The 72,089-nt window shown below is 38.9% G+C and overlaps 4 protein-coding genes and 2 long non-coding RNA genes across 12 annotated transcripts in view; 2 read left to right on the forward strand and 4 right to left on the reverse strand.

Moving 5' to 3' along the window:
* Positions 1-1,327: 1,327 nt before the first annotated feature.
* On the reverse strand, positions 1,328-6,889 carry LOC111260305 (uncharacterized). 3 transcript variants are annotated; one of them, XR_002680268.2, is made up of 3 exons: positions 5,421-6,889; positions 4,330-4,541; positions 1,328-3,159 (listed from the first exon to the last, which is right to left on the reverse strand). XR_002680268.2 is itself a non-coding variant. In XM_086968266.1 (2 exons), the coding sequence occupies exons 1-2, from the start codon at positions 4,451-4,453 to the stop codon at positions 3,074-3,076; spliced, it is 210 nt and encodes a 69-aa protein (XP_086824392.1). In that variant the 5' UTR covers positions 4,454-6,889; the 3' UTR covers positions 1,328-3,073. The 3 variants fall into 3 exon arrangements, 1 of the variants encoding a protein (XP_086824392.1); XR_015310992.1 differs by having other exon boundaries at positions 4,330-4,982; XM_086968266.1 differs by having other exon boundaries at positions 4,330-6,889.
* Positions 6,890-32,479: 25,590 nt separating this feature from the next.
* On the reverse strand, positions 32,480-34,853 carry LOC147753517 (uncharacterized). The gene is made up of 2 exons (XR_015310993.1): positions 34,765-34,853; positions 32,480-33,672 (listed from the first exon to the last, which is right to left on the reverse strand). It is a non-coding gene; the product is annotated as an uncharacterized LOC147753517 (long non-coding RNA).
* LOC111260306 (oxytocin-neurophysin 1 proprotein) lies at positions 33,667-36,551 on the forward strand. Of its 2 annotated transcripts, none has more exons than XM_022832941.2 (3): positions 33,667-33,904; positions 34,758-34,980; positions 35,901-36,551. In XM_022832941.2, exons 1-3 carry the CDS (start codon positions 33,770-33,772, stop codon positions 35,972-35,974), a joined length of 432 nt encoding a protein of 143 aa, XP_022688676.1. In that variant the 5' UTR covers positions 33,667-33,769; the 3' UTR covers positions 35,975-36,551. The 2 variants fall into 2 exon arrangements, with proteins under 2 accessions (XP_022688676.1, XP_022688677.1); XM_022832942.2 differs by having other exon boundaries at positions 34,767-34,980.
* A 558-nt stretch (positions 36,552-37,109) lies between these two features.
* On the reverse strand, positions 37,110-39,697 carry LOC111260307 (uncharacterized). Its single transcript, XR_002680269.2, has 3 exons — positions 39,464-39,697; positions 38,691-38,850; positions 37,110-38,223 (listed from the first exon to the last, which is right to left on the reverse strand). It is a non-coding gene; the product is annotated as an uncharacterized LOC111260307 (long non-coding RNA).
* Positions 39,698-59,237: 19,540 nt separating this feature from the next.
* Positions 59,238-68,475, reverse strand: E(z) (histone-lysine N-methyltransferase E(z)). Of its 3 annotated transcripts, XM_022832945.2 has the most exons (12): positions 68,340-68,465; positions 68,045-68,169; positions 67,111-67,332; positions 66,464-66,929; positions 65,848-66,123; positions 64,593-65,009; positions 61,806-62,005; positions 61,268-61,518; positions 60,905-61,019; positions 60,457-60,603; positions 60,061-60,308; positions 59,238-59,685 (listed from the first exon to the last, which is right to left on the reverse strand). In XM_022832945.2, the coding sequence occupies exons 3-12, from the start codon at positions 67,324-67,326 to the stop codon at positions 59,625-59,627; spliced, it is 2,397 nt and encodes a 798-aa protein (XP_022688680.1). In that variant the 5' UTR covers positions 67,327-67,332; positions 68,045-68,169; positions 68,340-68,465; the 3' UTR covers positions 59,238-59,624. The 3 variants fall into 3 exon arrangements, with proteins under 3 accessions (XP_022688680.1, XP_022688679.1, XP_022688678.1); XM_022832944.2 differs by lacking the exon at positions 68,045-68,169 and having other exon boundaries at positions 65,863-66,123; positions 68,340-68,475; XM_022832943.2 differs by lacking the exon at positions 68,045-68,169 and having other exon boundaries at positions 68,340-68,475.
* Positions 68,476-68,727: 252 nt separating this feature from the next.
* Positions 68,728-72,089, forward strand: part of ncm (pre-mRNA-splicing factor nucampholin) — a 7,430-nt gene continuing 4,068 nt past the window's right edge. The window contains exons 1-4 of one of the 2 annotated variants that reach the window (XM_022832946.2): positions 68,728-68,863; positions 70,084-70,284; positions 71,066-71,307; positions 71,500-72,089. The exon at positions 71,500-72,089 is cut by the window's right edge and continues 1,667 nt beyond it. In XM_022832946.2, the coding sequence (XP_022688681.1) occupies positions 68,853-68,863; positions 70,084-70,284; positions 71,066-71,307; positions 71,500-72,089 (1,044 nt within the window). In that variant the 5' untranslated portion in view covers positions 68,728-68,852. Of the gene's footprint in view, positions 68,868-70,083; positions 70,285-71,065; positions 71,308-71,499 lie in introns of both variants that reach the window. The other variant, XM_086968267.1, reaches the window with a different exon arrangement.

Raw genomic sequence — 72,089 nt, forward strand, 5'->3', positions numbered from 1 at the left:
CTCACAATGTTAGCGAAAATTGTACGATCTCGTAAATAACGTAAAGAGCAGTAAATCTGTTTTCATGATTTTCGACAATCGCTCAAGATTTTAGGAAGCTCCAGATGGCACAGTATGTGTAAAATACCTAGCCTATACGTATTATTGTCCAAACATTGAGATTTCAGTTTTAATGATCAAAAAGTAAAGGTATGCATTTAGAGGGCTTCATTACTGCGTTATTGTTTCATATAATGCGCCTGCTTGTTAAACCTGCACATCTCGCCCTTTACGTTCGGTACGAAACGAAGTGTGTCTATGCCCAGGCTCAAACCTAGACTACAACATGCGTACACTTAAGAGTAGTAGGCAAATAGGTCACCCATTAAGCTTGCTAAACCTAGAGATACATAGACACATTTTATTTCATTCTAAAATTCAGCCGTTTGAAATGCCTAGCAGCTTAAGTACCGCAGATAGAAAAGCATGAGAAACGTTTTAAGTTAGAACCTAAAAATAAAATGTCGAATGATTAAATCGCATTTGTGCTGGGACTAGTGCGTCGTCACTATAATTAGCATAAACTGAAGACAACACTACTCGTTTTAAAAACCAGAGCAGACGTAGGGTACTTCTTATATTTAAGCACAGTGAATTTGGCTCTTGAATGTGAAAGAAATTCAATGATATCCAGAGACGAAGTAGCATTTTTTTTTTTCATTACATGGTGTTCTTGTAAAGCCATCACAGCAATTCAGAAATAATCATAAAGACCCATTTTTTCATAGCAAAAAACGTTTTCTGTACGAGCTGCTTCATGAGCCCTCTGCCCTACGGGCTTGCCAAGATGCATAATGTCCACCCACTGAATGTATACTCCAAACATAATATAGGGTAAGCCCTATTGCATACTACGGTAGCACCAAAGCATGACTCACGGCCTTCTTAGATAGTTGGCTTGGCTTTTTCGGCGGTGTTGTTGCTGATAGGCGAACAAATTCTTGAAATCGCCTTTCTTAGGTATAGAATTAAAGACTTCCCCTTATTAAAATTTTAATCAAGGTGGATGTTGCTTGTCTTATGTGGGTTCTTCCAAGAGACCCATAGAATGGCGTAGCGCCTATACAAATAGCTACTAACGTTATCAATAATTATTTTTTCGAGCTTAATTTCTTAATATTTTGCTGTTCATTAATTTCTGGTAATAGTCTTTGCCAACATTGTGATTTAAGCCACCGTGACTGTGTGCTTGTTAGTTAACCACCCAGATCACCTAACCCCTAGTTTGCTTAGTTTGCCTAAGCGGTGAAAAAGATTCCTCTTTGCATGTAGATTCACTTTGATAGTTATTGTTAGATTAATATATGTTTGAAATCATTTTCTATTAACTCAATTGGCGATTCGATGTTTATTTTGGATGCAATCAGGAGGGCTTGTTTGAGGAAGAGCGTGACATAAACCACACTGTACCAGTGACCATTTTATATATCAATCCATAATATTTAGGAATTAAGCTCAATGAACTCTTTCTTTTTTGCTCAAACTTGAAATCATATTCTAGACGAGGCAAGATCCTCTATAGATAGAATAATACTATAACCACAAGCGACGATATTATTTTCTAATGTCAACTCAGCAAGTTAAAATCATTTTTTGGATCTGGATACATTTTCATATCCCCATTATGAGATGTTATAGAGAAAATATATTCGGTCATTATCCCGCATCTATACTTTATTTCCGTTTTGAATTGAACAATAAGAAAGCACAAATTAACTTGTATTATACAGAAAGTGCTACAAATCGTAGAATAGGTCTAATGAACCGCGTCCGAAAATGATTAAGTCCTGTGCAAATGGATGTCCACTGCTTATTTACGAGATTTCTTGACTATATATATACATATATAGGTGGGCTTCTGTTTCTGCCCTCGGTACGTCACATTCTATGGTTGGCAGAATTATTCAAATACCTTTATAATTCAACTTCGCTTCAACTTCAAACGAATTCATTGTAAACCCTGCGATTAACTGACACATGAATTCGCAAGACAAATACTTTATACACAAAAAAAATCTCAACAAACACTTGGTACATTTTAACCTACGATATCTAAGCCTGTTCATTTGAAAAACATCCATTGTATTTTACCTAAGTATTTTGTTGAAAGCTTCCTAGTCCAAAAAGTTACAATGATATAATATAATTGAAATACGCGCCGGTCTGCTGTTCTAGGGCTTAGAAGCATATCAAAGTCCCCATCAGCGTCTTGATCAATGTAGAGCTTTCCATTCATTCTGATATGTTTATACCATACATGTATACGACCTTCTGCCGCCATCATTTAGCATTCCTCTCGTTTCATAAAAATAATTGTATTATAATCAGTCCGTCGTGATGCTGTTGTTCCCCGACGACAGAATTGTGTGTGTATATCTTTCTACGAAGATTTAGATCTGTTGTGATCGACATTACTACGAAATATTACTGTGTGGTGTAATAAAAGTAATAATTACTTGACGGCTTAACAAAAGATTGCACGTATTCAATGGACCTTGCCTTTATCTACTCTGCCCATGGCCTTTGTTTGGACATCTGGCAGTTAAGTTGTCGCTGGAAATTTCGACCTCGCCGCTTCACCTTAGCACTCATAATTACTGTGTTACCTTAACGACAGCACAAGCAGGAATCGCATTGTTATACATTTTTTGACAATGGCGTGTAGCTAGAAAGTACCTATCAATCTAGAATAGCAAGAATTAATCACATAACAAACAAGTGCGTATTTAAACGATTAGACCGTTTGTTTTTACGCATCTGTTCACAAAAGAGTAACTATATCAAGCAAAACGTCTATGTTGTATGATAGCTTAATATTCGGTAGTATCATTTCATAAAGAAGAACTCGTGCCTCATTGTGTTTCTTAAATCAAAGCATGGCGTATATATGTGAAAGTATACCAGTCAAGTATGTGGCTCTAGTTAGTTGTCTTCTAGATTTGATTTCGACGACATCGACAATTTGCCTCCGGCAATAAATTGTCAATAAAATTTAAACGCGCTAGTAATATTGAGTCACGTTGTGCACACGCGTCTATCGGTCTTCTTCACTCAAAGACGATGACCAGATGTGCTTTCCACGAGCTCCACCGAGGGGCTGGTTCTTCTTGCCCCGTGTACCTACGAAAACGATAAATAAAGACAAACGTCAAGCAAAAGCTAGTAATGCCATTTAAATATGATTCTTAATTAACCAATAGTACCAATCGTAGTCAGATTTTCGCGCTTCATCTATGCAGCCAGCTGCGCCAAGGTGTTTGTGTAAGTTTACGATTCGTAAAGTAAACGAACATCCAGCCAGAGTAAAATCGATGTACTTATTATGTATTGCTGCCATAAGGACATTGTGCCTTTATTATAAAAGCACGATAAAAATGGATTGGTATTGAAGCACGTGTTTGGGCTGGAGGCTATATGGAAACATGATTAAAATTATGTTATCCACCATTCAGATCTAATTGGTTTCATCTAAGGGTTAGTTGTTACGTTGTAGACTCATTCAGTCACGGCAAAAAAATCCACAAACTAGAACAGGATCAAAAGCTGTTGTGCACCTCGTGCAATTTGTATTTAATCACATTATTTACAGACACGTTTGTCATATGTGATATACTTGCTGAAATACTGTAGTTGTATCCTGTATACTACAAATGAATGAGTCTACTCAATGTAAAATACTTGCACAGGACAAGGATCAATTCTAGTAGAACAACTCAAGAGAGGACATTATTTGATAGGTTCGAATTGATGCGAAGGGCCATACGGTGAAGCTTTTCACTGAGCAGCACTTTCAAACGAGCTTACCGAAAAAAGTGTGTATCCTGATGTCAAAAAAAGTCTGTATCGTTGAAAACGAATAAAATATTCAGTGATCCGGTTAGAAGCTGGAGCTTAGACGTTCGCAATTTAAATCTTCTTTAAAGCTCAAGTCTATTTATGTCTAATATAGTGGGTCAAAAAAACGCACGTTACTTTGGCCCAGCTTTAAAACGAGCATACCATTAAACCAGAAATTACTGTATCGCAATACTTTAAAGTCTTCATTCGGCTTTGTATAACAACGATAGTGAGATGTTCCATAAATTTTAAATTTGCATACGGCTAAAATTAAATTCAATCACTTCGCCTAATCAATGCTCGACTTAATTCCTATGGCTCAGCTGCTACCCTGTAACAGTTTCGCAAATACGAATGCATACATAATAGTCGTTATTGACGCGTGTCTACTATTTAACATACACTAATGATGGAGTAGAAAAAGAGACGGCGGGTCGACGGTGCTGAGCTTACCAACAAATCCAGGTGTGATTCCTCCAAAAAACCTCTTCAAGCCTTCGTACATCGTCCGGTCCAAGAAGTATCTAGCTGCCTCAGGCGGGCTGATGATCATTGACAGAATACTATACGGCTCCATGTAAAGTTACACAGATTATTTCGTGATGTCTATAGCTGTTGTCGTGTAACGTTTTGAAACTGGCTCGGTTGATCTGGCAGTACGGAAGCTTAAAAAAATAACACCACATTCTAATGTATTTGCGAAATAAAAGCGGTCCACAGCGGTCATTTCAATATTAGGGTACGTCTATCGATTTTGCGAATCGAAGGGTTATATATGGAATAGAAATATAGTCAACTACTATCGTTAGACACAAGTCTTCAATACTACTTAGATGAAATTCTCGTTTATTCAACATTCCTATAGGAACTATCTATAAAGAAAGAGACGAAGTCAACTTAGGCTCAATAGCGCATAGAAGGTGATGTCTGAAGAGCTTACAAGACTGGCCTGATCGCTCCGGTTGTAGGAAAATACGGTTAATAGGATAATAATGAATACCGAGCTGTCTGACTCGACACACGATATCCAATTAACTTCAGCAGATTTCCGCAGAACTTCAGACGACATACCAGCTCTTTTGGCCATTTCGGAACCTTTAAGTAGACTTTACATTTACATAAAGGAAACATTTTTTGCGTTCATTCCGGTGTTTATCGCATGAGATAATGCAGATACATGCATTTAATTGCAACTCTCGTATTGCGTAGTAATAAAGTTGGTATATATATTAAAGAAACTACTAGACTCTATTGTAACCCAACTGATTGATTAGAAGTCAAGCCTTACAAAAATGTACAGAACAATAAAGTAACTCGGTGTGTTCCTGTAGTTCAGATTTATCTAATTCCTAAGAAATCGAAAAAAAAAAACATTGATATACCCGCGAACACAAGCGTCTATCTCGAAGACAATTTCCAAATACGACGTCAAATCTTTATTGAAGTGATATTTAGATGCTTCAGAACCATGAACTAGCACACAACTAAAGCACTTCACTGAAGCATTTTTTAGTAGAAAATTTGAAACTCTTAGAGCCACTTACATTGCCAAATCGCCGATCGACGGGCTCGCCAGGGTAAAACGCTTCCCCCGCGAGAGCGCATCCTTCTAACAGGCAGACTGTTGTGACCACTGTTAGAACAAGCACCCAATTTGGGTTTGATTCTGTCCGAGCGGCGTAGATGAACGGGAACATCTTGCTAACGACAAACTCACGATAGCTCAGTCGACAGACGTGCACTGGCACGAGCAAATTCAACTGGGGAGATGCACCCCCGCGCATTCGAACTTTGGGCTTACTTCGGACAGGGTACAGACTTGATCAACTAATGGGAGGGAACTACGCGAGTTGTCTAACGAATGATCGTTATGCAGCGAGTCAAGCCAGAACTCGGGACGTATTTAATGAGATGGCGTAGCATGTTAGCGACGTAAGACGAGCCGCCAACGATACGCTTTTACCGTAAGCATGTGTCTAAGAGAGACTTGGGCCCGTTTCTGTTTCCCTGCGAAAAAGGAGAAACGGCCGCAGCTTGCACTCGCACGCCAAGTTACTGCTAGCATTTGAAATATCCTAATTGTGTTTAACAGCGTCCAGCGTCTGGTACTGTTACCTCCATTACCCTAAGCATTTGTCTGAGATACACGATAGCATAGGTACTATGTACATGTATACACTTGATAAGATTGTTCATTCAATGTAAAGTATAGCTCGAGTCGATATTCTCATTGAAAGAAACTACGGTACTGATTTCCTCGTCGTGTTCGTTATAAGCCTACTAGTTCGCGCAGAGGAGTCGGTGGAGAATGGGTCTCGCACAGTTCATAGCCAACGCTATTACATCTGAAAATTTTACCTGACCGAAAATATTTAGATTCATGAAAACAATGTCATCAGGACCACGTGACCCTGGTCGCATCTAACTCAAGGATGGATACAAGCCGACTGTGTTCAATAGATTATCTAATAGACTATTGTTTTAATATATGTCGATGACATATAATTTTAATTTTACTACGTGTCTGATGTATGTGAATGTAATGTGATGGCAGCTCTTTCTTGACGTCACTTCGTTCATAATACGTACGTAAGCGGTTACTTAATGTTGAACCTTCTCTTCAAGCATTCTGTCTCATCTATTACTGTTGTTACTTGAATACTTTAATTACAAGCATTGGCTAAAAAATAGAAGATAATTATTCCGTAGCCAATAAAACTTAATAAATGCCATGTATGTTCTCGAATATAAACGTGTCTTTTTGTACAAGCTGATCCCTAATCCACCTTTGCTTTCGTTACGTAGTTTCCGTTCCATGATTTTCTTCGTAATACTTATTATCGAATAACTATTCTCTATGGGTTTTGGGATGAAGCGCTTACTTCGAAGAATCAGACCTATAACAGGATCAGGTTGTTCTTAAACTGAACGAGCGGCATATAGCTCGCATATATAAATCAGCCATTTCTGTGTCTGTTAAAGTTGAGAACTTGAGTGGTAAATTGTAAGGTTCGATGCAGTTCAGTGTTCCCATCACAGGTTCCTTTCCACGTGTAACCCTTCTGAGTAGCCTGGTCTTGCCATTTAGATATGTAATTTCTCTCTTAACTTTTTTAATACTGTTGTTATTTCAACATGGATTGAGCATATATTAAAAATAGTTCTGCAACAAGTAACTTGAAGCATGACCGGTATTGCAAGAAAGATATAATGTAATTAATAACATCGATTCTAAGAACAGTTCAATCGAACCTCTAGATGGTGGTGCTAACCAGCTAATATTGCCAAAGGGATTACCAGAAATAAGAGCTCTAGAATTGACTAAGGCACTTGAACAAAGATGAGTTATATCAGTGTAGTGGCTACATCACAATCACAGCTGTCTGCTACCAAGTACATAAGTGAGCACTCAATATAAGCAACCGACAGTTCAACTTCCTAATTTGTTAGGCCAATCTAAAAACAACAAGTTTTTAGATAAAAACAACAAGTTCCTGTTAGTGGCGGCAAACACCCTTTGGACAGCCAAGACAAAATATGTTCGTCCTGCCTTTTCTCAACAAAACAATAAACCGACATCATCGCATTTACTTCCCATTTTCTATTCCGAATCTGTTTAATTGAAAAACGTATTTGAATAAAATTACTGTAATTTTCCCGTCATTCCTATTTTTTTTTTTCTATATGCTGCAAGCAACATTGTGTATAATGGGAATTCATATAAAAAGCACATTTCATATACTACAACAAGTAACTGTTGTTCTCCCGGTCCTCTACTCTAAGTTATTTTGAGTCTAACGTATCAAACCAACGTGGCGGTTAACGCTTTCCCAATGTTTTCAAGGTATGGATAACATCGTACGCTATCTTTGAATGCTGCACGATGAACGCCGCATAGGTCACCATCGGCGTGAAAAAATACAAGAACTTAGTTGAATACGTTGTTTAGTTGGAAAGTTATTGACGTTGTTGGATAGTTCGGTATAGTTAGTACAGAATGCCCTAATCTACATACTAGTTCCAACAGTCTAACTTGACCAACAATTTTGTTTTGTCTTCCTAGTTAAATTTGCTATTAGAACTGTTAGGTGTTAATGTGGGTCCTTGAGAGTCTGCGACGCGTTATTATATGTTTTATAATTCTGCTTAAGGCCATACGTCTGTTCTATCTTACGCCAGTGGCCGACTTTTTCCATTACCCTCTTAAGTGTACTCCTCAGGCTCTGATCGTGTTCTAGCAAAGAGGAAGTGCTATCAATATTTCGATTTGTTTACGTCCTGAGAGACACATACGAGTCGTATATTCTATATGTGGACATTTTTACATGCGTATTGATGTCATTAAGCAGCAAGCACGCCGAGATAACTAATAAGAGGTAATCTTGCAAGTACTTGAAAAAGAAAGTTTTCACGAAGTTGTCTAATTGTACGAGTCACCAGCCGTTGCTTCTGAGTAATCCGCCAATTTTATGATCACATACCACTGACTGATAAAAAAATATGAATTACTACGTATTCTCTGTCACCCCTATAACTGTTTCATCTGACACCAAGCCTATTTTATTGCTTGTCAGTTCAAATGTAATATACATATGTATATGGAGAGAGAGAGAGAGAGAGAGAGAGCAAGGATCATCTTCTATACAAATATTTATAAGAGCTGGAAATTTAAGAAATTTATGGATCATAAGTGGTCACAAGGAAATCAATTCTGGCAAATTTTAAATATATTTGCTTAATGTTAAATGGGTTTCCCTAGTATCCACTAACCACTGTTGTTCTCAAAACAACTGCGGTTTTCTAAAAAAAATCCTATGTCTGTTCCTAGTTACCTACCAATTAATTAAACAATACAATGTTTTTATTTTTGCGCCTCTTTACTTCACACAAATTAACAAAAATTCAATTTACTAGCTTCTTTTTGTGTAAGGTCCGTGGCTTCTTGATCACGGTGCCTCCACTATGAGTCATAAAGCCAATCTACGATTACGACCTGGGTGGGGAGTAGAATAATAATCAAGCAAGCCGAAACACAACATTTGCGCAAGATACCATTCGAAATTTAAGCGAATGTTTCGACGTTGCGGGAACGACGTCAAAACAGCACACCATACAGAACAAAATTGCCGACTACTATATGGTCTGGCTTTGAAACCTGTTTGGGTCTCGTGCTTGTCACTTGCGAGATGGGCATAGTCTTACTGCGATAAGTTTCGAGTAATTGAGCCGGACGAGGAGCTCCTGCCTTAACAGAGCCATGGATGCCCTGGATGGAACGTCTGTCCCGAAAGACGTTTGTCCTATTTACGGGCGGTGGCGATTTCACTGTTCGCCAAATGTCTTCGTCGCCTTTTCTATCATTCGTCGATTCTAACGCGTGAAAAAATCCCGGCCAAATGCAATTGAGCATTTGCGATGGTCGATCTTAAATTCTAGCAAACGGCCATATTGATGAGGCTTACAAAGGTCTTGACCAATCGTGTGACGACGCGTTAAGCAGTTCAGGGCGTCTATCAAACCTATGCAAAGGCATGCCAAGTTGTTAGCTAGCAAACAACAATGAACAAATTAATTCCATGGATAACTCTTCTGGTCATTTGTGGCATAATTATTTACTAGATTTTTCTTAGATAGATATAGCTCTCACTAATCAGACTAGTTTATGTTGCGGTTTTGAATTTGTATTTAATACAATTACACTGTATTTAATATTATAATGATGCTACTATCTAACGCATGCTTTCGGATCAACTGCAGCGACGTTATGCAGCGCACGACAGAACAGAGCCGCGTGACTCTGTTCAAAGCTCCATTTCCCATGTCGGTTTCCTTTGCGGCCAGCTTGGATCGGTTGTTTAGACATTCGTGGATGTTTGCATAGATATAATTGTACGCTTACTCCAGCCATCTCCTCATTGATTTCCAACGGATAAATCAACCAGTAGCTATGATAATACACATAATTGTACATAGTAATTATACGTAGTTTTACGTGCGTTATTGTCGTGCTGATATTGCTTCCGGCGGATAGCTCCCAGCACAAGACAAAGTGCGTCTACGCCCAATGCCTAGCCTTGACTTCCTTTCATTTCCCTAAACCTAGCTAGGAAACATCTTATCAGCGTACCATTACGTTAAGCAGTTAGGTGATTGATCTATATCTGGCAAACTATCCACTGCCTGACTTATAATCACCGGAATTATTTTTCAGAAGGCCCAATTTTCATATTTTTTGCCAATGAACATTCGCATGCTAGCGCCCTGAGACGTTAGAAACACTACACGACCGTACAACACGTGCAAATAATTCAATGCAGCATCATTCTCACTCTTTCGACAGGTCGTGCTTTAGGCCATGTCCAGTTAGTTGAGTTAGGCCTCTCAAAGCTTCTCAGAATCTCTCAAAGCAGCCTCGTTACTTGTTATTGATGTCTGCTAAATTTGCGCTATGCTCTCCACACATCTCCGTAAATGCTCGATATTCCGCAAGGTGTATGGAAATGGTCGTTCTTTCAGAGCTTTTAAAAGCTGAAAAAAGTTAGCTAGAATTCAAATTAGATTGGGAATATAATCTTAACCAAATGATAGCACTTTAGCTCAGCATTAATATTTTCACGAAAATAATAACGATCAGGCTTTTTTTTTTCTATAAGAAACAAACAAACTAATATCGAGATTCTTAATATGGTAGCAGTAAAGTTATGTTTTCACGGATGTCGTCTAAAAGTACGATCATTTTTAAGACGTGTGTCCCTGTGTATTATTTTTTTTTAACATTTACATCGAAAATGATTATGCTTGTGAAAAAAATTGTGGTGGCATCATCTGTCGGCTGTCTGAAGATGTAGATCTACTGAAGGTGTAGTTAAAAATTACTAGCGTTTTTGGGTTTTGGGCACCAATCTTTCCCTCTACGGACAGCCGCCTGGAACCCAATCCATAGATTTCTTAATTACAGACACATGCCCTTTTTCTCTTATGCATTTTTTTACTGTAATTATAATCATTACTTGATCATATTTATGTCGAACTTTTTCAATTGTTGACCTTTCCGATATTTTCGCCAAAAGTAATTGAAATATGTTATCCATTTAAAGTAATATCTTGGCCTTCTATTTATGGCTCATTTTCACAGCCTGAACGTTATCCGTACGTCGAATCATTCAATTCTACTACATCATCAGTTTTCATTATTCAGTCTTTCGTTTGTTTATTTTTGTTGATTTCTATATGGTTACGGTCATACATTGGCTGATAATACGCAAAATCCCTCAAATTCTTAAGGACGTATTACTTTTTAGTAAGGAGGCTTTAGAAGGCCACTTTTTACTTGAAATTAAAAGGCTCGGATTGGCTCAGAGCTAGTCTTCTATACACTGCAGGGTGAGTGTGAAGATGTCAAAAAGAATAGCGTTCAAGGGACATCTACATCTATTAGACGGATCGTATGACCCCTATTCATACTCAATCAAAGTTTGCTCTTCCACTCTAATCAACATCCGCTATTGCTTGCCTTTGTATCCGATTGGTCTTCTCACGATCTTTCCTCATTACCTCGATATATCCTGTTTTGTTTCACTTTGTATACTTCCATTAACTTGCACGAAAATCGGGTTGCTGATTAACTAACCGCAATACCCTTTTGCGACTATATCATCAGAGAGGAAACTCAATATGCCATTTCCTAGTTGACGATGTAAGCTTCAAAGTATTGCACAACTAGGTAGCCCGAAATCAAATGGATGAAGAATGTTTGACTGAATCTTAGCGATTAGTCTGACTGACTAATCTTCCCTTTTGATGCCTTATTTCTTGTATATTCTTCTATGTTACTTATTTATATATCTATATTGTTATAATCGACTTGTCTAGCTTAGAACGTAACATAAAGTCATGTTTGTGATTAGCAGTGTCCTTCTTAAACCTGCGATCAATAAGAATGGAACGTTTGTGTTTACAACGTTACAGGTACTAATTACCTTGATTAAATACAATTTATTGAATATTAACGGCAAATGTCCAGGTTTACCTGAATAGTGTTCTTAACAAAATTATGAATCTGTTCGAGTTGGATTTAGTCAGCATAAACACGGATGCATTGGTTTTGCAGACCGATAGGAGCGGACGTAACTTACACGCTTTCAACTTACCTTCCTGTGGCTCTCTCAAGAAAGTGTTTACCTGTTTAGACTCCGTACAGCAAAGGACGTCTACAGAACTCAATGACTTGCCAGCCGTTAGCGTTGCACGCGCCATCTTTCATAACAATATTAAACTGATAAGCCAGGCTAAGATGGTTTGAAAATTCGGTAACATTTTGGCTAAATCAAAGCTTTATGTCGAACAGGAAAGGACTAGGTAGGCGACCTTAATTTGCTGCTTAATATTGCTCAGAAATAGGCCTTCAAAGCGCTAGTGCCAATATCTGGCTAAACTGCCTTTTCAGGAACCACTTGATTAAGTGTTTGCAGGAGCCTAAGGAGTGGGGCTTTATATTTTTTGTCACAATGTTTGGCTGCAGGCCATTTCTGAACCGAACGTTCAGGGCGGTTATGCCCCTCTTAAGTCGGCGTACACGGACCTATGAAATAAGGAAAATCGTTGAAGATCTGAGTATGGCATTGATGCATTAACAGTACAAATAGAATAGCGGGTTGCAGTAAAATATCTTATCTAAAATTGAAAGGAAAAATAGGTCAACCATTTTTTTACGGACCTCGTTGCTCTATTTCGTTGCAGTCAAAAGTCTAGAATTTATCTAATGGTTTAAAAAGGTCAAATATGTTTTTTAGCCATTTATTTTTTCAGGACGCCACTTGTCTACTTCATAAAAGCATTTTGATCGTACTAAATACAAAGTAAGTTGTTACATTGGATTGCAGTACGCTGTGAGATAATCTGTGTTATAGTTAATCACCAAGGATCTTGGATTCAATACACTGTCAAATGAAACGTTGGATTTTATTATATTATATATCCCATCTGGGAACCATTTGTTAAGGGTTATATATCTTCGAAACGATTCTTCAAACTTTTGAATAGCTATCATGCCGCTTGCGAGATATGAATCGTTATTTCTATGGACACACTCTACTGTGATTTCTTTTAGTCCCTACCTGTTTAGGCACTAGCTAGAGCGGCAAATGATGAGATGAAGGAATCACCAATGTAAAGAAGGTAAGACAGCATCATTAAAAAGCTTTTGTTCCGGACGTTCTTTTTATGTGGACACTGCAAGTGATGCATGGACTGCACATTTTATCAGCAGCGGCTGGTGATTTTCACCTCTTTCTTTTTGTTTATAAGGCTATTTCTGTCTCGGCTCAGACAGGACTCGGTCAAACGGCGGGCTGAAGGCCGCAAACAAGTTGATCTTGGCCTGATTAGTGTATATTCACAGTAGCCTCGACACTAGTCGTTATTCGCAGCCTTCTTCGAACCAACACATGGTTAAACTTGATTGATAAATAACGCGATCGCCGCTGCCGCTGACCGCCTGCTAGACTGCCAGCCTGACTTGAGCCTGTATTGGGCCTGTTCTGCTTACTCTGCATGGGATACGAGAGGTAAATGATTGAGTAAAAGGAAAGCTATGGGAAAATTAAACCAAGGAACCGTTTCCAGTGGGCTCTCTACGTACCGCCATTGTGTACAAAGTGTCAGAATCTGAGAAATAACTTGCCGTAGTAAGAGTCGAAAAATTCAATTTCATCCAAGATGTAATCATTGGACAACGGTCCCAATCTACATATTTGGTCAGGGTGAAAGTGCAAGAGTTTTCTTTAATATTACGGTACAGTACTAGGTGGTAAAAATAATCGATGGCATAAATAGGTTTTCTGTGCCATGGACATAACTTTAAAAGAAAAAGTTTGTAGGTTATATGGTTTGAAGAAGTGTACGGTAGGTCCTTCTGTCTTGGAAAATGCAAAAAAAAAAAATGTTACCACATTATGTTTAATATTTGACTGTCAAAAGTAGAGATGAGATATGTTGTTTCGTCTAACAGATTCTCGTTCGCTGTTATTGTTTACGCTGCCGAATTACGTTTCATGGACATTATATACCCGCTAGTGTGATGTTTTACTAATTATGCCATTGGTATGAGCCTTATTCTTAAACGAGCTCTTATGAGGTAGGAACATGACCAGCTGATATTTATACAGATCTAATATCTCTACTCTTGTTAGCTCTGAGCCAGCCGTAATATGGCCATACCTTAGTACGGTCTGCCTTGTCTTTGGTATTTAGGGATGATGCACCAACGCGCGAAAATGTGAATTTTTCCCTTTATATTTTATCATTTGATTCCAAAGAATATCGTAATGCGGAGCTGGACTTCGTCCGATTTTACCGATGATTGATAAACGACCATGGTTATAACATTTTGGAACCAAAAGTATGACAACAGGCGGGCGAGGCGGGCTTACTAAATGGTTCATCCAGATTTCCCATCTTTTACCGCATTGGCCGATTTTACCGCCGTAGGCCAGAATGTCCTGTCTAGTATACGAGGTTTTTACCAATTAACTTTATCAATACGGTCCAACTCTAAATGAGTTTAAATGCTAGGCGCCACATCGAAGTTGCACTTATAGTGATCATAATGAAAGCACATTCGTTCGCTTTCTAAGCCGTTCATGGTGGTCGTCAATACTGCAGTAAGCGCCTGTTGTAGGTTCCGTGTATGGTCATATCCGCCGTATCAAGAGAGCGGACATATTGATGCTTTGAGTGCGAAGTGCAAATTAATGAATTCAAATACTGTAGAATAGTGCAATGATCTGTGCCTATCACTCGTCTAGTAGCCGTTGTCATAATTGCGGTATTTTTTAGGTTATTAGCCAACCTTGATGATTTCTATCAGTACACTCAGAATAAACAATACATATATATATATATATATATATATATATATATAAAAACATGGGCTTTGTAAGAACCGTTAGGGTTTAAGTGTTTTAGCCGTTTTAGTGTAGAACCGTAAGGGTTTAAGTTGTCACATAACGTTTGCTTCTTTAACCTTGTTTGTTACGACGACCAACTAGAACAAAAGAAAGTACAAACTCATTACGATCGTGTGCTTATACCGATGGATAGGGAAATAAGGGTTGTATATGAGGATTATACGGCTAGATATGTATTTTAGCATATACTATGAATAGATTAAACTATCATATTTGTGCATTTTTTTGGAACTATTATTGTCTTAACATCGAATAATATGATGAAGGAACTAGTGGTGGAGCTTCTAACCCTTATCATTCGATGAGCAGACAACCAACAGGCAACCTACTTTGAACCTTCAAAAACTTGTCCGCAAAGTAGGCACAAAATCGGCCGGACTTCTGCGGGGAAGCATTCCAGGCTTTTTTTTTCAAGTCCTTAAGAAATACCAGTGGCATTGCCGTCAAACCGTGGGGTACAAAGAAATTAATTTCAGGCGTAGGACTTACTGTTTTAATTTTCAAGTGAAGACTTGCGCGTAAATTATAGTTCGTCTTGCCAGCTCGTGTTCCTTGGCTTACCAATGGTAAAACTTCTGGCCGTTTACTTGCCCAATTGCTAAACATGTCGTCCAGACGCGTCCTGTACGAAGTTAGATGTGTCCCTCGCCAGTGAGCCTCCTCTCCAACTGTCCATCTATATGTTTTGAGAGACGCGAGTATTGTTACTTTTCTTCGCGCAAAAAACCGATCGCTGCGCTCTGGTGACAATAAAACGGTTACCAGTAGTTCCGTATATTATTGTAAAAATACGAAGGATGAAATAGTTTTCCGCACTTGTCGGAAGTCTTATTATGTTCTTATCGAACTGATTTCATCAAACCGCTAACTGTAAAAATTAAGCACTTGTGGGTTTTCACCATCCTTAAGCGTGGTGCCATGGTCTTAATTTCATTAACCCATGTTTTGAAAGATAGCATCTGAGTCAACTGGTCCCCGTAAGTGGCTGAGCCTGTAAGTGCTACAAATACGATATTTCAGCAATAATGTGCCTAAACGCCGTTCCATTCTCGACTGATGAATCAATCTATCCTAAAATAAAGATTTCGGTGAATTAAGTTGTAACCTAGCAATCACTTACCGGTCAGTAGCCTATCCACATCTTCAAGCACACCTTTTGGTGGCCGTGTGTCCAGTAGTGCTTTCATCAAGATTCGACAAACTCAATGGGGACCTGAAAGTGCCTACTAGGTTTTTGCTTGTAAGACAGAAGAAGACATGCCCAAAGGGTTATCTTTCTGGATTTGAAGAAATGTAGCTTTTTTTTCGACTAGATGTTGCAGGAGTTCTAAGCTTGAACTCCGTGTGTGTGGTGAACGACTTGGACAACGGCTCCGATAACCTTTTCAATGCACGATGCACGTTCATTAAATCCTTATCGGCCATTACTAGCTTGCCTTTGCTGGCTTCGATGACCGTATGTATTTGCTGCTTGTTCCGAAGGCCCCGACGAGCTAAAGCTGGGCTGTAATGGGGCAAACGTCTATGTCGTTTATGCTAATGATAACCATTAGAATGAATTCACTACAGGTATTATGATTGCTAGACTCTTACTAAGGCTTGTCTAAGCGCAAAAAGCAACCACAGTGATCACCGTATTGCCAAAAGGCCAACTGTCATCAAGTAACCGATTTTCCGCTGATTCAAGTAGCTTTACGTAAAAACTGGACGTCCATTTCAGATCAGATGCCTTAAAGCTAGTTCAACAAATATAGAGACATTTAAATATTAGCCATTGTGAATCATAACTAATTACCATAAATCATAAAAAATTCAACTGTAAAAAGCTTCAGTCCATAAACTACATACATTATTTAATTAGTCCTAATGAAGAGGAATTTTTCTGCATATTTGTCTTAAAATATACTTAAATAAAAGAAAAGGATATCTTTTTTTATCAAGTATGTAACAGAAGCTATTACTGTTGTTATCGAAGACCTGTACGATCTTTAATATGGTAATTTTGTTACCCAAAATAGTTGTCTTTTATATTTAACAATAACGAAAGACTTGCTTGTAAGTATTATTTGTTTTTGTTCTTTACTATATCTACAAGCTTCACAGTTCTCTCGATATAATCCGTTCCAGCGATTACGATACAGAAATACATACATTTTACTGAAGGAATAATTAAAGCAAGGGAATAGTGCGGCCGCTTGGTAAATCTACGGAAAAACAGTAAATTTATTCTGCAGTTATCTACTACCGTTCAATATCTGTTTAAGAAAATGGGCAAAACTATTATTGCAAAAAAAGTACCAGATATGTACGGATGTTAAGCTATCTGTAAATGTTATCAAAGAACATGAAAAATTTACAAGCCGGCACCGAATTACATACAACAACAAAGACTAGCCTACTTTTGAAACATATATTTGTAACCTAACCTAACCTGCCTATAGATGAATGCCTCCATAAGCTCAAAATAAAATTTAGCCCATTTAGCCTTATGAGGGTTAAATAGCTCTTTAGACGTTGGATACGTGCAATAGTCGATCGAACTTTTTGTACTGTAGTCGTTATGTGTCAGCGGCAAAGAAGTTCCCTGTCGACAAATACAGACAGCGCTCGATAGAGTGTTCCGTTAATTTTTCTTTGCTTGCGTTCAAATGGAAATACATGGAAAATGTTTGGTCCGAAGTCCAGTTAGAAGGCATATTTTCACTGCCAGCAATAGAACGAACACATTCCAAGGGAAACATCATTATCTGCAGAGAGTGCAAAAACAGACTCTATATTGCAACTGAAAAAATCCCCGCTAAGGAGTCTATCCTAAATAAAAGGACAGCTCGTAAATCCTTCGTTTCATAGAGAGCGTTTTGAATGAGGCGCGAAAGTGGCATTCCTGTTGCGTTTTGCATCAACAAACGAAGGGCTATATGAACGGTGTTAAATTATGAAGCATGGATTCACCGAACCGTCTTGTATTTTTCAATCTATCTTTAAGTTATTGAAGATCGTTTCTTAGTGCCGATTGAAATATATCTAGTTGCTAAATAAAGAAAATTTTCACTCTGTTTGCATAAGCTAAAGTCTATAATAAATAAGGGACAACAATCGATGACAGCTGACATCTTATCGGGACGATCGAGCGTCACTCGCAGGGAAAAATGCTAACTAGAACTACATCACTGATATTTCGCCAATTGTAAAACATATGTGTCATGGATGGATCGCTTTCACCAAGCGCTACTTTCTGTTTATACTTTGTTCTTACTTTGTAGTATCAAAAATCCTTTTCTCCCATACTCCTTATCTATTGGATTACTTCGGATCTGAAGCGTGGAATACTTCTACTGGGTCATGAAGTACAACATGCCCTGTTTCTTTCTACGTGTTGCTGCCTACCCGGTCTGCTGTAGACCTACAAGGCCCTTTATGGACGAACAGACGTGTTGTTTTTCCCAGCGGTCGCAGCAGCCATCACAATCGTGTAAATGTTGTTTCATCAGTACTCTTTGCACAGAGCTATAATTGCTACCACTTTCGTATCGAGTTGTTTAAGGAATCAAATGTTTCTTCCATACGAAAAACCCCTTCAGCCCTCAGCGTTGACCGAACTCATGCTGGTATTAGGCTGACAGAGTGTACAGAGCGAAATACCTACTAAATCATCCTACCCGCGGAGTTGAAAACCTAAAAAATGAAGGGCGACAGACCTCGACGCCATTCTTTGGTCCTTTCAGTATGCGTCCTCATGGAATTCTACCGTAAGCTAAATTATAGATCTAACAAACACGTTCAAAATCAGTATTCTTTGAAAGACAGTTACTTTAACAAAGACAAATCTTTTTAATTTACACGTACGGTAAAGAAGCTGTGTGAATAAAGTTATTTATAATTGACAAATCTTTTAACGATTTCAATATACATAAACCTGAAGACATCAGGAAACACTTCTACTTTAAAAAGAAAAATTTTCATTTATCGTTCTATAATTAGACGCTTTAGGTTTTAAATGGCTTAGAAAACTGCTTGAATGGAAAGGTAGATAGCGCATTACGTCAGTGCCAATACCTGCGGCCCTGTGGAAAAACATTTCGCCTTAAATTAAATTAAAAATATCACTGGGAAAAACAATTTTACAACAACACAACGCTATGAGCTACGTAATGAGTAATTTTGTATACTAAATGGCAACCTTTCCAAACCCCTATACGGAGCAAATTAGATCGAAAGACATTTCTACAACCTTTCTTTACAGAACCTTCCTATTATGCATATTGTGTAAAACGAAGGAGAATATACGACCGACTGACGTCATATGATATTATCGAAATTCACAAGAATCTTAAAGCGTTAAAGGACCGATACGTATGAAATTGCTTTGCTATCATAACCGCCCTGAGTTGTCACGCCGTAGCTTTGCCAGCCTATGTTCGTAACCGAACAGATAACAACTAGGTCAATCAATAGCCAACTGTATATGGTGAAAATGATTTTTTTTTTTATTATTACGCATACAGAGTTTACTAACTCTGAGAGAGAGGCAAACGTACGTACTAGCTAATCAGTTTGGAGCAGCGTCTAAAAAAATCACAAACGAATGTCCTGTAACAATGTACTAGACGATTGTTAACATCGTACATTAACTTATCGTCTGTATTTGTCAGATACTTATTACGTCTACCGGGTCTTAAGTACATGAGTGAATCGAACAATCTAAGCGTCCTGCCACACTTCGTTGTACAATCACAGTATTTAAGGACACAGTTTAAAATCAGCGCAAAAAATCACAATCATAGGTGGCGCTTGAATGAAACACGAAAATTCGCCTATAGGCAAATAGTGTACACGCCAATTATGTATTCCGCCCTTGTCATGTATCCAGTTATTTCGGTATACCAACCATACGTGTACATTTATCTTGCAAGTGATTTATATTCCACAGTTTATTGGTCTAACAAGATAAGTGGTGGTTTAGACGAACACACGTTTCCGGGTAATACTTCCATATCATGAGCCCTGTAAACACGTTGTGTATTTGACCCACTTCTGGCCCAATATATAGCGATAGGGATGAATGTGATAGGGAGGACAAACTACCGGCTCGACGAAAAGAATTAATTTGACATCTTTCTTCTGTGTAAAACACACTTCAACGGTACCGACAGCTTGTTCTTGTAGGCGGCATGTTATCAGATGAAAAACACACTTATTTTTGCGCTAATCACTACCAGATTATGAAAGAATAATACACATTTGGCTGATATGTATAAATAGATCACTACAGAGAAGTTATTGGGTGAAACTTATTGCTGTGTATATCTTTTGCCACGCATACGTCTGTTATAACAATCCGAGGGTCGCACGTGCTTGCTTCAGATAGCTGCTAGGGCTACTCTTGAAAAGGCTTGGGGGCCATTAACATAGTTAGGCCTCGTATAAACAGCCCTGATTCCTGGAGTTTTGCAGCACAACCATCCATAAGAGGATATGCGACACCCGAGGTAATCCGCACGGGTCTATGGCCACACTTTTTCTAACAGGTCACGCTAGTTAGCAGACATTGATCTGTTATGTTAAGGATTCGTGGCTAAGCAAAACTGTTAGGAAATGAGAAGCTCCATTATCTATTAGGCATTATTAGCCGTTTGCATCGACATTGTTATTACCAATGGTCTTCTTCAGTCAAGCCGTTAGGGCCGACGATAAACTTTTCGATACATTCTAGCAGGAGAAACTAAGCTGGCTGAACATCAATGAGTTCAGGTCGTCGATTTCGTCCAGTTTTGTGTCCTATCTCAGTCTTCTGGATCTTGCAGTTAGTCACCGCTTGCACTCTATCTCCGCTAAGGAAAACACTTATTTCAACCAAGCGGGCATGCATCTCTGCAATCGTGTTCGCGACTTACAGGTGGGCCAATTGCCAAACCGTCTTTGTAGATGGACAAGGTATAATACGATAAGTAAGTTCGAGATTAATGTCAGCTACTTTAAATCATATCGTCTTTCTATTTCGTTGTAGAGGGAACCAATAATCATCAATTTCGAATTTCTGGCTGACAATGTTAACTTATTCAGCAAGTTACTTGAGAAAAGCATGCTAATTGTGTGCGGCAGTGCCATCAGGACGTGCGCTAAGCTCTAATACAACCTGTCTAAAATGTTGTATTAGAATTAAAGAAGGTTTCAAAATACTATAGGCTGCTAACGTTACTGTTTATAGATAGGAACGCCACTGCAATTTTGGGTCCCGTTGAATATGGATGCATTTTTGAAGCAATTTTTCAAACCGTAAGTAGGTACAGATACTTTTTTTGAAATACATGACAAATGCGTGCCATCTACCCACCCCTTTGCTGGTAGGTAAATACTCGGTTAAAGTCAGGTGCTAGCCATTTCATATGACACTATCCGTCCAGAAAGCTTTTGATCAATATTCGTAGTAACTAGCAACGACAACTAAAATTAGGTTGTAAATTTTTTGCAACTTGAAAAGTGGCCTGCACAAACTCAATAACACACAAGGCGTAAGCGCGACCTAACGGGAACACAAACGTTTTTGACAGACCGCACTATATAATTTACATCATTAAATTCCGAACGAGTCATATGCGATTCGAAAAAATCTGCCAACTGCATAATGATAGAAACGGTATGGTCACCCCACAATTTGTCCAGTGAAACGTGTATCGTATAAAAGATTTTGCCGATAGAAGTTGCTGCAGGATGTCGTGCTAAAAATATTCGAGCTACGGTAGACTATACCATATGTATGCCACAAACAGTCTTCCTATTTATGCAAATGTCAAGTCATTCCACTGCTTGGCTGAGATCCCTCCGTTATGAGTTCATAACTAGTCGCCCATATGTTTCTCAAACTCGCTTCTAATAGCTTACTTAATATACTTCGTACTATATAAGGTGTTTTCGTCGGACAGCTCACGAATCTGATACCAACGGGTGGAAGTTTGGTCTTGTCGCCCACATAGGCCTAGTGCAACCGCTTCGCAATTTCTATGGCTCTCTATTTAGCTCGATTTGTATCCCATTGAAATCCATGAGGCAGCGTATCATATACCATTCCGAAAACTGCAGGTCAATACGAAGTTTATCCGTTAGCACAACAAACAACATCCGGATCGTTTTTCTATGCTTCTACATACGCAAAAATTAGGTTTTCGAAAACAAGTAGCATATGAAGGCAACTTGAACTACAGGCTTACGCTAATCCGGTTCAAAACTACTGGCCTTATAGTTAATTGGTGATACTTAAAGCGTTGAAGAACTATCTTTAAGAGCGTTTTGCAAGCTAATAATCCTTGAAACAGAGTATGTAGCCAAGTGTTTCCATGCAGAATCCACGTGGAACAATAGTTTTCAAGGAGATTTTGTAGACCAGTCAACGTGGAAGTCGTGCTACAGTTGAATCGTTTAACTCTATAGTCAGTAATGTTAAACACATATGCGATCTCGGCGAACAAACGGATCACTTCTTACTTCTTTTGTCGTGTAACAGTTGCGGTATATCTATTGAATCTGTACTGTGTAGCCGATAGGCATTACGTAGACAACGCCATTTTCTGTAGCGTAGAGTTAGCAACCCGTTCTATCTCATCTCATTTTATTCCTGCTTTCACAACTGGCGTTCGACGTACGTCTTAGCTCAACGTTAAGGCCACCACGAACGCTCTGCCAGCCGGAACTAGGCAAATGCTATCGTCTCGTACGCTTTCTACGTAGGATTCCTCAGCTTTTAAATTTGATTTTGGAACGGCTTTTATCAGTTTTTCGATGTTTTATTTATTTATTTATTTATCGACGTTTAAGAAATTAAAACATGTCTCGCTTTAATATTTTGCAGAGGTGCCGGTAGCTGATATAGATAGAAGTAATCAAGCGGTCCTCAGAAATCGTCAGCGTACTAACACCATAAAAAGCAAATAATTATAATGGTACACAAGGTTTGTTTCGAGCGACCCATTGCTTTGAAAATCAACTTTGCTCATACTTAAGAAAACAAATATTCTGCCCTTTTTCTTTTTTTTTTTTTTTTGTAAAGGATGCTAGTCTCAGACAGCGCTTTGAATTTTTCTGGATTCTTCAGTAGGCTTTGAGTGTCCCCTTATGTGTTGGTACCTAGCTCAGGCGCTCTGTCTCTATACTTCGTGTTTATTCCGGCTATAAATGGCGAAAAGTTTTCAACGCGGAATTCCTTTAACGCTTCTATTTGGCTTTAAAATTCGATTTTTAACTATAAAACACAAGGCTAAATACATTTCGATTAAGACTGATCGTTTCTGTCTGATTTGATAAGACATTGATTTTAGCTCGTATGCTAGCTTTCATGTATGATTACATGCCGTAACCAATGCCGTTTAACGGAAATTATAAAAAATCGCAAGGCGCTCCTATATAACAAAGTGCACATTTAGCCTATACATACAAATACCAAATTTTTACTTTGTCTACATATGTATCTATGAAGGTGGTGTGAGTGCGAGTGGGTGCGAGCATAAGTATCGCTTTGATCGATTGACTTTTGGCTGCATACACGCTCAAAAGAGATGGTTCTTTGTGCAGAGTTTCCTCTACCGGCTATGTGCGAATCATTGCTGAGCATCAGAGCTGGCCAAGCGCGATGTTTATGGCAATGGTGATTATTTTTTAGTAATTTAATTCTACATTTTTAGTAATTAGCCAGATTACAGTGTCCTACTTTGTGTCACTATTCCGCTTTTGATAAATGGTGTTTTTTGCATTGCTTAAGGTAAAATTTATGTTTTCTTGGAAAAATTCCGAAAAGTTTTTTTAGTGGTGCTTTTTTTTTACAAGGGAATGTATGAAAATGCCTAGAGGCCCTATTAAATTGAAGGCAGACCGGTCCAAACAGTTTTCCTCGTTTGGACTCGTGTGGCTATGAGAAGTGCGCCCAGGTTACCTGTTAAAGTCCCTTAGCTTGATCGGACAGTCTTCTTACCGTATTGAACTTGCGTATGGGACTCGACTGATTCAGCAATTGGGCAACAGCGTTGGGGCTGCATTTACTAAAAGGAAACAAAAAGCTTTACATACGTCTGTGTTTCATTAACCCTTTGTCCGAGACAGAGATCAGCGCGACATATTCACAGATTTTAACATGTACAAAGATATCTGCCCTTCTCGTATTCAGTCATATTCATTAAATATACCGATGCGTTAGGCGTCTTAGAACTACCTATATCGATAAATTAAAGGATACTGCTTACAGAAAACGCTATGCTACAAGGTAGGTAGGTAGGTAATGTTTCTTGTTGATTTAGGTTGAAAGAACGTTATCCGATGGCTCTGTTAAATAACTATCCGAAATCAGTTATCCGAAAAATATGGTTAAATCTGAACCCGAAGTGAAGCTGTTTAAACAAGAAATGTTAAGACATGGACTCTCAGTGTGTATCATCCTCATCCATAATAGTGAAACCAACTTTACTTGTTTCCGAAGCAGTAGTCCTTGGAATAGACTAAATGTCTTATGTTTTTGTTTATCGTGCATTGGTCGTGCATCCCATTCACGAAGTATGTTATCTTTGATTTACATGGGGCAAGATTATAGTTTACCCCTTGTAGTAACTACCTAAGAGCTTAAGGACATTTATGGCATTTTTTGCTTACCACGTTAGAATGCCTGCAAAAAAGATGTGTCTGTTGGTGGGCGTGTCTCAGAAGGTATTAGAGTTTAACGACCTGCGATTTTAAAGCCCAGAGTGAAGGACAAACTTAACTTACACGTACATGGAATGCAAGTTTTTCTGCAGTTGAAAAGCTGGAACCTAACCTGAACCTTACCATAGTTAACCTTTGCATCGGCTGATGCAATATTTAACACGGCGAATTGTTTGGCTGCAGTTAAAAAGTTAGATACTTATAAATACCTCATAATTTTACTCAGTCCCTATAGAGGGAAAAAAAAAAATATATATATATATATGTATATATATAGTGCAGCCTACTAGCAGTATATAATATGAACTAGATGAATTCGGATATTGAAAATATTTGCTAATTATCGGCATAACCATTTCTGTTTTTCACGTATCTAGCCAGGCTGAGACCTAAGAAGCCGTCCAGACGCATGTGATATAGGACAATCGGCCATGCTTCCAGATGCCTTAACGTAGACAACACATACAACTAAACAGCTGCCATGACTGGACGTATCTGAGTTAAGTAGTGCAGTTCTAGGAGAAACTTTTGATTCTAGTTTCCGCTTTTGTCAAAAGTGTCTGAAAAAAGTAACGTTAAATTGAAGAGCCTATTCAGTGCTACTGCACAGCGAAGTGGCTGGCCATAAGCGTCTAGATACGAAAAAGCCTGAGATATTTTCGACATTTCATCAAAATGGCCGTCTTTTTCGCTAGAAAAGTATGTGTCCCATAAAAATGGCCATACAAGAAGTAGATGTCGATTTCCAACGTCCGTCCGAGTCCAAGCTTGCTTTATAGCGTGAAAAATCCTTCACTTATCATTCGAACGACTAAGTTATTTTGAAAATGTAACTGGTTGAATTAACCGACAAAGCAAACTTCAAGCGAGTAGCATATATAAAATTCCCCTATATTAGTGCCTGTTCCAAGCTAGGCTGCGTCGTGGTATTAGCTATTTTTTTTTCTAGAAATAGTCCTAAATTTGTTTCGATTTAGCATGAAACTTTCACATTTACGTATCAACTGCTTATCCTGCAGAATAGTTTAACATTATTCATCACATTACCAATTTCACAAGTGGCAGAGAATGCATCATTGGGAAAACTCTGGCCCTAAACCGGGCCAAATAAATTGGCTGTTCGCTAAAAAGAGATGACGTATACCCATGTACATGTCGAAAAGAAGCTTTCTTGGTTCTCGTTGGTATCCAATACGTTTATTACGGAGCTACTTCAGACTTCTTCTTTTGTTGTTGAAAATCAGCTTTTATTAGGTGAGTGGTTTATTAAATTTCGATACCTGCAGATATAAATATTGTAAAATAAATATACAATTTCCCTAATTCACGGCCGATTACAAACAAGGTTGAAAAAACCTGCATACTCTCTAATTAGAGCCATTGCTAAACCGCGTGTACCGTTCGCGTCGCTATTGTATATCCTTGTGTTAAAGGTACTAACGACAATAATTTACCTGATTCGTCTCTTTCGCCAACATAGTACTTTGGTACTAGTACAGAGTGAATATAGTACTTTTATGTCAATCTACTTCTGCATGTATACGTTTTGTCAAACTAATTTAGCAATGAAAAAAAGACTGGTTCTTTCTTGGTTTACGTAAACCCTATCGCTGTATGTCTTCTGAATTCGAATTGTCTTACAGTTGTTGTAATAATCTTCATTATTGGTAATATTTATATGAGGGCTGTTAATATGTGGCCGAATACGACCGTAACGCGCACATTTTGCCCTCTCAGCGGCGGCTAGATCTATTTCACTAACAATAAACACGGACCCAGACTAGCCCAATGCTATTCGAGTTTGGAAATTATTCCCATTCGCGTTAGACATTTCGAAATAGAAGAAACAGAATACAAACTGTTGTATCCTTGCCCCACCTAACTGGTTTGTCGTTGGTTCATTAGTAACCATTATCGCACGTTCATTGTAATCATATTGATGAACAGGTAAAAACGAGATAAATGCTATAGGGGGTTAGCCTAGTCCTAAATTTCTTTTTCACTCGAGCTGCTATCTTTTCGCAAGAGATTGTAGTTACAATGCCAGTTGTTATAAAAGACTCCTAAAACAAATCTAGATGGTCCAGTCCAGGGGAAGACCGACAACTGACATTCCCATGGAACGACCGAGGCATAATGAAGAAGGTCGGTCTTGTGGTCAGATCTCGCTAGCCTTCTGTAAATAAGTATCGGAAGAATTTCATTACGACCGTATCCTTATTCACTGCGACGCGGAAAAGTCGTTGCATCGTTCATCGAATAGAACACGTTTAGTTAACAGGTATTAAGACAGCATCAGCGTTAATTATAATCTTGTTTCATCGCCTACCCGTCACGCGCTAGAAATTCAATTCTAGATACATGGGACTCTGAATTGGCGCAGTATGGGCATTCTGTGATCAGAGTGCGTCGGCTTCAAGAGGTTTTAATTTTTCATAAGAAGATGTCATTGGTTCCAGACAATACGATGCCAACTTCGATATGGCGGAAACGGCTATGGATCCAAATAAAATCTAACATGCACTTAACATGGCCAATAGGTTGAGAGAAGACTCTCACTGAATTGGCTATTAAAACGTCTCTATTTGTGATTCGATATTGAGTTCAAGTGTTTTGCCGGCATTTTTTTTGCACAGTATGTAAAGCATAAGACCACCTAACTATGGCGGCATCCACGGTATTGTTGAGTGAAGATACTACGCATTGCAAACATATAGTATGATCACTATTATTTACGAATGATACTGCTGGTACTGTTATTGCGGCTAGCAGTATCTTTGTGCCAATCCACATGTTATTCAGGCTCATTCGACTATCCATATGTTATAGATTCATGTCCAGTTCAGTTGTGAGGCTCCGTGCGTATATAATTCAAGTTTCTCCGCTCGATCACGTGCTATCCAATACGATCCGATGTGCTGCTACCTGATGTTTTTCATCTGCCAGCCACAGCTGAGGAGCGGGCGGTCCATTTGTGCTTGCTAACAAACGAAATTTGCCATCCACTGTGCTGTAGGCCGTAGGCCGTTAGCACTCGCACCGCAGCAGGCTCAACATAACAGAACATTCACGAAACTGTCGCGCCTTCACGCCCAACTGCGCCACACCTTTGAACGAGCGGTCGCTCGACGAGTCACGATTCAGAATAGCTCGCTCTCTACACACAGCCCCGTAGGCCACAAGCCGCAGTCTACTGGCGCTCTGTTTCCTCCGGGGAGTATTACGGGAACGGCCAGAAGAGTTGCGTAACCCACAGAGCGAGCATCTCCTTAGCATTGGTATTGGCACGTTCTGGCGGTTCCCTATCGCGCCATTCCAGGGAGTTTTAGTTTAAGCCAAAAAAAAATTATTTCAAAATGGTTCATCGTTAGATTATGTACGTGCAGGCTAAGTGAGTACCCTAATGCAACATTTTTAACAACGAAATGGCTTTGAATTCTTCTTTCGTTTTCCCATTTTCGTGTGTTCGTTCCTGTTTCTTATTGACGTACTTATTGACGAGGACAATGCCCCTCGTGCCTAGACCAGTCTCCGATGTGTCAAAATGGAAGGAAGCTGCTTTTGCCCCTAATGGCGTCTCAATTTATTAAGTAGTAGTGCCGCAAGTAGTCAAAATCAAAGTCTACCTGCGCATTACTGCCTAATCTATTGAGCGCTTTTTGCATCGCTCCTGTCGGCGAGTATCTAAAATCTCACTTGTATCGAAGAGCAAGAAAACTGTGAGTACGTATACAATTAAAACCATTTTGTTGTAAATGTTGATTATTAACATAGATAGCTGAACGAAGAACTGCATCGAGGAAAAATTCAAGAACCAAGCAAATTCAATGCTTAATATAATTGTCTATTGTCCTCTTAACTGATTCTTCTGGCGTATCTGGCAGACCTATCCCCATAACAGTGCAGCTGGAGCGTGTCCGCCAGTTAAACTTTGATACAGCTAATGGTCTAAATTCGAATCCGGGCAAGGATACACGCTGTTTCAATATGTGCTGCAAGCCGGTTGTCTCAAATAATGCTTAGGCTACCTGGCTAACGTCACAAATTCTAAAACGATTGCTTCTGTAAACCAAGAGCTTTTGGTGGGGCCTGCCTAAGATGATACTAGGATCTTTTAGGAAGCTCTTAAGCCTTATTCCGTAACAGAAGCCAATTAAGAAGATGCCACGCCCAGATATGTCTCGTGTTCAAATGTTGCAGATGTTCTAAATAATCATATAATCCTTGAAAGATGCATAATAGTTCAAAATTACATGACTAAGGTACGGAGGGGCGTTTAAAACAGGTCACGTTATTCAATTTCGGCGTAAACAATGTATTTTTCTAATTCTGCGAAATTGCTAATCCAGAACTACATAGTCCGCAACATAATACACTATACGTATATATGTTTTCTATAGGATAGGATAGGAGATAGTAACATCTGCGTAAACCTAACATCGCTTAGTAACGTTAACTTTACCTGCCCCGTCGTGCCCCGGAAACCGTTATCCCTAGCTGTTAGACACCAGACGAAATAACATACAGTAGTTAATCATATTCATCTGACGAATCGAATTTTACGTGCCTTTAATTATCGAATAATGATGTTTGATAATGTCTACTTTAGTGTGCGATCCAGAGACAGAATATAAACTGAAATATATTTTTGAATTTTCCTTGCAGTCTGACTATAGGACGCACTTTGCAGTCTATTTCGATACCTGAGTTCTCCTTACACTAAAAAAAAACTGACGAAAAAACACGCTGCCTCTAAAAAGAACAGTATCCTGTCGAAAAGACGAACTTTACCAAAGTCATAGATAAAATACAATGCGTAGCTTGTGATTATGGGTGCCCAATAAATGCGCAAGGCATCAGTGTAACTTTTAAAAAAAAACTCCTGGCATGGTTTGCTATCGAAGCTTCCTGACGTTAAACGCTGAAGCTCACATATGGTAGAGAGCTACCGTGTGCAAAAAAACGGCACATCTTATTGCTTACGGGAAGTTGCTTAACCTGCTTAGCGGGTGAAAATACTGGAAGTTTAAGTTGCACTTAAAAATCTATTGTACACTAATAATAATAAGCATTATTGCTGTTTTATTATATCAGCCATTTTTTCTAAGGTTCTAAAATATCCAATATCATTATGATTATTATCAGGGCTTTAAGATAACTTTTATATGTATATATATATGTATATATATATATATTACATTCGAGGTTGAATAACCTCGAATAAGACGTAAGAATAAGATCGAAACAAATAGAAAGACGCTTACTTTACTTTCGATAGGCCGATTAGCATACTCAACCATACTCAACAGTAGTGTTATATTATACGATACCCACAATCGTTGAAGGAAATCAAGTCGGTGGTTCTCAGCAATTTTGTCTATTGTAAATGGTCCATCCCTAGCAGTCTTTAGGGAAAGGTTCGACGCCTGAAGGGCCTTACGTTACGACAACGATGGTCATGGTAAGACAAACCAAAGTAAACAATTTGCTCGTCAACGACTGTGGAATAATTTTCAAAGGAAGGCTATGATGAAGTAGCTGAACTATTTGCATATTTTTCGCTGAAGTGGGTTTCAGTATGATATCTTAGTTAGGCTGACCACTATCGCATGACTCGACGCTCTCTCCGGAACATCAATTTTGTCTTGTTTTTAATTTCTTACCTATTATCGACGAACTAGCTTTACCACTCGACAACACTAACCTTATTCATTATTTAAAATCTTCCAGCAAGCATTCTACGTAATTGTTCGGCCGTCCGGTGGCACATTTTCGCATTTCTATATTTCAGCATCGCTTATGGTCTCCCAGGTTACTCCTTCATTCAAAAACAATAGCAGCCATTATAGCTCAACAAATCATAACTCATTTCTTGTATCCGGGGCCTTTTCAAGTGGGTTATAATAAATGTGTCAAACATCAGCTTTAAGGTCATTACATTTTTTCAAATTCTCTATGGTAACTACACTGGCCTTTCTCGCGATGGGGCATATGCCTTCCTCGAAGTCTCCATTGACGTCGCAAAGGCGGTATTTACCACGATATCTTTTTAGAAATAATTAGTTACGATGATTATTTTCCCGCAGTTCGCGATTAGTTAAAATTTTCTCTGGCCAATCGTTTCTGAAGTGTACGCATTGGTAATGCGGTGTTGAACGACACATTATAACGTGGGCTTCCGTCTAAAGTCCATGTATATTTATCCCTTATACAGATCCACTGCTCCTTTACATTGTAACCCGTGAAAACAGACTACGCTGCCGAACCTCAGAGTCAAATCCATGAATCGTTTCTAACCTACCATATCTATGACTTGGAAATTTTGACTGGCAGATATTGAAAATAGTTATGATTCACCCGATCTTTCTGTAAAAATGATTAAAACTTAATGTGTTCCCTTTAAAATCTTTCAATGCTTCTTGATAACAAGGCACTTTGGCTTGACAATTGGATAAAGATTAGATTAAACTGAGCATTTTCTCATATACCAGTCCCAAACGTTGTGCTTGCATTGCTAGGTTTTCGATATATGGGTTCCACCAACACATGCCTCTCTATTTTTAAATATCCCGCCTTGTATCGATGTTTACGAACGCTGTTGTTGTGGCTTAAGGCACTCTCTCACCGTTTGAATATAGCATCAACGATCTACTGTGATTCAATTCGGACCATTTTTCAGTTATCAAAATCGGCTCGCATATGAAATCCTTTCAATGTCTAACCAGTTCTTACAGTTTCGCAATTAAAGACGCCTCGAGTTGATGTGCAAATAATTGCATGTGCAAAATTACATCTGACCTCTAGCGTCGCCAGCCTTGTAACCGCCCTTTTAGAAATTACCATAAGACGCTGTTAGCTCAATCAACGGAGTGCAGGAACTACGCGGTAAATTCTGCGCTTGAGCAACACAAGTATATTTGGATAGGATGTCACTCAGTATCATCCTATATCCGTTGTATAGGAAAAGTACTCCGCGTAGAGTTGCTAACATCTATTAAATGTCGTCTGCACTAATTTAATGTCAACGCCTATTTGGGTATTTCTATGTGTTACTTTTATGAAATAACAGTCTCATTCAATTCTTGGTTGATCTGTTACTTAAAAGCAGGCCCGGTGATAGGTAGAGGATAATGCCAATCTCAAAGACACGCATGTTCCATCCTGACCTAGGGAGAATTCGTTTCGTGCTAGGAGACAGCCTCGAATGCCTAACAACGAAGCCGGAACACGAAACAGAATGATCTCTCTAAACCGATGCGGTCTTGGGGCACGTATGTTTGAATCAAGTTTATTTGAATTGAATACATACTATCAGTAGAATCATATTTATTCACCTTTACTAGTAATACACGCTAACAGCTTATCAAGATGAAAAACAATATAGAATCATTTAGAATTCTTTACGTTGGTCTGGTTTAATAAAACAAATTTGGGATTTGCCAGAAATTTCGAATGCGGTAGGAAAGTTGTCTGTTCGGTATCGCTTATAGGCGTCCGATCAGACGGCTGACTCGCTGGCTGGCTCCCAGCACAAAAACAATGTCTGTCTACGGGCGGATTCGAACCTCGACCACAACGTGAGCGTAAGATTAGCATGCCACTACACGTTTCTATACGTTCCTCAAGGCGTCTGAACCAAGGAAATCCCTACGAATCTCCGTGAATTCTCGCTCTCAGTTTTATGGTTAAAGGCCCTGTTTGCTGAGGGCTCAAAGAAATGGCGTAGGTTTTTTGATGGTAGTGGCGAGTCGGCTAGGAGATTCAAATATCTAGCCTATCATAAATCCTATGAACGGCTTGCTACTAATCTCTTTTGCTGATCAGAACAAACACATTCCAATACCGTTCATGCACCGCTTTAGATCACTTAATAGATGATGTTTCCAAAAACACTATAGCTAAAAATATACAATAGGTATTTGTATTAGCTAAAAAATAATAACATAATATCATATGTTCTGTTTCTTTAATCAGTTTATTTTCTAATTAAGTAACGGTACTTGATACAACATGGATTTATGGATAGCAACACTATTATTCGTGGTAGTACGTACTAAATAAGTCAACCTGCTGTAAAAATGGTAGAAGACTAAATTTGCAAAAGTGGACCAATGCGCATTGAAGACGAGTTCACACCAACGGAACCGTAAATCTTTTGTGTATTATGACTAAACAAAAAAAAAAAACATTTCTGTCGGGTCGGGTCGGGTCGGGTCGGGTAACTAGAAGAAGATTTGATTGTCCAACATGTGATGAACGCCACAATGACGATTTTGTCATAATTGAGTTTGACTTAACCATAAGCGGACGCGCCTCGCCGAGCACCTTTAGGCTCGAACAACTCCCTAAAAGTATAATCATCGTATTGGCACTAAACAACTTGTTAGCAGCGTCATCCGCGTTATTTTCCTGTGGTGATGCCCACGCTCTTGGTACGTGACTGTACGGTCACCTAATAATTAGTTATGATGCAAATCACAATTCGAACGGGGCAGGATTCAACTCTAGTGCGCCCTATGCGGAGGTCGGCATCTCAAATAGCTCAACGCATTATAAGGAACAGGGAACAGTCTGTGTCCATCAAGTTGTAAACCAGTTTTCCATATGTCATAGTGTGAAAATTACACTTTGATCAAAAAGTTGCCCAGATATATCTATCAGCATTTATAAATATCAAGAAGATGATAAATCTATGGGCTTTACATTTCGATACACTGTAGAGTTCACGCTCTCAGCGGGAGATAAATTGGTTTTTCAAACAAGTGGAAAGGTGACTGGTAGGCGAGCATGACGTCGTAGAATCCGGTCCTTCCTCCGCTTTGATCGCCACCACCAATTTCTGTCGCTCTCCCCCATTTCTATTCATACAATTCAACTCGTCATATCGGAAGACATAGCTGGGGTGTTCCCCCGCTGTGCGTACCTGTGCACGATGTGTTTCCAACACAGACTTGTCCTATTAGGTTTCTGAGTTGACTACAACAATGGATCCGCGGTTGACGTCGATCGCATCTGAGACCTATGCGCTGCCGCGGTTGAAACGTATAAAGGGTCCGCGTCTTCGCAGTAGCCAACGCAGATCTACTCGGGTTTTGGAGTCAACTCTTGCTTCGCGAGGTGGAGACTCCGTGTTACTCATCTAGGCCTGAACAGCCAGTAAGAGGAAGATTCGGTAGGATATTAGCAGCCATTACTGCACCGTATTATTTTTTCTACGTCGGGTAGTGTTATTTTCTGGTAAAATGAAGCTTCACGTACTCGTACTAGCCAACATTGTCGGCCTTAGCCTGACCTGTTTCATCACAAACTGTCCTATTGGTGGAAAACGCTCTGATACTGGATTCGGGCTCATACAGTTTTCGAGTGACTTCCGTAAGGTGAGCATATCAAAATAGAAATCAAACATATCTATTTAGAAAATATATTCTAAGATGAATAGTCGCCATTACTGATAAGGGATGCGTATCAATAGTCCGCAAGTAGGTTATACGCTGTCAGTTCCAGCGGGATAAATCAATAGGTTTAGAATACAGAAGGCAATGTAGTACCTACCATGTGTAGTCAGACGAACAGACATGGAAGCTTTAAACATTGACCTAAAGGAACTAAAAGGCCGAAGAGGTTTATGTTTAGTAACATACTGATTTCCTTATAAAACGGCGGCAGCAACATTTTGCGTGTTAAACATTAAAACGACGCAGTGCTTTCCTATTGAATGTTAAAGAAAATGAATTTTGTGTTCGAATCATGTCTCCTTTTAGAGGCCGCCCGTATTAAAGTAGATACGGAGATAACAGTCGAAATGATAAGGATGATGTCCTGTACCAGATCTTATTCTGGTTCGATAGATGTGTTGCTAGCTACAATAACGTTATAATTTCAGACCAATATCGATATCATCCCCTAGTTACTATGCAGTGAAAAACAAACTGTAAGCTTATAGTAAATGTCATTCATTTCGTGCCAAACATAATTGCTACCAAATTTTTCAATAACGATGCGAAAATGATAGGTTAGTGGATTTTTAATACGGCCCCAGATCATTTCTTCTCATCGTAAAGCAAATGTACTCACGGTAGCAAACGTACCAGCTACTCATTCGGTACGATCTAACATCCAAATATACGTAATATTTGATTCTGACTCTTGACTGACGCTCTAAAATTTAGCCCTATGTCGTACTACTTTCGATTGCATTGTTATACAACTGGCGTAGTAACGTTTGTGTAGTACTCACAGTGTCCACCGTGTGGTCCTGGATCAACTGGCCAATGCTTCGGGCCTAATATTTGCTGCAATTCGGAGAGCTGTCTAATTGATGCGGGAGACAGTCCTCACCTAAGGTCATGCAAGAGAGAGGCCCTTAAATTGAAACCTTGCACCAATACAGGCATGCGCTGTGGATCCGAAAATAAAGGCCATTGTGCCCTAAACAGATTCTGCTGTACGTCAGGTAAGAACGAACGCTTAACGAATTAATAAAATGAATTAGATTTTTTTCTGGAAGTATGCGCCTTTAGAGTAATCAACAGTCCGTACTCAAATTAGGTTTGCTTCAGCAGTCATTCTCATCGACTCTTTTTGTAGCCAAACGTCCTTCAGCCACTATCTAATGTAACGTCATCATGAAGTCGGCTCGTAATTAATGCGCGAACGTTTGCTTTGCACCTGCGCATATGCTGTACAGCGTTGATAATTACCGTGGTTGTACATAAAGGGTATTTCAGTAAACATGGTGCTGCTTTCTGGTAAGAGAAATGTGTATCATCACCATAATATTGTTAGTGGCAGTTGTAGCACTAGTAGATATCTTTACGTTTAATGGAAAGGAAAGGCAATCTGCTTATTATGACCGCAACCGGCGGTGGCACTGTTCCCATTTCCTTTTGAATTGTTTCTTTCCATCCCATAGTTGTAACGCCAGCGACAATAGGCAAAGATGGAGATCGTTTTACCAGCAGCTTAATCTTGAAAGAGTAACATCAAACTTTTAGAGAAGGCTGATGACAGACAGGCAGGCTACGATGACCTTTTGGTGTCACTTTTCACGGATAAAACCAGTTAAGTCCTACACTTCTATTCCCTGTTCATTTCCGTCTTTTCCCTTCTACGGTACTACAGTATGCAATTGTTATTGTTTTATCACGTAGCCTATAGCGCACTTAGAGAAAAATATTATTATTTTGTTATCCAAAGCCAGAAAAAAAAGCGCGGTGTGCCAGTGGTTGATGCACGTTAAATTATAACATGTCTGCGTGCGTATTAGTTCTCCTCCATAGCCTGTCACCGTTGAATCATTTGAACGGAGCGCTACAAATTTGAGATATACTATAAATCGAAGCTCTGCTATTATGTTTCGATGTCAACTTTTAGAGGGCTGCATGGTCGATGAAGCTTGCAACGGTAAAGACCACGACGTCATCCGCGAGTCGTTGATGATCATCTAAGTCGCCGGTGTAGCACTGCGTATATCACTAACGCACTTAAGGGGAACAACAGCATTTCCGAAATAGACATCTTATAATCAACAGCGACGGTCTGCTGTAGTGCCGATGTGTCACGCCCAACGGGACAGAGTTCGACCCACATAATGAAAACCGTCGCTTCTGGGACAGCAAAAAAATCATTCAGAGACAAGTCGTTTCCACGTAACCGAAGGCCGTATCACAAAAGTTTGTTTATAATCGATTGCTGATTGGGATTCTATATAAGGATTGAAGCCTTAAGTGCAGAGTTGGCTCCTTAACATCACTAAATCAATGTCAACCAGCCATCGAATTATAATACGGAACAGCCTTCATTAGAACCAATAGTGGCGATGATAATGATTATTCTAATAACGGATGGAGCGTTGATAAAACGGTCATCGCGTATACACCGCGGTCGGTTAGCCGACAGATCAACCAGCTTTGCTTATACTGACAACATTCGGCGAGCTTAGAAGAAAGCTGTCTGTTTCATGTACCGTCCGGTTGTCAGTCTTGTAAAAAAAAAAAAGTAAATAAAGGAACATTAACAAATCTAGCACCGCCATTTAGTTTTAACTATCTGTTGTTAACTATCGGTGTTATTTCGACTCAGCAATTATTGATAATGTATAATATTCATTAGAAATTAATAATAAGTTTATTTATTCGTCTGCTTAAGTAGGTAAAGCAGACGAATAGATAATATAATCAATAAAATACGTATCTAGATATGGTTATATACAGTTATCTCATGAGGCCAACTAAAGCCGAATAAAGTAAATAGTATTATTTTTTCTATTAAACGCCAGCCTTAACTGAAAGCGAGAAATTTATCATTAGAATGGTCATTAAAACGTTGCGGGTGAAGTACCACAGTGAATAACTAATAGAGAGATAGGCGCATAAGTTAACTGATATTAGTTGGATAACCGAATTTCCATTGTTGACAAACAGACATGCATCATGCAACCTATCGACACTTTTAATCAACCTAGCCTAACCTTACGCATTTGGTCAATTGCAATAATAAAATTTTTCAAAAAGGCACGAGCATGTCGCTTGCAAAGGTCATCGAGTTGCCTAGAATACTATCAAACAAGCAAAAGACGCGGTACAGGGTACAAAAGAACGCTTTGTATTAAGAGGGAACGTAGCTCCGCAGGTTTAGAGGTTCATTGTTAATACCAACTTTTGTTTTCTTTGCGATAAAGAAAAACGTAATTTTGTCGATGGTAGCTCTGAGCAGCGCGTTCACACAGATGCTTCATGTTCATGTCCGTGAAATTGGCCTAAATCGGCATTACTGGTAGATTTTGGCCTATCTGGCAACGTAACCAGGAACAGCACGCTTCTTCATTTCTGTTTTGTGGTTGACTGTCGGCTGAAAACTAAGTTTTGGCGTCGTTCCATTATGACCACACAAGTTGCTAGTTCCGCTTCTAGTATAAACACCACAGATTTGATGTTTTGTCGATAACTTATAACATACTGTTACAATATGCCTGTCACGAGTTATCGTCAATGTCAAAATATATTTATCTATTCAGAGCTTAGCGCGAGTAAGCAGAAATGTCTGGCAGTGAAACATTTTACTATTTATTTTAATAGCGAATTATCAATAAGTTGACGTTAAACAATGCTATTATCATATCCTTTTTTCGTGACGGGTCATCGAGTAACGAGATAAAAATGGCTCGCCAGCATCGATCCATACAAACTATATAACCTCCCACAGATTATCACGAACAGATCCTATCATTACAATCATTTACTAGCACCAGATCCGTGCCAATAAGGCCTTCGTAGCAAGATTTTGTCTCTAGAATTCATAAAAAGCTTTGTGTTTGGTTCTTCCTCTTTTTTTTAGGTTGGTCCAACAATGTGTGTGTACTGTTACAACGACATGCGTCGTAACAGGCCCATCTGCATCTGAAACTGAGTTTCAACTCCGACAACAAGCAGGTAGTTCGAATATTTTACCGACGCCATCGGCAAAACCATACGAGGTCATTATCGAAGGAATCGGAAAGTGACAGTATCTGCTATATGACGGTGAAGTCTAACAGAAGTGCAGGTCGTTGAAGTGCTGACGATTGGTGAATGTAGGACCCCAGATACCGTTCTGTCCTTTTTTTGGGTCATCCTTTGAACGCTCCTGCTGCTGTTTATAGGCAGCTCGATATTCGACCTTCTTTTCCTTCGGAATAACGGATTCCACACTCGTCTTCCTAAACGTTAAGATGATACATTTTGATATCTTAATAATGCTCGAATACGTTGCCCGATTAACGGTAATGAAAGCTTAATAATTAACATTAATTTGTCCTGTTCGTTATAATATAATACAAATGTTTTAGGGTAAACTATAAAGAAACTGTAAAGAAACTATAAAGAAAGACAAAAATTTTTAAAAAGTGAAAAATTGTCGGTGTGTGGTGATTTATAGCGTGTTAATAACAAAGGTGACAAATCGAAACGCGGCCAGCTTCGTGTAACAAAATGGCGGAAACAAAATAATGGGCAGCGAACAAATTATATGCGTTTATTCAGTGGAATTCGTTTAGCAGCTAAATTAGACGCAAATGACAATTTCTAATACGTAAAATCAATCCAGGATCTTGGCATAAATCTTACGCTGTGCAAAAAAGATTATTCGACTAGATATATATATATGTACGTATAAATGTCATGTTACCTGAGAGCGGGAGTCTGGAAGTCAGCAGACGGGCGCATATTGATGTGAACTACGCTTTTAGTGGTAAGAGAACGATGAAGAAGATCTGTTCGAGAACTAATCTGTGGGGTGCCGGCAGTAAAATGACAACTGGTTCAATCGATTAGTGGCCTGTGTACTCCTAAGAACGTGCGTCAGAGAAATATACGCATTATATTAAAAGCCCCTCTTTTCAGTCGCCCCATATAACTAGAACTTTCCTGCAAAGAAGCCCGCTCTCGTCTTCATTAGTTAACGCAACAAACTTCACCACATAAGGCAGCCTCTGGTAATTTTTTAGTCGCCCGCTTCTGCATGGCGATCGAAGACGGCTGAACAAAATAACTAAAAATAACTATTTTTAAAAGTGACTAACTATCCCTAGGGATTTTAAAAGAAGCTTCCTGTATTTGCCGGTGGTTATCCATTAGTTGTCATGCTCGAGACCATTAAACAGACGGCAACTATTTTGACGAAAATGAACGATCCTCTCACAGACCTGTGCGATCCGAAATCAGTTAATCATCTACACGCTATGTCATAGACGCCTAAATTCGGGTTATTAGTGCAGAAGAGATAAGCTCGGGAAGATATTACAAGCTGCTAGTCCATAGACAGGATAAAGCGTTGGGTATCTTTCTGCTTACGTCCACCTTGTCCAGTAACTGTGGCAAGCTCATATTGACTTGTGTTTAATGGATCTCTAATTATTATTATTCGATTACTGCACAGTCTACTATAAGCGAAACACATACTTTCAGGGCACGTGATGAAGAAGAGAAAGCACTCGTAACTCGAGGGTGTTTCCGGCGTTACCAAGCCGAGAGCCCTTGCAAAGGAGTAGAGATGCAGAATCAGCCACCTGGACTGTCGGGAAAAGCTCAGTGCGCATTCAGAACTTGACAGGGCTAAACTCGAATAACGTACACCCTCTTGCTAAGCTGATTCAAGTTGCGAAGCTTGGTAGATAGACTATAAAGACGCAACCAATATTAGAGCAATATTTATACAGGATGTCCCTTGCCATGTCCCGAAAAGAAAGGGAACTGCTGCGGTTTTATCGGTACTCGCGTGAGGCAAGGGGCGGATGCTACGGCAGTCTTCTCAAGGAGAGAATGTGTTTGTACAACCGAAAGTGACGCGATTTTCGTCCGGAGAAAAAGCGATGCGGAAAGACGTGATGCTAGTTATTCGAGGGATCGGCTATTTTTAGAGCGTCAAATTAAATTTCATTATTGTTTATCACGTCGTATGCTCGTATAAATGCGATTTGACCAACAGGTAGTGGCTGGTATAGATTAATTATAATATTAGTGGCTCTATTCGTACACAGTTATTCATTACGGATTTAAGCTAAGCTTGTCTTATGGACGCCCGGACCAAATTCATACTTGGATACGGCAAATAATTTAGTAAGTCTACAATTGACAAAGTAAATTCTCCGTTGATCTGTGTTTTTTCGACTGTCATATCATAGCTAACTCTATTGTAGACCTATTTTTGCCCCTTTTGCCTGTACACCTAACTATTAGTAGGTTGTATAGCTGCTAGAAAGCAACGTATGGACAGATTAGCTGACAAAAGCACAAACAAAAACCTTTTAACGATAACAGGTAAATAAAACCATTACGAACTCTAGTGAATAAGTAACTGAGTACTTGATCAGTGTGCGTCTAGACCACTGGATGAACGACAGTCTTGTATCTGTATCTATTTTGAATTATAGCGCTTCATTAAGATCACGGGCTATGGTCTAAAAGACTCTGAAAACCGCAACCATGATTCTGTTTTAGCTTAATCGGATATTATTTATTGTGCCACCTAACCTCTGCACGAGCTTCCTAGTCACAATTTATTAATGGAACCGCTATTGAACAAAGGCCTCCTAACCAGTGGGAACGTGGCGCGTCCTTCAGGAATTTGTCACACGGAACATGTCGGCTGGTCGAGATATATTGATTAGATAGCCATTGTGGTTACATAAAGACTCTTAACTTTTCTAAGCGAATTCACAAAAACTTGATCAGTTTTCCTAGCAAAAAAAAGTCTATCTCACTATACGTTGTTGTTACATCTAAGAAAAAACCTACCGAAAACTGATTAGAACTCTAGCGCATTTAACAGTGTTTGAAACAGCATGGCCTTTGACCAGCTAGCTGTAAATGAAAAAAAGGAGGGTTTGTTGATGACCCTGCTTATGCGCCCGATGTCAAAAGCCTTAATTTGTGGTATTATTTTTAGACGTTTGGGTCAAAGACAGTTAGCGGCTGAATAGATGTGCGATACATAGCTTATGCGAGCATGACAAATACTTTTTTCTCTATTGACTTCCGATCGTCTAGATCATTACACGGAAGTCCTTATACATCACTTTTTGTTTCACTTTCTTCATCAACTGTTAATCTGGAGCTTCACGCAAAAATATCAATCATTCTATTATACCAGGAGCGGCAAAAATAACACTTGTTGTTTATGATCTTCTATCTTACATGTGACGATCTAACATGCCCCTACAGGGCAGTTAGTCAAATTTTTATGAGCCAAATATATTCAGGGCGTTGAATGATAAAGGGTTGGTTTTTCGCATAATGATCTTTTATTTGCTTGTCGAGGATTATAAATTGGCTTTATTGGAATTAACAGCTATTTGAATTGCTATGATTTCCCTTCAGAATCACATACTTGCTGATGCCAAATTTGTCGACGACGATCTTCACTCTGCTGCCTTCAGTTAAATAGCGCAGCTGGTTAGAGGAACAGACTAGACGGACCTTCGTTTTGTTTTTGATAGTTCCCAAGGGATACCACGATAAAACTATTTTAAAACTCCTTATCTTAAAGTTCATATGTTAACAAAGTTTAGCAAAGAAGGCTTTTTCTCTTCGCAGGAGACTGTCTGAAAAAAAAAAGCCGTTTAATGTGCCTGGGAAAGAAAATGACGATGACAGCTAACAGCATATGTTGTGTTCATTAAAAAAGTTGGCCAGTCAGACTATGGTTTAGGGAAAAATTACAAACGTTTCTAATTAAAAACGACATTGTAACACGACCTAACTGATACTAACACTTGATAGTGATACTAACAAATAACAAATCGAAAACTAGACTGGTCTTAAGCAAATTTTTTTCACAGGTAAAAAAAATATTAAAAAAAAACTTTTGTGCCTTATGCAATGCATACTAATGTTACTGTAACAGTACACACCTTTTACTCTGCGTAGTCTTAAGTACAAGCCATAGAATACGTAGCATGTCACATTATCCAACAAGAGTTAGCTTAAAAGGAGCTTAACGTGCTTGGCACTTTTTTGCGGTACATATAATGTTTTTATAAGAAAATCATCGCATAAATCGTTGAGCTTCCATAAAGTGCTCGCAACTATACGCAGTCCTATAAAATATTATACTATAGGAGCTCACAGGACACTCTAATTTTCTAGCGTATTGGCTAAATTTAATTTCTATGTTATAGACATGACTGTGTTCAGATACCGAAAGATTTCCTAGGTCATTCACAGTAGTCCTTTAGCTTAAAATAGCATGTACTTCTGTTTGGTATGTCCATAAAGGTACCGCCATCTTTATACTAGAGTGCAGCGATCAAAGATCGTTGTTCAAATACAATGAAACTAATTTGGACAAGAAAGAAAAATACGATGATTGTTTTTACATATTTTATTTAACTGATGAATAAATTGACTTAAATTGATAAAAGGATGCCCTAGCCATCTCAGCACCTATTTTCAACCTCGCACTGCCTCAGCAGTTTGTGCCTTGTAATGAGAAACCTACGTCCCACAAATCAGGCCTAATCTAAAATCAAGTATTTATTTCTTGCAATTTAATAGCCTACAGCAAACAGTATGTCTTGAGTGTTTAGTATGAAACGATTCATTTTTACGTCTAGAGAATAAGCTAGTCTGAAATGATCAGATCATTGTATGAAACTATACGTCGATGTGCCCAATAGGCTGCACCGTACGTAAACAACGGCGTCAGTGTTTTGTTCACGTTTCAAGAACGACCACCGGCAACGGCATGAATAGCCTTGGCCGACAAACAGTTTATGTGACCATGGTCACGCAGACGCCGCCCGTGTACTACTCTACCATTACCTTTAAGGGCCAGTGAAACCGTACGAAGCTAGTTTATAATGAAGGACACTATTGGGTGACTGCACTTAACGTCCTTTGATGTTTTCGTACTTCACGCGCCAAGAAGCTTTGTAAAACTTGAAACTCCAGTCATCCAATGCTCTACCTTGTCGCAAGGTGACCTCAGACTTAACGCTTGATTTTAGTTGATTATTCAACTGCTTTATTTATGGATGTTCGCTCAAAAATTCGAGTTCTCACGACAAATCTTTATATAACATCAGACATTAGCTGTTTAGATCATGTTTTATTAAAGAATTTTTGGTAGAAGTAATCGACAAAGAAACATATTTGACCGTGCTTCTTCGCCACCCTTTATTTTTAATTATTTATTATGATATGCCTTTATTATATGATTTGGCAGACATAAGCTGTTTCTTTTTTAGGCCTAAATGACAGCATGTGATACCGGTCAGAAATCAGTCAAGAATTAAACATCCCTAGCTAGAACCGAGGCTTGATTTAGTACGGAAGTCTGAAAAAACGTCTGTTGCCGCTTTTGTCTCAAGACGCCTTGTAAATTTCTTGTCCGTCGGATCTGTTATCTGTTTTAGATAAAGGTATCAAAATAAGACGATAATGACATGGCGGAAAATGTACCAAAGATTCAGCTGAGATTGGGTAATAAAATAATTGTCATAAGATAATAATAATAAAAAAAGATCTGTCGCAGAACCAACAGAGTATGTCATAATACTAAATCTACTATCAGTTAAATTTTTTTTACCTATATTGCAGAATAGAATAAAACCTTTCATATTCACGCAATGAAAGCATCTTTGAAAGTTCTCAGATTATTTTTGCGGTTCGTATCCCTCCCGTTCGTGCAATTAGTCATTATTTTGCTCGGCAGTCATTATTGCTAACAAAGGTCGACCTTGCTTGGTTGCGGTTATCTTCTAACACTGCATAATCTTACTTTGCTATACTTGTGAGTTCATCTTTCAACAAATGAATTTTATCCAACCAAAACTGCCGTCCCGTTTGGTACAGTATTAAATAAGCCCTTTCGATACGTCAATTATCTAGATTATATTTTGGTGCAGCCTACCAGCCTGAGAGAAACAGGGATCTTCTGATTATTCAGATAAGCTTATGTTCTAATAACTAGTTGAAGCAACTGGAGAATTTTACTATCGAAATTATATATATATATATATATTGCTAGTATACTATTTTCGCTTCTATCGATTCGTAGGTACGCCATTTTTTTGCCAAAGCATAAGTAAATGTTTCGAGTTTCATGTCTGGTACTGCCGTTGAGCATCAGACAACTGCTTCAGGCGGCTGGCCTGCAAAACAAAATGAAGTGTGTTTAGGTCCAGCCTAGACCCTAAACCATCACATCTCCGTGAAAGTTTTGCAAGTAAACACGTCACCGTTGCACCATACTTTGACTTTTCAGTAACCGTTTAAGCATAAGCAGCCAGTTCTTGCAATAGAGTACTATGTTTAGCTGGTAACATGCTATATACCGTTATGCCTATCAACATGTTAGCATCAAAGAATCGATTCCCTGTATGTGTATGCCGAATTTATAGGTCGGTCGCTATTTAGCAAGCTGCTTGTTGCCGTTATCACTGTCCTATGCGTGGATATCCGGCAAGGGTCCCTCCCTATAGGATTCGCGTCTACTGCATCAGGGGCTATGAAATATCGTCTGTTGACTCCTCTCCGCCCCCGCCTCCCTGAACCCTAAACTTGCTTTATTTTGCTATAGGATGCGGACCGAATCTTCAAACAGCGTTGCACTGAATGGACTCAAATCACGTATTGACACAGAGAATTGTCCCCGTGTGACTGTCATCATGTGGCCGCCTCGATGTGGACTTTGGCCATGGCTCAACTTACTTTGTGTTTAATAGTGCATTATGGCCAGCCGCTGATACCATGTAGCATACTATTTCATTACCATATGCCTGTCGTTATTTGCTCAGTGAGTGACCACCTTTGAACTTAAGTGATGCGAAAAGTTTTGGCGCAATTCTCTCTTGGAAATAGAGTTTTCTACATTCACTCCGGAACTGTGCATGTTCGGTAAGGGTTCGGTGATATCGGAAGTTCACGACTAGAAACAGAAAGTACGGTAAGCAAGATGCGTTTGTTTCCGGCAAAGAGTAATAGTTCGAGAGAGAGACAGATATCAGGCGTTTACATACGACGTAATGTTATATTACGTATGCACGATATAATCGATAGTCCAGTGATTAGGCTTCGCTCAAAGATAATGCCCACTCTAGATAAAAGTATTAGATTATTCAATAAACTATTTTTTTTTTTGCTAAAGAATTGGTAGGAACGCGCGACGCGTACATCCAATAGTTCTGCGTATGGATAATGCAAAGACACACAGAATTTCACTCTGCGAAACGCAGTTAAGTAGAATCATGTTTGAATTACCCGGGATGCAGTCGTTTTGAAGATACCCTTATTGTGCTACAGCGCTAAGCTTACTTCATAGCTCGATCACCATGGAATCCGGCCAAGAAAATCATCTATAACGTGGCATTATCTTTATCGCGTCTCCAAGCTGTGCTTCGCGAACGTATAATATGACGAACATGCCTATTCAATACGCTACGTTTTATACCAAACAACACTACATATAGCGGGCAACGAGATCTTTCGCAATTTACGTGCAGTCGTTATCGGTGAGCGATAACCAGAAGAACTCATATAAAGCGGAGCCTTTTTGCTCCAATTAGCAACCATTTATCGGGTTGCATAAGGGATTGCATGAAAGCTTTGTTATTCGAGAGCGTTTAAGCGACTCTGACTATCCTGGAAGTGATTTTCAAATACATTATAGGAAACTTCTTTTGGAAAACATTGGCGCTGTTTAGAATCAGCGTTTGTATGAGCTAGCCCGCTCTGTTCCCATCGAGGGAACGTTAATTTTATATGCGCGCGCTATTCAAATTTTGTTAAATATGTACATGAGTTAAAGATTTAATGCAGTTCTTATTTCTGGATGTTTTTCGTTGAGCAAATATTGAAAAAATCCAATGATTCATGATACATTGAAGTATCGTTTTCGCCCTCCGTCACACTTTTGCTAAACGATAACCGAACAGAATAACTAGCTCATTTTCCTATGACAGTTTTACCCAGAGCGATCGTTTCAACTGAGAACAAGTTACGTTTGATAAAAGTCATTACATCAAATTATATTACATGACCATCCGGAGGGCTATACGGGCCAGAGTGTACTGACGCTATGTAAATTTGAAGAATATGTGAAAGTTGGCGCCGATAACGTCAGTTATATAGAGGAACTGAAGAAGTAAGTTGACGTAGGGTACAGCTCAGGTTAGTAGGGATGAATGCATGTATATTGTACGTCAAGTAAAGCTAGTGTATCGTATTTTTGCGTTCGTTGTATAATCACCTGCTAGGCATTATTCCTTCATTGGGTGTTATTTTTTCCTTTTTCATAAAAGGAGTTAGAAATATAAGAAAACGATAGCAAATTACTTCGTTAAGAGTTTCGCAAAAGTTGTAAATTTTGTATCAGCATTTATCAGTACCTTCAATATTATTAGCGTCTAATTATTTAGGCTGATAACGCCTTAAGCTCACGTACACAGGCGTACAAAACCAGCACGTCATACATGAGGACCACATGTTTCGAAATATGAAAATACTTATACCGAAAGATGAGAATAAATACACGAAAATAAAATTTAATTGTTGCGTCTTCTTTCTGTTTGTCTGTTCGTCCTGATTACTTTAGCCATGAACCCATTGTGTAATGGGGCACTGAGTGTTGAACAGAAATCGGAGAATACCATTTGCAGCCCACCCAACTGTTCTAGTATAAACTTTCAAATTTCATATGACATTTGTTGCTAGCATGTAAAATAAGAGATTAAGATGGGCCTTGCCAAACATTTTCACATGTCATAACCATTATATGTAGGTGACGTATAGCACGGTAGAAAAAGTGAGTCCGACAACTAATACAGTGCAGCAAATCTATAAAACAATCAAGAAATTATGTGAATGCTTATGGCAATCATATATATTTCCGCCTGATTCTTGAAAACCGTCCCCACGGGGTTCGGTATCTTCTTTCGTCGAAAGCGTCAAGTCTTTTTTCATTGCTTGCTGCTAACAAAGGCGAGGAAGTTTAGAAACAGCCACTTTATAACTAGAAACCAGGCATAGAAACATAGAAATGAATCAGGGTTGGATCTGGGTATGAGAATTGAGAAGTATAACAACTGGATTTAAGCATAGTTGAGACGAACAGGTTGTTCCCCATGTTGCATAGTGAGCCTTGTGAACAATCACATGTTGGTAAAATATACAGGAGAGTCTTTGTGTCGAAAATCGTATGTACTCATTATGGCCTTGAACCTATATGTATGTATGTATGTTTCACGGAGACGTATGTCTTACGCACATAATTGGTTGAAAATGAATTACTAGGCAATCGACTAGCTAACCGCAACGCCCTTACAAGTATCTAAGTACTGTTAAATATTTACTTTTCTATTTTATATAACCAGCTGAAATAAGCAAGAAGATAATGTAACATTCTTGACGAGTATATAATCGATAAATTCCAAGAAACTTTAGCTAAATTATCAACTGTGACATGAAAATATCGGGTAGTTCCGAGGTTGCTCGATCTTTCATAGGATTCAATGTTTAATATCGAGTAATTCAACGCATTTGAATGTTGTCCCACTTACCTATACCAACACGAGATTTCACTGTTTAAAAAAAAACTTTGTTTTTTTGTGTATATAAGAATGCAAAATCGTTTTTTTATAAAACTCTTTCTGATTTTTTAAAATTTCTGCTAGTGAGAATGTTCTCGATCGAAATATTCTTTATCACTTCTCTGATATATTCGAGAATAAACTATGTCCACGAGTATTAAACACAAAGGCAGCTCTTTCGAAGTGTTCTTGTAATATCAGTTGATAACCTAACTACTCAACTATGTAGAGAAATATTACTTCGACACTATCAGGCCACAATGGAAAGGACCTAAACAACGCACTAATATAATTTTTAAGGATTTAAATTGATTGATTATTGCTGCTAGCTATTCACAATCAGCTAGCTTTGAGTGAGTCGCAATGAAAAAAGCTGACCCTCTTTTCGTTTCAGATAATCGCATATTTTCCGCAACTTTAATCGAGGGGTTTTCATTAATGTAAGCTTAATTTAAGCACTCCGCAAGAAGCTTTGTTAGCTACTTGTGTTTCGTTAGCGTCTATCAACTCGCCAAGAATTGACCCTGCCTTTTTCGTCTAAACAGCTGGGTGATATAAGTTTCAACTTTCAGTTATAAAATCACTGTCACATCTCCAGCAAGCAGACCCTAAATATTGCAGTACAAGATATGTATAGCATTTCCCACATCGAAATATATTAACGATTATCTCATTCGTAATAGTATCAGACTCTTGCCTGCCAGATTCAGAAACAAACAGATCTGGTCGAACTAATTCTGTTCGATTAATGGCAAAGTAATGGAAAGATTCAACACTTGCTAAAAAAAATACCTAGTTATGTCAATAATAATAGTTGGACAAATCGATCAGGAGAATATGTCGCTATGCTGTCCCAGCTTATGAGAGTAAACAGATATTATGTTGAAAATAAGGAACCATTCAATATATTTTCATTAGGCAACCCCGTTATGCGATGGCATATATACAGAGGCATGGTTTGTAGACGTATAAAACGAACGATACTGTCTTGTTCCTCGAACGGTTCGTCTACGAACTTTGACTCGTGTGTGATCAATTTAACTTATTTATTGCATCTACATACGCGCTAAGCTTCTAAGAACGAACTATGCCGCGACTTCACAAACCGTTGGCAAAATCGTTCTTAAGGTTAGCTGTAGCAGCATTCAAGCTTCCTTGAATTTTATAGTGACGAGTGAGCTTTTCACGGTGCAAAGTTGCCAAGACAACATTCCTATATAGCAGTGCCGTTGACCATCAACATAGCAAATGCGCTTTGTATATAGGGGGCAAACTTCGTTACAGAACGTGCAAGTCATTATTTATAAGAACATTCATAATCCGTGGGTAAACTATGATGCTATATTGTATCGCGTATTTATCTAGTATTTTCACTTTTCATTTTATATTATAATTTCACTTTAAGATCTAAGTTTCACTACAATGTTCATCAAGTTCATGCGAAGTTAACAATCATTGATTTTTATCGACCGAACAAAACAATGAACAACAATCGAAAAGAGGCTAAATGTTCACAACACAGGCTAACACACATTACGTTATGTTGTATTGGATCTTCTCGTACCTGGCGAAAGCGTTCATTGTATTTATGTCAACACAGACCAATCATCGTTGAGTCGGACTATCCTGAAGGATACGAAAATTGATCAGCCGTTCAAATATCGTTTCCGACACATTTGCTTACCCAATTTCGACACCTATCGGACCAGCGACCCTTTATTGCTGACACCTGTTTACGTTATCCCAGACCCATTTCTGATGAGGATCATCGTATCGATGTGGCCCCTGCTATGACACTGTTGATTACGAGCAAAGAAGGAGTCTTTAGAGACTCTCGAGGGGTTGTCGGTTTTAAATACAGAATAAGGTGCCAATTTCTGGACCGTTCATTAACAGCGTCGTCTTTTGTGCGCGGCATCAAAAATGAGCTTTGCCTAATTGGGTCCGAAGGTATTTGCAAGCGGTTAGACATCCAAATGGACATAGTCTCCGCAAGTCAAAAACAAAGCCGAACAAGTTTACGTGTCATACACTTTGTACTTTAATTACGTATAATTTAAATTGTGCGTAGTCCCCAACTGTCCGATTATGAACGTGTGCTTTCAACAGGCACGAACGAACCCCCAGAACGCAAAAATACCTACTATAAAACTTTGTTTGAGGCATAAACTTTAGACGATAAAATCGTCTATCTCATAATATTTAGTACATTAGCGAGGGTATGTTATATAATAGGTCTTCTATAATAGGTAATGTTATTCTTCGACGCATAAAGGATACAAGAATATTTGTGTGTGTGTCTGTAGTTGATTAAAAATGTAACAGTATATAAGTTTCTTAAATAAAGGATGACATGAAGTTTCTGGAAACATGTTTGGTTTGTCTGCGTATCTTCGTTTGTATTTGAATATAACTCAGGAGCTTCATTTGTTGCTTTTGTATGCCCATAGTATCTTCGACTGTACACGGGGGGTTGGTAAGAACTGTACTATATTCACCATACCAAAGCCTGCAAACTAATAGTAAGGGTTATGCTTTAGAGGTAACTATTTCGGAAGCAGAAATTGTCGGAAACTGCTCAAAAATAAAACGTCCATATTGATACTGTGCTAATTTAAGCCAGTAGAAGCATATGCTGTCCGTGGTTTGGTCAAGCACACATCATTGTCTGTTTCCACAAGGGAAGAGGGAGTGCGCCACAATGGCTAGGATAGACAACAGGTACTCCGGAAGACTTGAAAAGGTTTCCGCGTTCGAAATGGGACAAAGTTCTTTAAATATCACGTTGCTATCAGATCATAGTCTTCAGGGTGTGTGTTCACAAATAAGAACCTTGGTACGTTCCTTAAATAAAATCGGGTGCTAGTTATGAAATCACACAAAGCAGGGCGGGCGTCACCTGTTCTCGGATTTGTCCAAGAACTATTTTTGAAGGGGTTAGTTCAACTGCTAATCAACAGGCATTCTTTCCTGTGCACATGTACGTTCCTCCTACTATATCTTTTTGGTGATGTTTTCATCAGCTTTTCGATGTCAGCGTTACAAAAAGTGTCCGTGAGGACGAAATGTGTGGCTTTTGAGGTGTCACAACAAAAAGAAGGTGTTACGACGATCTAGTGATAATAATCAGTGTGTACTTTTCGACCCTGTACGGTATGCATACTGTACGGCTATAGAGTAGCTAAAAATAAACACAGCGGATTTAATCATCAACAGGCATACATAGTAATTTATAAATAACCTATTTTTTTGATGCACTAAAATGCAATTAACGTGCACTTCATGTGAAAATATGAATTTTTTTAATAAACGGTTATATATTATTTTTTATAATTTGTTCATGATTAAATGTTTAAATAGACGTCTAGGTGTATGAAAGTTAGGCGAGGAAAGTTCTGATGAATACATTGCGCGAGACCTGCTTTAGGTACAAAGTAATGAGGCATATATATGATACAGGTACATACTCAAAGCATCACGTTGATAGATCAAAAGTGTGTAATTATTTTGAGATCGAAGCCCTTCAAGGGTTGCGTTTAACGAGCATTCAGTTGTTAAATAGAATTTAGGATCCAGGTTTATCCGACATCTTGCTACAAACGATAGAACTTTCTAGTGTCTTGTAAAAACAGTTCATCTATATAATTTTTTTCGTGTAAATATTTTGCCGATAATATTTTATTTGCTATTATACATGTTTCGGCCAGCGGAAAAATAAGATATCTATAGAGAGCTATGATACGCTTCGTCGGCGTGTAACTCAGAATTTCGGATTGCAAAACGTTTCTGCTATTGTTTGCAATTTTCTATCAAATTCATCCACAGGCAACATGAGGAGATCTCGGTATGATTTACCAAAAAAAGTCTTCTATGCGCAAACGAAAATAAACTAAAAAGTTAATTCCAACGATAAATTATTTACATGTTTATCTGCATGCATCCATACCATTCTAATCTAGCTCGTTATGTAATCAACGCTTTTTGATGTATTCAACTAACGTTATAGGCATTAGGTACTTAACAAACTTCGTGTTCACTATAATAAGCACCTGCTTCAATTTGTTTAACTAATCCTTCAGAGATAATATGTAAGCGTTGTGCCTGCTAACTTCGTCGGCCGGCAAATTTTTTCGGCAAAAAAAGAAAATCCAATGCATCCACCATAAGCCAGCGTAAATCTACTGCAACTGTTTTAACCTTTCCAATATATCTTGTCTTTTAGGTCAACCTAGGTCGTTTGTTTTGGCATCAAAATATTCAAGTTATAGCTCAGATTACTTTGCAGCGTTACGTATAGCATATTATATAAGACAGATGTTGCTAAATGAAGGGAAATATGTACTATGCATATGGAAAAATGGACGATAAGGGCAAAGCTAGAATTACAGTTAGCTAAAACAGGGATCGATTGTCTACAAAAACTATTAGCTCAAGCTTGACAAAAGTACACTTGCAGTTGACGTAGATGATACGTAAACGCGCTCGTGCACCTCACGTTTGCCGTTCGCCTCATTCAGATCCAACGAGCGCGAGGTATCCGATATGAGAAATCACATATTATGATATTTATCTAAACAAAAATCTAGAGCTTTAACAGTAATCCTGTCTCTCTCATAGTGAAAACTTATGTATTCCCTAACTGTAGGCCTATTGCTCCGCTTTACTTCGTTCTAATGACTTGTCGGCAGTTATTCTCGAATTGATTTTTCCTTAGGTGTTGTTAATTAAACATATTGTTGCAGTGCTAAAGCAGCCTTTGACCCCATCGGACTCGCGGATGGAACCATTGAAAAATTGGATAAATGCATAATTCTAGGTGGCAAAATGAGATTATTTTGCTTACACAGTTAAGCAATTTGTATTCTTTTTATTTTTTTTCTACTACCTAGTGGTCTCTATAACACTTGATAGTTTCTAAATGAATATACATGACGAGCTATTGTGCAAAACACACAACAATATTGTGTATTAAATCCATTATCTAGTAACAGCTGCTACCAGAGCATCATGTCTAGTTTCCTACTTGCTAAATAGAATCCTGAGGTTCGGAGGCAACATTCGATTCGACCTTTTTTCCGTGTGTATCTTCTAAGGCTCTAGGCACATATTTGTCAGTCGTGTTCTTTTCCGGGGAGATGGCAATGTCAAATGACATCCATATGTGTGCAATGTGAAGAACTGAGACAAGCACAGATGACTAGGCTGTAATTGTGATATCACAATCGTTTGCTAATAATAGGTTAAGCACAGCTCTCGTTTAACCTGACGTCACAGGTAGCATGGCCAACTATAGTTCACAATGAAGGCAAATTCGTTTAAAAAATGTCTCCGTCTTTAGACGCTTCCATATAAAATTGGTTTGACAATGATCTAACACACCACTTTCAAAAGCACTTGCTATACTCTATCGAAGTGTGCTATTTCGTTATGATACATATTATCAGGCATTTAATGAAGTTAGTTGGGGATAGTCACCCCACGACCTGGCCACATTGTAGTTGTATTCTTGGTAAAAAAAAATCAATCAATAGGTTTTTAAAAGTGAACTGATTGTGTATTCTTCTTTAGGTAGTTACTGGTCTGGCTTCAATAGAGGCAATCGCGATAGCAAAGGGGCAAAATACAGTGCATTCGTGTTATATTAATTATTCATGTGCTTTCGTTAATATTTCTGTTTGACCGTTGCTTTAACTTGAATGATTCGCTGATGCCTGAGTCGGCCAAACGTCAACTGCTGCTACAGCATGTACGCTTTTTTTTACTGGCTGCATTATCAACATACACGTAAGGATCTTTACGGCGAGTCTGTCTGTGGATCCAAGATACTATAAACATGTATCGCAATTTGCTTTTCATGATATTATTCCTTAATTTTGGGACTTTTAATAAGGCAATTTTTGAGCACATATTTGACAGTTTTGGGAATTTGGCCAATGCTCTTTTATGAGTACTTCTCATTCTCGCCTTCATATCTGGGAACTTCCCATTCTTATTTTTAAGCATAACCAACTCGTCTCAGGCATTTATATTTTGTACAGCCCTTTAAAACGTGAGGCACGCATTTGTGTACGCCAGAGAGTCATTGCATATTTTCAACTATGTACAGTGACTGCCGGTAAACTTTGTCATGGTCTGGAATTTTCACAGCTGGTTATGCGCCTTTCGTGTTTACCGAAACATCTTAGAACATTAGAAAGCTGTATTTTGTATAATCAATTTATTACTTACAATTCTTTGGTCGATTTGGTTAGCAGATTTATACCTAGAAGCTTGATTTTTCCGACTTGGCTTATCGCTGCCTAACTGACCTTCGGTATCAACTTACACACTTGGATATTTGTGGCTCAACGCGAACCGGATCTTACCATAAGTTAGAATCTTAATAAAAACTCTGTATGCAACAAATGCCTTATCAGATGATGAAATAATACACGTCCAAAACGCTGTTTCTATTTCTAAAATAAGCCATCTTCAAATAGTGTTGTTCCCACATTTTGTAAAGGTAGAGATTCATAGGCATAACAAGAACTAAATTCACTACAACGATGGATAGAGCTTTCAATTCTTTTGTCGAAGACCTCCCTGTACAGCATACCTCCTTACAACGCACTCTTCCTCGAAAGCTTGGTTACTCTATTACTAATCACTCAAAAATTAACCTCTCGCGACCAATCAGTGATAAAAATTTTGATGCTCCTACGATTTTCGTAGATAGATAGGCAAAATAGTTCAATTGGGTATATCAAATGAATCAAAAATCATTCACTTCATATATATAAACAGTTATTCGTGGGTCACCCGCATGTATCGGGACATTTAACGAATATATCTGAGAAAAACTGAAGCCTTATAGAGTCACTATCAAACCAAATGTACATCTAGGGACATGTAAGCGTTTGGGTAGTGTTTTACTAGATACACTTCTGGCGAAAAGTATTTGTTTCAAGAATATTTTTCTTCAAATATTTTATTGGCTACACACCCACTATCTAGTGCTTAAACTACAGTGTATTTTAGATGTATCCGAAGTTGACTACGAGCACGGCCAATAAATTGTAATGAAATGGAACAGCTTAATTTAACAGAGAACTAAACACAGTGGTGATCTGGTATCTTCGGGAAATAAGCCTAGATTTAAAAGAACAACATGGGTCTCTTTTTTTTTTTTGATGGCTCATATCAACCGCATCGAGCCTCCTCTGCACAATGGCCAAAAAATGGCAATTGTAAGCAAACATTTTACTTTAGCGTGGCACTGTTTCTCAACCAAGATGAATAAGCACGTCATTACTGCTCAGTGAGGTCTCGTTGAATGTGATGTCATATTAACTTTATCGAGATTAGCTCAATTCCTTTTCTATCTATCAGGTATCTAATGAAACTTGTGAATTATTAATTTTAGGGACGGTTATACATAAATTTGACTGGATATGAAACCTGATATTCTGGCAAAGTAACTTGCACTCCAAATGAACTTAACAAGAAGTATTGTATTTATTATGTATTGATCAAGTATCGTATTTATTGTATATATACAAAGATACAATTGTGTTACAAGAAGCTAACACTAAAAAAAATTTAAATTGATCTGGCCGATAAAAGGAACTGCTCAACGAAAATACCGCACACCGCGTAAGACAGATTCCGCCACATTTTGTACAGACGCACGTAGTGTCTAATAAATGAAAACCCAGTGCACTACATAAAATGCGGTGAAACTCATGTGATAGTGGGTTCTATTCGTCTTTTCTTTAGAAAAGTCTGGACCGATCTCCACCATTTTTCTCCTCCATGCACTGATAAACTCTAAATAACACGAGATGGCGAAAAGTTTGAATCTGCGTCCCAAATCCTCTAGAATAACGATATGTCGCTTATAAGGTACTAGATGTATCTGATCAATGGTGCGCGCTTCAGTTCCATGGTTTTCCGTGCCGTTCCGCGCTCTACGAACGCAGTTTTAATTCAGTATGATATTCGAGTCCCACCGACGAGGGTTATTTCCACGCTACCTCAGTTCACTAGAAAATAGCCAGAACCATTTCTGTTTGAAATTCGTTCATATAAAAAGTCTAGAGAAAATTTATAGACTCACACTTATCATTATTGCTCGTTGTTCATGGTGTTCTGGGAAGGCCTAACCGTTTGTAGGTAAGATCACACCCGAGTGTTCGATGTTGTTATTTCAAGGCCGTTCTACCTACATGAAACGTGCCTATAAAACAAGACGGGCTCCGTTTCGTCCATATCAATGACTAGTTCTCTATTCACGTACATATAAAACCTCGGTGCGAGCTTGATAGATATGAGCCGACTCCTTTAAAAGGTGATAATCGGCATAAAGCGGTAGTTTTACGTGCTCTGATGGATCTAGAACATGAAGGGAAGATCATTCAGCAGAAATGGACAAAACAACAGATTCAGGTTATCATCCTGTGTAACGCCCGTTTATTGGACGAACGGTTCGAGTTGGATCATTCTATCATCCACGTTAACAGAGCTTTCGATTGCTTCGATCAAATGCAATAAGGCTTAATGGACTCCGCATTATGCGAGCTTTACTAGAATATTGTATCGGAGCGCCATATCGATTGCCGATTCAAAATACACGAACACCTCGAAAAGCAAATGCTTTGATCGACGACATGATGCACCTCCTGAAATTGCGTGTCACATGCCGTAAGGATGAAACCTTGTCAGATATCGTGTGGGTTTGACGTTAAAAAGGGCATCGCGCCAAATCGTGAGCACGCTTTCAATAGATTCGCCCTGCAGTGAGCTCCATTTAAGTGTTCATTGGGGGTCAAGTCCATTTCCGCCGCAGTGTCAGGCTGAAGCTGCTTCAGGGAGCGCAACACGTCAAACAAAGAATTTCGCCTGGAACATTTCGCACATCACGGATGTTTGTTTACTTTATACACTAGGAGAAGCACGTAGGAGAGCACGATTAGTGGAATGGCCCTGTGTAACTATTAAGGCAGTAAGCGCTTGTGCGTTTTCTTTTTACACACTCTTTTTTTGTAGGTGCATTCTTGCTTATAAAACTAAGTTCTCCCCAGATAATTCTCAAACGTAGGCATGTTAGTAACGGGTAGTAGGCGGTATTTGAAATGAATGAGTAGATCAAGCAATGTACGCGTACGGGGGCCGCCCCGTTTCTCAGTTCTCGTGTTCAGATCGCCACCAATTTCTCATGTGACCCTCGGCCACGAAATCATCCTCGTTCAAATGTCACGCTGACATCCCCTAATTTTTGCTTATGAAGTACCGCGCCACTAGAACGGTTTCCCCTGGTGCATAAGCGCGCGGGTGAGTGGGTAACCTAAAAATTAGGCAGCTTGGAGGACTTTGACTTGAAGGTCTCTTAGTACTTAAAGCAGAAGGCGGCGGCAGTGATAATACTCTGGCTGTTCTCTCTATATTCCACTGCATAACAGTTATTTCTTCTAGCTTTTTTTCTAGCATTACGCCCTCGTTGCTTGCACGTCTTCGGCTTCTGCCTTTACTCGATGACTTACTGCAATTGCACCGGGCGCGTGCTTTAGTACTACGGAACACCTCTCGGATTTGCACCTTAATACCTATGTAAGGAAATCTTTTATAATTGGGAATGCCGGAGGCGAGCACCATTCTTGTTTCGAAGACGTTTTGTCGAGATAATGCTCTTCGAAGCGGTAGTCCTGCCACCAGGTTGAAGGCTGATGGCAATTGAGCGAAGTCTCTTTTTGAATCGAGCGATTTGGCGCAGGTGCGTACTCAATCCACGAATGTTTTTTAAGATTTTCCGGTAGAGCACACGCAAATTGGTAACTTGCAATTTCGTGATCGTCAGGATTCTAACATATAAAATAGGTTTTACTATACTTGTCGAGACGAATGCGATCTTCCTAGCAACTAATATCAATAAACTTGGTATCCTTAAAGGCTGGTTTTGTCGACAATAATGTCCCGTTAATCTAGTTTAGTTTTCTCTGCTTAGTATCGTCACGCTCGTTAATTGCGCTTAAATTACCTCTTTTATATTTATTCAAATCTTCAGTAAAATAAATTAGATATATGACATTTTTATATGCACATTTGGGTCCATATGGATATATATAATCTTGTGTATGGGACAATTAGGCGTATAAATTTTCATGATCGGAGATTGCGCGAAATACACATTAAGTGTTTGTAATTCCTAGCTACAATAAATACCGGTGTCTTCAGATTATCTAAGGACCTCAGGATCAGAAAATCTAAGGATCAATGCTAGTTAGTAGCAAGATAACGATTATAATATTACCTCAGAGTTACGTAACGAAAAAAACAGTAAATCGAACTAGCACGATCATTTGACATAGTATTCGGACCTTTATAGCCAAGAGAAATAAAATAGTTACCCATTTTATCTGCTTATCTGATCTGTTTACTACAGATATTAGGATTTGGGTGATCTAAAAATGTAAACTACCTATGATAACCCTGTCAATTATAAACTCTTGTAAGGAAAGTGGTATAGTTCTGTTCCCTATTTTTTTTTTTAAAACGAATCATGCAGCTGAGTAGATTATAGTTAACATTTTAAGGCATCCAACGCTTAGCCTTTATGTAATCAGTCAGACGGACTTCAGTGTTGGCGCCATATTTACAGTATATTATCTATAGGACTTCCCAAAGCTAACGTTCGCTTCATACATCTTCGTCACAATGCCTATAGTGAATGCATCTAATTCTTTCGGGATGAAATGCATAAGAGCATCAGTAGAGACAATTAAGATTGGGTTTTTTCTGAGTCAGCATATTATATTTATTATATTTATCTAGTTATTATTATTATGTGAACAAGTCACCAGTTTCTGGGTGTAGCATCACATATTATCAGGAATCTAATCAAAGTGGGTCTTGATTTATTTATTTCGAGTTTCTCCAATAAATTTATAAAACAAGATACAACCAGCTGATAATCTAAGTAATAATGCCCACTTTTCTCAGTTCCTTATCTTCCTAGTTATTTAATGATAGTTCTTGCTAATGTTATAGTTTGAATCAGAAAGGGTGTATGCTCCTTAGCTACTGTTACTATGGCAACGCACTCACAGGGATGCATGTTGACTACCTAAACCAAGCGGCCCTTAAAATCACCAGTCCAAATGGATTGAATCTTCTAAGGCGAGTCCGTAATCGATTGATACATATTGTTACCACAATGCATAATAGAAGTAGGTAAAAATCGGCCTTCCTTTAAAACATTCTACAGATTATTGATTGGTCGTCACTTACCTATTTAACAAAGCCGGAAAGGCCTTATTTTATTTTTCTATGGAATGTACAGTAGTATATGCGACCGAGGAGACCAAGGCGCAGAAAGCCATCACAGGTGGCATGGATGTACCAGTTGTTATAAGTAAAATGTAAGTTAAAAACAAGTAACTCGTGTAATAACTGAGCGCTAAAAAAACAGGGACTGCATTATTCATGATCGACCTATAAGGTCTAGTTTATATAATATTGATAAGTGGATTACAACTTTAAAACGCTGCATTCCTAACTGTCTTCACCGAATATAAATTGAAATTAGGGCGTCAGATTTGATGAGATCATTCTATGAAGGGACTTTGATGATCTACACCTTAGCTGATAGTAGCTGAAGTAAGAAACCAAGGCAATTAAATCTAATTGCTCTACTTTTATTAATTATGTACATTTTCCGACCACATCTGGTACTTGTACTATACATACACTCGAAAGCTATGTATCAATAGTAAAAAATCTACAAAAAAGCTAAATACGATTTCTAACAACAAACGATTACGTTATTGCTGTACACGCCGCCGTTATTATAAACATCAGAGAATCATTTTCCGGCGACTTTAGAAAATTTGTAAGGGCAATATACATAAACTGAATTAGACCAATGTTTTTTTCTATATACCCACACTCATAGTGATAACTATAGTGTTATTCCTGTTCTTGACCCCCTTTCAAGAGTTCCAAAATGCGAAGATGGAAGACGGAGAAACGTGCAGTGGATTTAACGAACGAAATTACTAGTATCAAAGATACTCGATCTCACGCTCTATGCCGACGAACTTCAATTGCTCCGTTGGTCCATATCTGAAATACAAGAAACATACATGACGAAAATTGAATATTAAAAAAGCTTGATGAAATATATGAAAGCTGCCACTATAATTAGTGTTGCCTGTCGGAAAACAATGCCCGCGCACCTGCAGATTCTCATTGCCGTTCTCGATTAACGAAATAAATGCGTGCGTTATATAAAATGTCTACTTTTTAGAAGCACGTTGTTTGAAACGCCTTAATTAAGACGACTACTGCGTATGTACAATGGCATCGAACAAAAAAAAAGGTACGCAAACCTAATATCCCAAATTCTCTATATAATACATGCCCCAGGTAATCCGATAAGGACGTAAACGAGCTATAGTATGAAGTCATGTTTTGCATAATTTTATAAATCTGTAATACCGATAATCAAAGAAGAGTTCCTCGCCAGGAAGGATATTTCTATTAGCGAAAATACCGATGCGATGGTCTCCGTTAACCATCAGAACCTTGGCATAGCAGTTCGGTTGAATCGAATGATTTGCAAAACGAATTTTGTTGCCTTTACGCGTTGCATCGACGACGTAATCGGAGTTCAGGTTGAAGAGGAATGAACACATGTACTTGTCGTACACCTTACCACGGCGATCCGCTTCGTCCTGGGAAATGATCTACAAGCAAATTCCAAAAAAGAGTATTGCTTAACATTTCAATATATGTGTATTGTTTCCAATTGCTTATGCAATTTAATTTCTGGAAATGAAGCATATACAAACGTACATCAAATGGGCTGCATACAGAAGAATAAAAAAAACCGACCTCTCCACAGTATTCGGATATGAACTCGTTCTTAGCGGCTGCATCTTTGAGAAAGATGCCCCAGCCTGCAATATCACTTGGAGCCATTAACAGATGCTTTCGCAGTCCACGTTGTAAACAAACGTTCTTACAGGTTATATTCGACACCTAAAAATAAGATTATTAGTAATATTACTTAATTTATACGCTCATCTCTACGACTGAAATGTAATGATTTACCAGATCATTATATCTAATTAGCTAATAAAATTAATTAATGAAGGAAGTTGATAATACAGCTAACACTTTACTACAATCGCAACTAAAAAATACATATTAATGCCGCCAGTGAAGAATTTTCTAATAAAATAGATGTACACAACCGTATTCGTTGTTGCGAAAAAGACAACGTTTGCCTACTTCTGGTTCACTTCGGATATTGCACTAATTTGAGCACGCAGTGTTTTACCTGAAGTTGGTCCGCTCCACAAGCCTGACACAGGTCAGGATCACATTCTCGTACAGCTAGGTAGCATGGACACTGTTTCGTGTTACACTGGGCCTTGCAACGACAGCCAGGGAATCTGTCAAATTGAACAATTAATAAATACAGCTATTTGGCCTCGAATCACCTTCTCTATACTAGCTGCTTTACTTGTTAATTACATAGTATTAATAGGATAAAGGTGAAAATAATTTTACATCTATAAATACCTATAAAAATTATTAACAAGCTGATAAATATTTTCCCTGTAAGCCAGCTCTACAACACTAACAATATCCAACTTCGCCGGCCATCTCGTTGTGTTAAACAACAGTCCCAAATACCAACCTATGTAAGCAGTCCGGGCTGCAGTGGCAAAATTTTTCGCAGAAATTTCTTAACTGAACACATGGGCAGGTGGTGTCGCATGGCTGTCCAGGATGATGGCAGGGCGAGTACTGACACGCCAGGCCGGGACCCGCCGCGTTTTTGACCGCGAACTTCCGCGAGTGGGTCGACCACATCTTGTGCTTTTTCTTCTTTTTCGACCGCCGACTGTCGTCATCCGCGTCCTCGGGTGGGGGCGCCACGTCCACCGGCTGCTTCCACATCAATAAAAACACTGACACTTAGACAGAGTTGTTCGCAAGTCAGGATGAAGTTTACGAAAACTAATGACGTAAGCTTTTTATGATATCAAGTATGTATAATCGACAATTTTAGATTTCTTGAAGTTTTACAGAATGTGATGGAAAGAAACAAATTATCAAATCAATAATTTTTGGTGAGGTTTTATCTACTTTTTATTGTTATATTTTATTATAAGTTATAGCCTGTTAGTGCGTTTACGCGCATGTGCTGTAAATGATGAAAAATTCGCACGAACCTCGTTTTGAGCAAACGTGTACACCTGTGCACAGGTCTTCGTTACCATAATTGCGGCCATAGCGCAAAAGTTCTTATAGAATGGTTTTGAAAGCACCCGAAACAATGACTGTTCGGCGGGACTCCAAACCTCCGATGATTCTCGAGCACTAAGCTCACTTTGTGGTGATGATGGTGATTGTTTGGCACGCTCCGATTCAGCTGAAATACACAATGGATTACTATTAAGAAAGACAGTCGATATCAAGATGTTAGATGCTATATCTAGGTTGAATTTACGTTTTATGTGGTTAGCAGTAACAATGTGCAGTACAAGATTTTTCACGGATTTGCTTAAACGATATATATTACTGCGTTTAGCTGGGCTTAATTTATAAGACATCTAATCAGATTGATGCAAAATGTCTTTGAGGTCTTTTTGACAGTTTACTCCTATTGCGAGGTCATCCACCTTTGTTTCTTTTTCAAACGAAACTAGTGGTGCTCAGTCATTAATGATGAACGACCTGCCGAAGTCAAAATAGTTCACATTGATCAAACACAACAAACAAATCTTGCACGTGTCGACGCTGTCGCTAACAAACAAGAAGCATTTGCTTCACAAGGTTCAGCAGTTGTCATCGGGAGTTCAGCGCAAGAACTCGAAAGAAGCTTTTGCATCCATCGAACCCTAACAGTATAACTAAGACACATGAAATGCGTCAACATAATTACAAAAAGTAGCGTAATTCAGGATCTGACAATGAAAACAGTGTCTTTTACTTGCATCATAGTTAAAGTGTTAATTCTAAATGGTTCTCATCGTATTTATTACTATATATTTAATTCGACGTAAGCAATAACGGGCAGGCATTGGTCTAACATTTCACGGTATTCATAACACAAAAAGGGGACGAAGACTGAACGCTAAGAAACCAAGAACGGAACGACTATTGCAACTGCAGCGGTAATCGAGGCTATGGAAATATTACTAAGTGAAAGCAAAACCTAGACCAAAATGACACAACAGGCTGGTCTCTAGGGTGGATGGCTTTCCAGTTCATGTTGAAGCCATTTCGGCAACAGTCGGCGATTTCCAGTACAGTGCGTTGCAGTATGGGTGCGTCTATGGCATAGTATAATAGATCGCTCATTGATCTGCCGGTTTACGCGAGTTGGACTTACTTACAACTGCGGATCGATGCTTAGAGTACGAATGAGCTATTAAAAATCAAAAAAAGAAAAAAGCTCAAAGAGACGGGGGGAAAAGCAGGCAGAGGCGGTACAACCACTCGGGGGCTTCAGGACTGTCAGCTGAGTACTCCATTTCTACTCCATTTCAAGTGTTCGACAGTCTCTGCAAGCTGTTTATTCACTCTTAATTCCACGATGATTATAACGGCGGCGATATAGCGTTATGAATTTCGATTTTGATCCCGAACGTGCTGGGAAGGCGTCTACTCACTACTATGCACAGGGTCACTGAGAGCTTACTTATCAGCTCAGAAGCATGAGATGCTGGATGATGCTGCTACTGCCCATTCCGTGATTTGACTGTTACAGATTTCTCATTATAGGCTTTTTTTCGTTTGCTTTTCCCCTCTTTATGAGCGAGCACTGTTCGCTTGCCAATTGGCTGACTGACTAATGGCGGATACAGTAACTACCTGAGTACGAGAACACGTTGGCGGAACGAGGTGACTTCCGTCTGTTTGTAGACGGATACTGCCGCTCTGCTTGTTTGGAGATCCATGTAGAAGATCGTTGTTCGTGGTGATGGTGTTAATTGGTTAATAATCGTGATCATGGTCATGATAATGCCAATACACACATGTACATAATATGAGAAACTGAATAGGTTCGGCGTACATCTAATAAAAAATGTACGTGCACAAGCGAGCGATAGTTTTGGGGAAAGGAAGAAAAATCCCTGTTAGGCTTAAAACTGTTATTTAGGACACAATAAATTTAATGATAGCTACAATAGTGTTAGCTCAGAATTTACGCTATTTCAGATATGTGGCTCCTATCCTTTCAGATACATTTTGTAATCACGATTTTATGTATTCAGGACTATAAAACATTTCGTACGAAGTGCACTTCGACTCTGACATTCTTTGAAATCTAGTTTAAGGAGTGTACTAAAAAGTGATTATTTGCAATAGACAAAATACATAGACAAAAATCATAGACAACCTTCTTAACGGCCCCGTTTTGATTTTACAGATTAAGAAACCATCATTTTACCTTTGATCGAAATCAGTTTTACTAAGCGCAAATCTAAAAATCTGACCCTCACACACACGCACACTGAGATACATAATATAGTAAAACCAAATGCATCTAATTGCTTCCACACGAGATGTAACGTAAATCAATAAAACAAGATTAGAAATTCAATCGATCATGTGTGCCAATTTTGATATTGGCTGCGCCAAAACATAAGCACAAAAAAATTCTTAAACACACAATTTTTTTTTTAAGTGACACCCTTTTAGTGCTTCTTTGTACTGAGGTCATCAATTAAACGAACGACAATATCTGCACAAGCCGGCCTTAGCAACAACTCAGTATTGATCATGACTCGGAGACGCACGTTTTGTGAGGACGATGTTCGAGAATCAGAATGCGCTTGACCTTTAGAACTAGCCCTCGGCAGTAGCCGTATTTAACAGCTCATCTCTGCAGTCGTTAGCAGTCTCTCGGTCCTAACGCACGTACAGATATTCTACTTTTTTTTATCATACATATAATTCGTTTAAATACTTTGCTGTCACGTATTTATAGATGTATATTTATGAATACTCACTAGCTAGCGAATTAACGGTGACCTTCTGCCTCGCATGACCGAGCCCATCACGAGTTGTATGGCCATCGTTGCTATCGTCGCTGCCCTCATTACCGCTATCAGCGTGATGATGGTGATGATGGTGATCATTCGCTGTCATTCCAGAAGCTCCTGGTTCGACCTGACCGACCTCTTCAACCCTAATGGCGTCCTCTGCTGTTTCGGATCCCGGGCCATTTATACCGGTTGCCGCTACGCCTGCCCCTGCAGAACCCCACTGTTTCTCTCTCGCTTCACGGGCTTCTTTAGCCTCTTTTGCCTCTTTAGCGCGCTCCTCCTTAACCTGACTAAGATGCAGATAACATTTATCTCCACAAGCTTCGCTATCCACCTTCATATCGTAGTACCGGCGTTTATGCTGTGGGACTGAGCCTTGAGCTAAAAAACAGAAATAACCGCATAAGCAACGTCTAAGAATTTCAGTAAATACATATTTTGTTTACTTAATAAATGGTTTCTATTTCATTGACCTCAAGAACGTTTTTTAATTCGGCTGAACGTTGAAGGTAATAATGCTTTATGGAAAATTTGTGCAGTATGAATGATATCATTAGTCGTTAGTGTTCAGCACGCGTCAAGGGAATATTGAGGGTAAAAAGTGGAACTATAGATCACAATAGCAATTCTAGCTTCATTTAAAAACAATACCAATGGATCATATGCAATGATACCAATAGTAGCAGTGACCCTCCAGTAAGCGTGGCAAAGCCATGTGTAGCAAGGAAGTCATAATGACCTCTTCCTGTATATCACTGTTACATTGCTCCACTCATCATATTCATATGTTTGTAGAATATATATTGATTCAAATTTATGCATATACCTATGAAATTTAAAAAAATCATCACACAACACATCGCATTCAGCCCATCACTCAAGCACCTGTTAGAACGAACTGACGTAGCAATGGCGCCTACACCTTCCTAATTAGCTAATTTTAGACGAAGCAGACACTATAAATTAAAGCGTTTATAATCGATTTCATAGAACGGCTCATATTTTCGATAGAGATCCTTTGACAAATGCCAAAGTATACCTTCAAGCTGATTGATCGATAATGAATTCTTGCTTAAGTCCTTCCAACATCGGTCCATACTACCTGACGTACCTAGTGATCTCAAAAACCAGTTTTTTTTTGTATTTTGCTGGGTTGCCTGATAGTCGTGAGAATCCTCTCAGCGCATACAAACCGTTCGTCCACACGACTCACACACACCTTCCGAAGACTTACAGTGCAGGAAACAATCGTATTTGTAGCACCTGCGGCAGAAAAGCGCCTTGAATGAATGCATGCTTTGTTCACGAGGAACAGAAAGCGCGTGCGGCCCATCGATGTTTGGCGTACATTGACCAACAGGCACCTTCGGGCCTTTACCCGTCAGCTGGCGATACTTCTCGAGCAGATCATGTGGAGATCCGGCTAATGATGGAAAGACTGCGTGCACACATGCAAAAAGGTATTCCGGCGGGTCTGAAAGATTGTCTTCCAACTCTGAAAACGAGTCCGGTTTAGCCACAGTGAAATAACACTGCAACAGATGGTGCAATTTAGACATATTCAAATACCATAATGATATTTGTTTACGTCGTTGTTCAAACTGTGCTATGTTTTCTGTTGTTTTTTAATGTTAATAAGTTAAATACAAAGTGTTCGTATATTATCCCATCTCTTCGAGAAGTTCGTAGAAGCATATAACTTTATCACTAGCTGCAAGTATTGGCTAACTTTTTATATCAACTATTTTAACGAGATTACTATTCTGGCGACAGTCGATAAAAGATGTTTGCATAAGAATATAAAATTTACTGTAAAAATCATATTGATAGATCACCTTTCTGCGTGTACATCGTTGAAACATCCTCATATTTCATGAGGGCGTTCACAAGTTCGATAAGACGTTCGTCATTGACCGTGTTCTTCCGATCATTGTCACCATGAATTTTTCCATCATAATTGTTTATCAACTCCTCGATAAAACTGTCATCCTGATCATCACCCATATAAGGTATATTGTGCAGAACTGTTTCATCCTCAACGAGGAAATTCTGTTGCGTAGGAGCCCAGGTGTACATTGTAGGAATTGCTTGTACCGCGGTCATAAGCTTACAAGGGACCGCCTGCTTTGCGCCGCCTGCCCCCGAACCTCCGCCGTGTATCTCCACAGCAACCTTTTTGACGAGTTTTCCTTGGACCGGCATTTCAGGAAAAATTGACTGTGGCTTGACTCCGTACTTCCGTGATGCACGAGTCGCCTCTAACGTTTCACGAACGTAACGGCGATTGTCGGTGTATTTTTCCTGAATTCATATATTGATATCGAAATATAGCAGATTATAGTAATCAATTAGCCTGATGATAAAGGGAAGAAACAACGTGGGACAGCCACATTCATGCAGCTGAATAAAGTATGGGTTTTGCTGGTTGTTAGAAAAAAATCAATAGATGCATTAACAGTGGATTAATGAGTGAGTCACTCACAATAATTTGACGAGTCCTTTTCTCTTTGTGAGCATTGCGAATTTTAACGTACTCCTGCTCGACTCGTCTTCGAATTCTAACAGGTATTTCAACCTTTTCTTTTGTAACATCGGCATCCTTTTTCTCTGATCGAGTGCTCACTGCGGAAAGAGCCTTGGTCTCCTTTGCTTCACGTTCAGCTGCACTTGTCTGACTGCGACTAGCGCGGCCTTCCATTTGCCCCTGCAATTCAAGAAGTATTGAATGTGAAAAAAAAAATGTCTTTAATGAGCTCTGTTGTGATAGCAACAGAAGTAGTGCAAGCTAAAATCACACGTATATATCATAAGCTGTAATTTTTGCAAAAGGTGGAGAAACGATTCACTTAAACACTGTTATTGTTAATAGTACGATGTCGATCTATCGTGCTTGGCATATCACCGTCCTTCTCCGTACTTAAAGAGAAAATTGTCGAAAATCCTAAAGCAGATCGATACTAAATTGAGTCGAAAATGGCTCTCTGCTTGCGAACTTAACGACGATAGAATCATGAGATAAACTATTTGACACATGATGGCTGGATATTTGTCGTACGGCAGGACTCGCACCAGCAATCCTTGATTTATCACTGAATTTATCATGCTATTAAGGGTTTTATAAATATGACAACCTAAGTCAGTCCACTTAGTTGCAAAGCACACCGTACATTTGTCACAGGGTTTCAAATAAAAAGTATATTTTTCTGCATCGGATGTATATGGCTGGAATTGCAGTCAAATACTCTGTATCATATTATAGAGGCTAATGTGGTCGGTCTATATACGCGTACGTCACAGATGCCAGTTACCGGAGAGATATTTATAATCATTACACACATATTCTTCAATCAAAAGCACTGTTTGTTATAATAAATAATAATGAACTAAGCAATAAACGTGTACCAACAGTTGCTTACACGGGCTGCTGTTTGTTCGCCTTTTCATTTATAATCCCTATGAGCACTTTGATACCTCTCAGGGCGGAACGTTCTGCACCACAACAATTGCTCAATCCTCGTCAATTATTACTGGGGCTGTCAAACTTCCACACGCGGGAAACACGAATAATTAGCAATGTTGAGTGCTTCCGATAATCGAAACTCCTCCACTAGAGCAAAAATATAAACACTAAGTACAGAACGACACCAGGATTTACTGCTTACCGTCTGGTCTTCGTCTCACCTAAGCTTGTATTTCCTTTTCTGTCCTTACCTTTCTATTCATTGATATTGACTTTAATCAACCAGTTGAATTGAAAGAAAGCTTACACAGCTATGCTCAGTGAGTGCACAAATTTGAATTAGCTGTTATATTTAGACACCATTGTTCGGAACCTGCCGTTGTACATAGTTACAGATAATGGCTCCGCCAGCATCCTCTCCAAAGTCGTCAACACCTATTTACGCAGTGCCCGTCTCTATACTCTAACTTTGCAAGAAAATACTACATTAAGGGCATACGATAGGCTATGTTTGCACTTAAAGTTGGTGGAAGATTTAGTTAAATATGTCAATGACGATACGGTCGTCTGCGGCGATTTGGTGTTTCGCATTTGGCGGGCCGCTTTACTTTGCGGAGGTAAACACCCTTGAAACTAAACCCCTTCTTTAGCTGGTTTGTTTGTTTATGTGCGTGAACGTGTCTTGCTTCGTGGTGTTGTATGAGGTGTGAAAGAAGAGTCAAGCTTAAAATTCGCGCTCAGCTCATTGTAACGTGTCGTGCAGGATGCCGAAAAGGTAGGTACGATGATTCAAACGAGCTTTTATAGAAGCAATAGAAGAACAAAATCGTTTTGGATTACCATTTTATAAATAATCTTTTTATGCGCATTTTCAGTCCGTCAAAGCAAAACACGTTTTTCTGACTCAAAACTGATACCGGCGTTGTTCGATCTAATTCCATTATGGAATTATGTTTATTTGATTGCCCTTGTGGGGCAAAATTGAAAGTTTCAAATTGCATGTTAAACTAGACAGATCGCCTAAGTACACATGGTAATAGCGTTTCAGCGAAGACGGCAAAAACGTTCAAAGAAACGATCGCTTTCTTGCAAAGAAATTGCCGTCTGGGATTAGACTGGTTCATGTCACATCAATTTTATGCATATTCTAACAGGGTCCTTGAAACAATCGCAGCACTCGCAAAAAGGGATCGAGACAGATGTTATCAGACAGTGTTGTTCCGGAGCTGCGATGTACCGAGGCGATTTCTGCCTAAAGTTTTTACTTTTTTGGTTATCTGTGCATCCGTTGTCATCACACGGTTTCAGATAGTAAAATCTCTGTTTGAAGCGCAAACCAGAACCGTTAGTTAGAATTCAGTTGTCTGTTACGGACTGCACAACAGTTATGCAAATTGTAAATTTGACATAGATAGGTGTTAGTCGTTAGACAGACTGTTTATTTTTTTAATTTTGAAAATACCTGTTAATATATTACCTTATTTTATTTCATAACTATTAAATATCAAGACTTTTTAAGTACCATTTTAATTGAAGAGAATCCCGTTTTAACATGCTTAGATACAATCTCCATACAAGATACAACCAATAGCCAGGATTCATGGTTTCCATACAAAAAAAGCGCTTAATTACTTTTTCGGATAAAAATAATGATGAAATAGTAAATAATGCAATTATGACTGTCTAGAATAATAACAACTGTTAATGGTATTGTTATTATGAGTTGTTTTAATATACATTTTTTTGAATCTTTATTTTACTAAACTCTTTTGATAGCGTTTAGAGGCTACATGAAAATATATTTATTATTTTTTAATAAAGAAAAATTGTTTTTGTTGAAAAAACAATGGAATATTAGACCTTTTTCTCAAAGTGTAAAATTAAAAATAGCATATGAAGAACGAATTGAGAAACCCCGTCGAGTGGCGTTTACGTGCGTTCACATGTTACTAATATTGGCACAATGCGCGTTTATTACTTGCATACCCTGGACAGGCGGCATGATTCGTCTTCGTCGTCTGCCGATGAGGAAGGTGGCGCAGGCGATGGGACAGCGGCTGCCCCTGGAGGGGGCTCGAGTTCCGATTCGTCTCGGAGTGCCACTCCAGAGCGTGCGGCTCGTGAGGGAACGGTAGAGAGTACTTCAAGCCGGCGAGACGACTCCCGGGATACGATTACACGTGAACGTGATCGCCGGTCAGTGATCCTATCATGTTCCTTATAGCCAATGAAATTCTTTCAAAAGTCTGAGACCTCGGCTAACCAACCGCTTATGTTTGCATCATCTCCATCGATTATTTTTAGTCGCATCAAAAATGGGATTGAAGATACCGGATATTTAAGTATAATTCCACATCGCGAATACTTGCAAGAAGACAGGACGACAGACATTTCTCGACAACAATAGCCTCGATTGGGAATTTGATTTCGAAAATGGTGCAATTGTAATGTGGCCGTTCACCACCCTGGCAAATCTGGTTCATTAAAACATATTGCTAGTTATCAAAAAAGCCTTTTCGAGGATGGAGGTTACTTGAAATTTATTCGGCAGATATGAAGAGCTTTGTTCTAGAGATTACGTTAAAAAAGGTTAAAAAAATGAAACGTTCTTAGTAATCCTTAGTGCTCCTGTTACATTCGAATTGTCCAGAACGCGTTGGCTTGCAGTGCTGTTTATTTAAAGCAGATGATTAAGGCATGTATGCCCATTCATCAGTCTGACTTTCTATGTTAACATCATTTGAAACGTGTAGGGCAACTTTCGTTTATTATTTGCTTAGGATCCTCTAAACGCGGCAGTGCATGCCTATAATCGCCAGTTGTTGGGTTTCTACAGAATCGCAGCGAACAAACGCAGTCATCACCAATATTGCATTACTTCTCCGTTTAAATCATACTAAGCAAGAATTTTGTTAAAATTTGAACAACGAAAGCAACAACAATATTGATTATCGTGGAACTATTATTGATTTTACAGGTACGCGGAAGAACGTGCTGCGGATCGCGATAGAGGCCGATGCGAAGAGATTCTTTGTGTGCGCACAGGCTCGGTTGCATCATCGCGCGAAACTTCACTCAGTCGGCGTGGGACTTCGCAGGAACGCGAAAGTAGTGAAGATAAGATCTCGCATGAACTCAAATCTGAAACAAAGAAACACGACGAAACACGTATAGATGAAAAAGAGCAGGGCAAGGTGGATTCGGTTGCAGCGAAGACTGGTATGTATTGCTGACATAACCCTTGTATTTCAAAATTTGGTGACCCCACAGTATTCTTCATCAAGTCTGTGTTTATATCAACATTGCTAATGATACTAGTAAGATCAATTAGCTCACATCGCTTCCTATTGACTACATACACATACTATCTTAGTCTATTTCTGTCTAACGTTATCTATCCACTGTTTACAGAAAATTTAGCTATTGCTACGTCGCAAGCACTTGCGCCATCGCCAAAAGCTTTTGGACCTCCTGAAGAACATCCAGATACATTGCAACTGCAGGCAGCTGAAATGAGTGGCAGCGATGAAGAGAACGAAGATAAAAACAGATCTAATCGAAATGATCAAGACCAACCTGCTAAAAGCAGTGGGACCAACGAAACAGCCGAGGAAAGCAGTCCATTAAAACCAGCACACTCCCTGGGCAAGAAGGTCCGAGGCATAGTGACAGATACGTCGTCCAGCGGTAGTGAAAGTGGGGACGATACTGCAGCTCAACAAGAGAACGTCACGCAAGGAAAACATGTGCGTACGACAAAAACTACAAAAGCGCCTCGTCGGCAGCGCCAAAGTGAAAGCGGGCGCAGCTCAGCAACCGCAACGGACCGCGATAGCAGCAGTGAAAGAGAAAACGATGCCCCTGATCAGCAGGATAGTGCCAACCAAGCGAAGCACCCTCGGACCGCCTCAAAGCCTGGAAAAGGTTCCAAACGGAAGCGTCGAAGTGAAAGCGGACAAAGTTCAGTCAGTGATATGGACAACGACAGTAGCGAGGATGAA

This window comes from Varroa jacobsoni, unplaced genomic scaffold (genome assembly GCF_002532875.2).
Source record: "Varroa jacobsoni isolate VJ856 unplaced genomic scaffold, vjacob_1.0 scaffold_428, whole genome shotgun sequence".
Lineage (NCBI taxonomy): Eukaryota > Metazoa > Arthropoda > Arachnida > Mesostigmata > Varroidae > Varroa > Varroa jacobsoni.

What these genes read in the sequence shown, in the direction of transcription:
- LOC111260305 (XM_086968266.1), bottom strand. Translation starts at nt 4,453, where the DNA reads ATGGAGCCGTATAGTATTCTGTCAATGATCATCAGCCCGCCTGAGGCA. An exon ending in AATCACACCTGGATTTGTTG is followed by an intron (nt 3,160 to 4,329) that starts GTAAGCTCAGCA and finishes TCGTTTTCGTAG; the next exon opens with GTACACGGGGCAAGAAGAAC.
- LOC111260306 (XM_022832941.2), top strand. Translation starts at nt 33,770, where the DNA reads ATGAAGCTTCACGTACTCGTACTAGCCAACATTGTCGGCCTTAGCCTG. An exon ending in TTTCGAGTGACTTCCGTAAG is followed by an intron (nt 33,905 to 34,757) that starts GTGAGCATATCA and finishes ACGTTTGTGTAG; the next exon opens with TACTCACAGTGTCCACCGTG. An exon ending in CAGATTCTGCTGTACGTCAG is followed by an intron (nt 34,981 to 35,900) that starts GTAAGAACGAAC and finishes GTCAACTTTTAG; the next exon opens with AGGGCTGCATGGTCGATGAA.